Source organism: Carya illinoinensis, chromosome 12 (genome assembly GCF_018687715.1).
Source record: "Carya illinoinensis cultivar Pawnee chromosome 12, C.illinoinensisPawnee_v1, whole genome shotgun sequence".
NCBI classification, from domain to species: domain Eukaryota; kingdom Viridiplantae; phylum Streptophyta; class Magnoliopsida; order Fagales; family Juglandaceae; genus Carya; species Carya illinoinensis.
In genome coordinates, this window is record NC_056763.1 from 23774326 (window position 1) to 23830700 (window position 56375).

General features: G+C 35.9%; 6 protein-coding genes across 11 annotated transcripts; 2 read left to right on the forward strand and 4 right to left on the reverse strand.

Moving 5' to 3' along the window:
• The first annotated feature begins 2718 nt into the window (after window positions 1-2718).
• Window positions 2719-11830, forward strand: LOC122289632 (28 kDa ribonucleoprotein, chloroplastic-like). 2 transcript variants are annotated; one of them, XM_043096798.1, is made up of 4 exons: window positions 2719-3145; window positions 3305-3403; window positions 10121-10405; window positions 11543-11830. In XM_043096798.1, exons 1-4 carry the CDS (start codon window positions 2780-2782, stop codon window positions 11648-11650), a joined length of 858 nt encoding a protein of 285 aa, XP_042952732.1. In that variant the 5' UTR covers window positions 2719-2779; the 3' UTR covers window positions 11651-11830. The 2 variants fall into 2 exon arrangements, with proteins under 2 accessions (XP_042952732.1, XP_042952731.1); XM_043096797.1 differs by lacking the exons at window positions 10121-10405; window positions 11543-11830 and adding an exon at window positions 3511-9039 and having other exon boundaries at window positions 3101-3145.
• Window positions 11831-13841: 2011 nt separating this feature from the next.
• Window positions 13842-15714, forward strand: LOC122289631 (E3 ubiquitin-protein ligase Os04g0590900-like). The gene has a single exon (XM_043096795.1). The coding sequence runs from the start codon at window positions 14377-14379 to the stop codon at window positions 15403-15405; it is 1029 nt and encodes a 342-aa protein (XP_042952729.1). The 5' UTR covers window positions 13842-14376; the 3' UTR covers window positions 15406-15714.
• Window positions 15715-23942: 8228 nt separating this feature from the next.
• On the reverse strand, window positions 23943-26751 carry LOC122290031 (transcription factor bHLH71-like). The gene is made up of 3 exons (XM_043097546.1): window positions 26044-26751; window positions 24852-25265; window positions 23943-24324 (listed from the first exon to the last, which is right to left on the reverse strand). The coding sequence occupies exons 1-3, from the start codon at window positions 26434-26436 to the stop codon at window positions 24229-24231; spliced, it is 903 nt and encodes a 300-aa protein (XP_042953480.1). The 5' UTR covers window positions 26437-26751; the 3' UTR covers window positions 23943-24228.
• A 1514-nt stretch (window positions 26752-28265) lies between these two features.
• LOC122290030 (uncharacterized protein At4g17910) lies at window positions 28266-43485 on the reverse strand. 3 transcript variants are annotated; one of them, XM_043097543.1, is made up of 16 exons: window positions 43329-43485; window positions 43153-43216; window positions 42998-43046; window positions 42344-42462; window positions 42041-42114; window positions 41305-41383; window positions 41101-41190; window positions 39399-39472; window positions 38657-38744; window positions 34781-34907; window positions 34593-34697; window positions 32225-32348; window positions 32085-32133; window positions 31941-31985; window positions 28702-28800; window positions 28266-28598 (listed from the first exon to the last, which is right to left on the reverse strand). In XM_043097543.1, the coding sequence occupies exons 1-16, from the start codon at window positions 43376-43378 to the stop codon at window positions 28446-28448; spliced, it is 1389 nt and encodes a 462-aa protein (XP_042953477.1). In that variant the 5' UTR covers window positions 43379-43485; the 3' UTR covers window positions 28266-28445. The 3 variants fall into 3 exon arrangements, with proteins under 3 accessions (XP_042953477.1, XP_042953479.1, XP_042953478.1); XM_043097545.1 differs by lacking the exon at window positions 34593-34697; XM_043097544.1 differs by lacking the exon at window positions 28702-28800.
• A 749-nt stretch (window positions 43486-44234) lies between these two features.
• Window positions 44235-45623, reverse strand: LOC122289856 (RING-H2 finger protein ATL29). Its single transcript, XM_043097206.1, has one exon. It carries the CDS (start codon window positions 45305-45307, stop codon window positions 44369-44371), a length of 939 nt encoding a protein of 312 aa, XP_042953140.1. The 5' UTR covers window positions 45308-45623; the 3' UTR covers window positions 44235-44368.
• Window positions 45624-46410: 787 nt separating this feature from the next.
• Window positions 46411-50899, reverse strand: LOC122289855 (zinc finger CCCH domain-containing protein 12-like). Of its 3 annotated transcripts, none has more exons than XR_006236243.1 (3): window positions 49448-50899; window positions 47168-47766; window positions 46411-46766 (listed from the first exon to the last, which is right to left on the reverse strand). XR_006236243.1 is itself a non-coding variant. In XM_043097205.1 (2 exons), exons 1-2 carry the CDS (start codon window positions 50259-50261, stop codon window positions 47486-47488), a joined length of 1095 nt encoding a protein of 364 aa, XP_042953139.1. In that variant the 5' UTR covers window positions 50262-50899; the 3' UTR covers window positions 47012-47485. The 3 variants fall into 3 exon arrangements, 1 of the variants encoding a protein (XP_042953139.1); XR_006236242.1 differs by having other exon boundaries at window positions 46411-46885; XM_043097205.1 differs by lacking the exon at window positions 46411-46766 and having other exon boundaries at window positions 47012-47766.
• Window positions 50900-56375: the final 5476 nt, after the last annotated feature.

The following is a 56375-nucleotide window of genomic DNA, read 5'->3' on the forward strand; positions in this document are numbered from 1 at the left end:
AGCTTGGCCGGGCATAGGGGTTGAATTTATAATTCGGTACTTTTGCACTTGGGCTACTTGAGTGCAATTCGTGAATCCCAAGAAGTGGATCATCACCGTGCAATTCGTAAATCGGTGTTGATTCAATTTATCAATCTTATGAGTATTTTTCATTTTCCATTTAATTACCTATCTTTGTTCTGGTTTATTTCCTAGTTTGTTCATCCATATTTTGTTACCTATCAAACATAGTCTAAGCGTTATTCTTACATTTCTTTAATTTCTCAAAATATTCATATATACCAAAAAGAGAGTCTTCATCTTTCCTTTGTTGAGTTAATTCATTCTTGTGCATATATTTTTTCTCGATTACATAAATTCACCCATCTTCCCATCTTCCAAACACAAATCATGCCTAGCCCATTCCAATTCCATAATTCTTTTGTTCTTCATTCATATAACTTCCTAGATTTACCATTCCCAAGAGATCTAGCCAAAATACCAATTACCACATACTTTCCACACACTTTCCTACCACCCAAACACTAATTTGGCTTCCATTCATCCATAATTCATCCTAGATCTATTCCATAAAGCCACAAAACCCTAGATCTAGCCTAGATCTAGTGCCTCCATAATTCTTATCCGAAATCCTAGATCCTAATTTCTCTCATCTCAAATTTTCATAATTTGTGTGATTGGTCAATAACTCTTGATTGGCTCACCCAAATTTCATTTCCCACCAAATCACATCAATTCCATTTCTCCCTATCCATTTTTGGCCAGCCTTGTTCAATTTACATCTCAAATCTCAAATTCTTACATTTTAGGAATTGCAAAATTCCTACCTTTTAGGAGATTTAATTGCCACCTAACCCTAGCCTCTAATTTCTACATTTTTGGATCTCATCATACACATCACAAACCCTAAGATCCATTTCATCTTTGACCTAACTAAAACCCTAGCCTACCCAAAAGACTTCCAAAATTCGTAGCTCTATCCATTCACTATTCAAACCCTAGCTCCACTTTACCATACCAACCCTAAATATCACCCAAGTGTTGCCAACACCAAAGGTCATCATCAAGCCACTCTATGTCGTATCAAACACATAAATTCAACACTTAGATCAACCGAACTCATTATCATAATCAAATCCATTACTAAATACCATATCTTCATTAACTTAGGAACCCTTCATTGTCATATCCTAGTCAAGAATAAGTAAGACGATGAGGAACATTCGGTCATCATAAGGCAACGCAAGACCCGTGGACCCCTAATGTTTGGGGACTAGACTGAGGTCCCCAACATGTCTTTTGTCGTCATGTGCGGCACGGTCGGGTTCTGCGGCATTGAATCTTCCTGTTTCGACCTTTCACTCCTCTCTAGTTGCAGCGCATGTGCTGCATGCACCGTTATTGACAGTGGTGGTCTCTCGCCGAGGATTCGTTTTAGTTTTTCGATGTTTTCTTATGTTCCCGCTTTCTATAACTAAAGATCAATTGAAAATAGTTGTGACAGTTCCTTCTAGCCGGTCTAGACCAACACATTGTAGCACATCCCTCCATACTGCAGCTTTTAGCGACAGTAAGATAGTTTATTTATCAGACTATTTTAAAATCGTTACCAAATGGTTTTCTTTTATATAAATGAGATGAGAGCCAATCTTTTGGCTTTAGTTAGCCATTTTTTTCTTTTTCTTTTGCATTGTAATGTATGTTAGATTTGGAAAGACTGTAATGAATTCTCACCCCTTTATACATATATCTTATATTTATTAGTTTATCTATAAAATATCTTACCTGCCGGAAGAAGAAGAAAAGAAAAAAAAAAAAAAACTTGAAGTATTGCTTTTGTAATAAAACGTGGAGACGAACGTAAAACCCAACCCGCACCGAAACCTGGGCTTTAAAACGTTAAATACGATCCAATTGCTTACAAAACATGAATGGTCTATTTTTAAGAGTACATTTGCTGCTTTGCAGTTCCAAATTGTTTGCCAAAGTCTGGTTTGGTTACAGTGTTACACAAATGAAATAGAATAAAGTTAAAATTTAAATAAAATCTTGTTTTAATATAATTTTTATTTTAAAATTTATTAAAATGAAATTTTTTATCATATTTTATAGAAAAATTTGTTAGAGTTATAATAATTGGATTATCTGATTTACCAAATCAAATCAAGCCTAGCCAATTTAGAGACGTTGATGAGAATTGTTTGGGTGGATCTACAAAATCTCTGCCTTCATCATCGATAAAACAAGGCTATGATTTAATGGCAAGGACACTGCTATTGAAATGAGAGTTCTAATAGATACTTTTAAGTTTTAACCAATCACTGCATTTGTAATTCTTTTAAAATATTTTTTAATATTTTTAAATATATTTTTTTTATAAAAACACATAAATTTAATAATACTCACTTCTTTAATTTAATATAAAAAAATCGATACAAATCATCAGTGCAATTCAACATTTTTCTAATGAAAATGAAAATGAAAATATCCTATTTCTTTAATGAAAAAAAAACTATAGTTTATGTAGGTGCAGCTTAAATAATGAGATGAGTTAATTTTAGATAAAAGTTAAAAGTTGAATAAATTATTATTAAAATATAATATTTAATATTATTATTATTTTAAAATTTTTTTAAAATTAAATTATTTATTATATTTTAGATAAAAATTTAAAAAAATTATAATAATAAAAAAAAAGATCGGATAAAATGAAATATTGCACTCTTCGAACGGGGACACTAATAAGCTCCGTTTGTTTCCGTTTCTCCTTCGTGCCAGAATGACAATGGCGGCGATTGAGGCTGCAATTCCCATCTTCTCAGTCTACTCTTATTCTCCCTCTAAAATCACCTTATCCCCTAAGCAGTTACCCTTCTTGCGAGTCCATATAACCAGTTCCATCCCGACTCGTTTTCGTAGTTTCCCTCTCTCTCCTCTCCCCTTCGTCTGCAACTACCCCACGACAAACCACCACTGCTTTGAACTGTCTTCTGCGCTGCAGGAGGTCGTGGTAGAAGAGCAAACAGAGCAGACCGTGGAGCTAAACCAGAAGAGAAAGCTTTTTGTGGTCAATATTCCATGGTCTTTCTCTGTTGTGGACATGAAGAACCTCTTTGGCCAGTGCGGAACTGTAAAGGACATTGAGGTTCTTATTCTTCTTTCATTTTCATACAAAATTGAATATTGGGTTCTGATAATTCTGTAACTTTGAATAATGGGTTTGAAAATTTTAGTATGGATTAAGGATTTTGATTACCATAGAAATTTGAGTAATGGGTTTCGATTATGTGTATTGAAAATGCAGATAATAAAGCAGAACAATGGGAAGAGCAGACGCTTTGCTTTCGTGACAATGGCGTCTGCCGAAGAAGCTCAGGCCGTGATTGATAAATTTGACTCTCATGTAAGTTGGTTTTGTTATTTATTTCATCTGTGTGTGTTTTATTTGGTTATATGATATATAATTAATACGTATACTCTATCTTATATGTTTATTATATTTGGTTATAGCCATCAAAACTAGGGGGAGAAATGATTTCTTCAAAAAACAGAGGGTGGGTAATGGAATTCTTACTCCGCAGCTTCTCAGAAACTCTAGAGGCAGTTACTTACTTTTGGAGGAATTTAACAATGGTAGGAGAAGAGGTTCTCTAATCATTCCGGAAGGCATAAAGGGTAGTGGTTGGGAGGGCTTCGCTTATAACCTCAAAAAGGCGGTTGAGCACACGGTGGTGCAACCAGAAAGAGTCCAGCGATGGGATGTCAAGTCTGTCCATGCCTTGAAATCGTACGCCATGGCTGTAGGTTCTGAGGCAGGGTGTAGTTCTGCCATGGATATGAAGGATGAAGCTTCTGGTCTATACTCTATGGACGTGGGGACATTTTCTGACAGTGGTAAAAAGTTGGGAGAGGTTGAAGGCGTGCTTTGGGCTGTCAAAACACAACTTTTTGGTGTACTAGAAGAAGTTTCCTTATTAATGCAAAATGTTGATATGAGACTGAGTATGGTGATGGGACTGAACAAGGTGATCACGTCTTCCACTGTTGCATCTATGTGGGTTCCTGAAGTCTCAAATGTTATGGGAAGGGATGTGCTTGGGTTAAAAGAGGGGACGTTGGTCTCCATTGGGTCAAAGGACGGGGACGTACTTGGGTTAAAAGCACAGGCTGCTTTTAAAGCTCATGACCCACGGCCCACAAGCCCACGGGTAGAAGTTGGTGAAAACATGGATGGGGCTCTGAGCCCCCCCATGGGCCAGCCCATCCAACACTTAAGCCCAAACCCACGGGCTGAGAACACACGGGTGGGGAACCCATCCACCGGCACATCACGGGTCTTACGGGTTATCAACCAGTCGGCTAACTGAGACCCACCGGTACAGACTTTGCCCGTGACTTCCCCGACCACCTTGCCGGCGCAGAAACAGCTGATGAACACGGTGGTTAACTCGGTTTTTCCGGCGTCTTCCCCAAAGGCATTAACTGAGCCTTTTTCTGATAACTTGGCTAACAGCGATCTGCCGGTACAGACTTTGCTGGCAACTTCCCCGACCACCTTTCCGGTGCAGAAACAGCCGATGAACACGGTGTTTACCTCGGTTTTGCCGGTGTCTTCCCCAAAGGCGTCAACTGAGCCTTTTTCCCCCGTAGAGGCCACGCATTTGGACTCCATCAGTGGTTTTCAGGCCACCGCTTCTTCCCCACAGTCACAGAAAGGGTCGATGGTCTCCGACGACCACTCGGCTCCTATTCTGGCTTCCACCCTTGCCGTTAACAGATTTAATGGGATGAAACTCTCTCTTCCGTTGGGGCCAAACGTGGGTGATGCTTCTGATACTCCTCAACACTCTTTGGGTTTCTCTAAGTCACCCTCAAGGATCCTGGAAACTGAGTTGGAAGTGACTGACAACTCCTCGGTGGATGGGAGTACTTCGGATGAAGGGCCACTGTACGGTTTTGATCTCCAGTTGGTATGCAAGGGATTTGGGGCAGACGCACTAGCAACCGATCTGTATGTACTTGGGGATACGCCAAGTCCTTTATGCTCATTACCACCAACAGAACCTTCAGCTGATCCACATGTAGATTGGATTTTTCAGAAGGTTAAGGATATGAGCTATTGTTTAGGGATGTCTTGCGAAGGCTATGAGGATCAGTTGCAAGCTCTTCTCATCACAATAAAATCAGGCCAACCTTTACTTGCTAGATCATCAATGAAGAAGGATAGGGAACTCAAGAAACTTGCTTGCTCTATTAATTATGATGCATGGGAGGGTAGTGCATGCAGGGGACGGCACAAGGATAGGGTGAATCTTGGCAATCCATGAAGCCCAAGATTCTTTCTTGGAATGTTCGTGGCTTGAATGACCCGAACAAGCGCCTCAAAGTGAAGAACTTATTACGGGATTGGAAAGTGGATATCATCTGCTTACAGGAGACAAAATTAAAATTTATTGACAGGCACATAATAAGAAGCTTGTGGAATTGCCCTTATGCAGGATGGACCACTCTTGTTTCTAAGGGTGCTTCAGGGGGTATCATATTAATGTGGGATAAGCGAGTAGTCAATCTCGTGGAGGACTTTGTTAGGGAATTTTCGTTAGCATGCTCTTTCTTGAATGTGGATGATGACTTTGTTTGGGGTTTTGCAGGAGTTTATGGGCCAAATGATGGTAGTAGTAGAAAACTTCTATGGGATGAGTTAGCTGGCCTATGTTGTTGGTGGGATATTCCGTGGTGTATCGGGGGCGATTTCAACATCATTCGGTTTCCGAGCGAGCGGTCGGGGGTTTCTAATTTGGGCTCAGCTATGGCTGACTTCTCAGCCCTTCTCTTTGACTTAAACTTGGTGGATCTCCCTTTGGCAGGGGGAGATTTCACTTGGTCAAACGAAAGGGCCTGGTCGAGACTGGATAGGTTTGTTGTCTCTCCTTCCTGAGAGACTCACTTTCGCAATTTGTGTCAGAAGCGGATTCCTCGGCTTTACTTGGATCATTTCCCCATATTACTAGATTGTGGAGGTCTTCAGGAGGGATGAATATACTTTAAGTTCAAGAACATGTGGTTAAAGGTTGACGGATTTGTTGAAAAAATCTATTCGTGGTGGGCCTCTTATCTTTTCACAGGCTCTCCCAGTTTCGTCTTAGCAGGAAAGCTTAAAGCATTAAAGAACGATCTCAGAAAATGGAATTTGGAAGTCTTTGAGCACATCAAAGACCAGCGGGACAAACTCTTTACGGAGTTACAACAGCTAGATGAGAGAGAAGTAGATATGACATCATCTCTTGAGGACATGACCATAAGACTTGTTGTACTTGCTGACCTGGAAAAAATCACACTCATGGAGGAAATCTCGTGGAGGCAAAAATCACAGGCCCTTTGATTAAAGGAAGGGGATAGAAGCACAAAGTTTTTCCATAGGGTCGCAAACTCCCGTAGAAGGAACAATGCTATAGAGGTACTCCATGAGGAGGGCAGGGTTATATCGGGCCAAGATGAAATTAAGAACCATGTTGTCCACTCCTTTGAGAAGCTTCTGACAGAGCAGTACCTTTGGAGACCCAAGACGGACGGCCTAGCTTTTGACTCCATCGACCACACGCCGCATGATTGGAGAGGCCCTTTGAAGAAAATGAGGTGTTTGGTGTGATAAAAGGTATGAACAAAAATAAAGCCCTAGGACCAGATGGCTTTCCAATGGCTTTTTTTCACACTTGTTGGGAAGTTGTTAAAGAGGACATCATGAAGGTTTTCTTGGAATTTCACGCTTTTATGAAATTTGAGAAGAGCCTTAATGCCTCCTTCATTGCTCTTATTCCCAAGAGAGCAAGATCGGTGGAAGTGAATGATTTTCGCCCTATAAGTTTGATAAGTGGGGTTTACAAGATCATCTCTAAAGTCCTAGTGAAGTGGTTGAGTGAAGTCACGGGGAAGATCATCTTGAAGTCACAAAACGCCTTTGTAAAAAGAAGGCAAATTTTAGACTCGGTCCTCATTGCCAATGAATGTGTAGAGAGCAGAGTCAGAACTGGCACTCTAGGTATCTTGTGTAAACTGGATATAGAAAAGACTTTTGATCATGTGAACTGAGATTTTTTGTTGTATATTCTTAGTATCTATGGTTTTGGGACAAGATGGTGTTAGTAGATCAAGCACTGTATTACAATTGCCAGATTTTCTGTTTTGATCAACGGCACTCCCGAAGGCTTCTTCAACAGTTCTTGGGGTTTGAGACAAGGGGACCCTTTATCCCCACTCTTATTCATCATTGTCATGGATGTACTGAGCAGAATGTTGGACAGGGCAGTGGTTACAAGCTTCATCTCGGGTTATTCGGTGGGTGGCTCAACACGTGGAAGCATGTTGGTTTCTCATCTCCTTTTCGCCGATGATATGCTGATTTTTTGTGATCCGGATCTGGATCAGATCCGCTCCCTCAGAGCACTTCTTCTTTGCTTCGAAGTTGTATCTGGTCTCAAGGTGAATTTATCTAAGTCGGAAGTAGTTCCCGTTGGCTTGGTTAACAACTTAGGGGAAGTGGCTGCCATCTTGGAATGCAAAGTCGCATAATTGCCAATGAAGTATCTTGGACTCCCTTTAGGAGCCCTCCATAATTCTAAGGTAATGTGGGAAGGAATCGTGGAGAAAGTTGAAGGCAAACTTGTGGGATAGAAGAGAATCTACTTGTCAAAGGGCTGGAGAATCACACTTATTAAGAGTACGCTATCCAATCTTCCAACGTATTTCCTCTCACTTTTTCCAGTGCTTGCAGGGGTTTCGAATAGACTGGAAAAGATCTTTCGTGACTTTCTATGGGGAGGCCTAGGGAATACAAAGAAGTTCCATTTGATCAAATGGGAAAAAGTATGCACCTCATTATCTTGTGGCGGTTTGGGCCTACGAAATTTGAGAACCTTCAACAAGGCACTCCTTGGGAAATGGTTATGGTGCTTTCATCTTGAGGGAGACGCTCTTTGGAAAAACATTTTAGAAATCAAATATGGGAGTCATGGGGAGGTTGGTGCTCAAATGAAGTTAGAGGGGCCTATGGCATGAGAGTTTGGAAATATATCCAGAAGGGCTGGGATGAGTTTCTTGGCAATTGTAGATTCGAGGTGGGAAGAGGCACGCGGACAAAATTTTGGCATGATCGTTGGTGTGGAGACGTGATCTTGAAAAATGCTTTTCCCTCTCTTTATAAGATCGCGTGGATCAAGGTTCTTCAGTGGCTGATAATATGTGCATTAATTCTGACTCCATCACTTGGTCTGTGAGTTTCACTAGAGCTGTACAAGATTGGGAGATTGGGTACATCACTAAGTTCTATAGAGTGCTATACTTGCTGAAGCTAAGGGTAGGAAGGGAGGACAAACTACTTTGGACTGGCACAGGGAACAAGAAATTCTCGGTCCACTCATACCATAAAGCCTTGTCGACACACTCCTCCAATACTTTCCCCTGGAAGAGCATTTGGAGAAGCAATGTTCCCCTCAGTCGCTTTTTTTGGTTGGGTGGCCTCCCATGGTGAAATCTTAACAATCGACAAACTAAGAAAGCGTGGATTTTACATAATGGATTGGTGCTACATGTGCAAACGCAACGGCGAATCAACGGACCATCTTCTCCTTCATTGCGAAGTAGTTAAGGCTTTATGGGATACAATTTTCTCAAGGCTTGACATTGAGTGGGTCATGCCCAAGAGGGTGATAGACCTATTGTCTTGTTGGCAAAGGATTAGGGGCAATCGCCAGATCGCTGCTGTATGGAAGATGATACCTTTATGCCTAATGTGGTGTACATGGAATGAAAGAAATGGTCGCTGTTTTGAGGATAAGGAGTGTTCCCCGGACAGCTTTAGGGACTTTTTCTTTCATACTTTGTTACTTTGGGCCCACTCTATTGCATGGAATGGAACGGGACTTAATGACTTGTATGCTACTATCCGTAGCACGTAGTTTTTGTAATTAGGCTTTTCTTGTGTACTCCCTGTGTACTCGGGCTTTGCCTATTTATAAGGATCAATAAAATTTCTTTTACCTATCGAAAAGAAAAATGTTTAAACTAATTTAGTTCTTGAATAGACGAAATGAACCTACATTACATTTTGTTTAATAAACGCACATTTGAGAACATGTACCAAACGTTTTTAAATTTCTCATTCTTAGAAGTTTAATTTTTTCTTAAAATATATCGTTCATTTTTTTACTCGGCTCAGTTACATTTTGAAGGAGAATTTATTTCTAAAGAATGCTCACCTTGGCAATTACTATCAATAATGGAGACGTGGTCACATGAATGCTTTTGAACTGTTTCATTTACTCTGGAAGTCACTTTATTGGATCAACACCCTCTAGATTTCTTATAGAGTAATCAAGAGGGTAATTTTTTCTAAATTCCAATCATTGCTTTCAAGTTCAATTGTAAGGATTTTACCACATTAGCTTTTTGAGATTCAAATATTTATCATCTTATTGTTCACCATATTTTTGCACATTGAATTTAAATTTGAGAGTGATCAAATGCAGATGTGACAAAATTCCGACCCCTGAATTTGAAAGCAATGATTAGGTTTTAGAGAAATCCATCCAGTAGATTACCCTAGGAAATCTGGAGGATCTTAATTCGCCTTTATTAGAGTATTATTATTTGTTCATTTATTTATCTTTAATTTTTCCCCATCTTTTTTGGGTGCTCATCTTTTCCTTGTCGTGCCTTAAATCAAATTGCTTCCCCTCTGTAGTCTGTCATTCTCATTGCTCATGGCCAATAAAATGCAGGCTCAGGGTTTTGTAGTATGAAGTTTGAAATGAGTGAGATTGTCAGGAGACCTTGTTAGAGAAGTGGCGCATGCACTGATCCCCAAACTGGCCATATCAATGTTTCTTTGGCATTGGGGATGTTAGTTATCTTTTCAATTGTCTGTCTGTCCATTTTAGTTCTTTTAGAAATTAAATGAGTTAATGATAATAGGTAAATATTGAGGTTCTTATGTCATATATGCCAATATTCAATACTCTTGAAGGCATGCGAACGTGAAGACTGAAAATGAGTTAATTACCATGTTTCCCATCTGATTTCACTTGCATCTTGGAAGACATCAACTCAAAAAATTTTGGTGCAGGAAATATCAGGTCGGATAATAAGGATACAGTTTGCTAAGAGTTTCAAGAAACCTTCTCTGCCAAGTCCTCAAGGTCATCTTGATGGCGAGACACAACATAAACTTTATGTGTCTAATCTTGCATGGAAAGTGCGATCCACCCATCTCAGAGATTTTTTCTCTGAAAACTTCAAACCAGCTTCAGCATCGGTTATCTTTGATGCCGGGAAACCTGCTGGCTATGGCTTTGTCTCTTTTGCTACACAGGAGGAAGCAGAGGCTGCAATTTCTGCTTTGGATGGGAAGGTGAAAAATTATTAATCTTGTTGGCTTTTATTTTTTGGATAATTTTTCTTGTTTGACTTTAACTTGCGTTTTCCTATTTAAATGCTGGAGTTTGGATGATATGTTCTTTTAGATCACATTAACAGGTTGAGTGGTTTTTTACTATTGCAGTTAATAGGGGTAATTTTTTTCTTTGTATTAACCATTATGGTGCTCGATTTGTGTTTATGTGGGAACCTGACTCCATTTCTTTCAGTTCGGGCATATGTTTAGTTTTTTTTTGCTTTCCTGTCTACTTGCTCCCATGTACACGTCTACTGGGCTAAATGAGTGGTTTTTTTTTTTGGTTTTGTTTTGGGGGGGAAGTGGTTGTGGGGGGGTGTTCAAGTTCAACAATTTTATTGTCCACATATCCATGTACATGTAAACACAGTTAGAGCTTAGAGAGGGATGATGGTAGAACTTGTACTTCTCGGTGATGTTGGTTTATCCAACGGAATATTAAGCTTATATATTATGAAATCGATAATTTGGGTCTGCAGATGCTGTAGAAGGTTTGAATTACCGATGTAAGCTTATCTTGAACATAATGGTGCATGGTTTGTGTGCGTGTGGAAACTCGACTCCATTTCTTTCAGTTGGGGCCACAGGTCTAGTTTTGTTGCTTTCCTGTCTGCCTGCTCCCATGTAAATATTGTTCCTCTGCTTTGGAAAACTGGACTGAAGAAAACACCAAAGCCTGTTACCGTCTGGTGGGAGTGGAGGGTAAAAAATTACAGAGACATGGTAAACCCTCCTCGGCTTTCTTGGCTCCCTCCTGCTTCCAAGAGCATTCTTTCTCTTGGCTTGGACTTTACTACATTGAAGAACTTTTCATCAGTAATGCAAAGGAGGTGGGAGAGATTAGAGATTTTATTCATCGTCTCAGCATGCGTATTTTCTCAACTGTCTACATTATATACATAAATGCACACTGACCCCCCTCTCCTACAATCGCACACTAAGCTAGCCACCCCTCTTAACTCTTAATATCTTTCATGAGTCTGGAATTTATCTAGTTTCAGTTAGATGCATCAGATGGTGTTTAATGAATATGTGGCTACTTGGTCATGTCTGACTAAGGAGTAATAAATGATTTCTGAATATCTCCCCGTGCAGGAGCTGATGGGTAGACCCCTTCGTCTGAAATTCAGTCAAAAGAATGTTGATGAAGCTGGAAGTGAAAAGGAAGAAGCTGTATCTGAGGATCAACAGGAAGAGCAGTAGATCCATAGACATCCTTCGGTGATCTCAATCCTTGGGTGAAAAGGAAGTAGGTCTTATCTTTGGTCTGAACATTTTTGCTTTCATAATCTTCTCCATTTGAATTTTACAGTACTGTATTCTAACAGTTAGGACCCCCACCCCCCCTCTTTCTTTTTTAATAATATATATTTTTTCCATGCATCTTCTTTTTTGTGTCAATTTGCTGAATACATGTTACCTGCCTTATTTCAGATCTATTGGTGAAAATATACAAAATAAATTTTTTTTACCTATCAAAAAAATTTATTTTGTATATTATAATTGCTCAAATAAATCTTTTTCCCGGTGTTATATAATGACATTGTTCTTCTAGCCTTCTTGTTTCTGAAAGTGAACGGAAACATGTTCAACCTCAGATATGCATGCGAGTGGATAACGCCATATAAATTTACTAAAATCATCAATAAGAAGGAAGATAATAACTGAAACCATTTGAAGAAACGAGGGATATTAGCCAAGCGTATTAAAAATAGAAAATGGCTTCACATTCTGTTGTTCCCTGTCATATTTGCCCAGTAGATTGGAGATTTGGAGCCACGTTTGAAGATTATTTGAGGTTCGTGCGAGAATTACCTTGGAAACTATAAGTTGACATTGTAAATTTGAATTTATTTATGTATCTTACTGTTATAATTTTGTTTTATAAGCACAAATTTATTAATACCAGTAGGCATAGCGAAGTACACTTTCTGCTCTTCTTAGATCTTGATTTTGTGCCAAGCATATGACCCAACTCTATCGTAGTGAGTAGTGCTATGAATTGGCCCTCAAATCCTTCGCTGTGAATAGTGCTGTAATAACTGTAATAATTAATGAAATAAGGATGTAGTATTGGTGTGTCTTTGAAGAGGGGTAGACCAGACCACTGAGAAGTAAAAGTTTGAAAGGATTTCATCAAGTGCCTGGTTAGAGAGAGAGAGAGAGAGAGAGAGAGAGAGAGAGAGAGAGAGAGCCAGATGGGGGTGAGAATATTCTTAATTGACCAATTACTATCCTTAATGTTAACTACATTTTCAGTCTGCAAAGGAAGCACCCTGTTTATAGATTTGGTTGGTAGAATGGTTGAGGGCATAATGTGAAGGACATTCTTGGTGCTCGTGTTAAGTTTGAGCATTATGCTTGTTTGTCTTTTCTATTATGGGATTAGGTTCTTTGCTATGAGGTTGAGTTTGATAATTGCTGGTATGGCATTCGTTTGAAACTGTTTATTGACAAAACTTTAGTTTCGCTTGCTTAATTGCAAGGAAAAGTGGCTCTTAGGAGTCTAACGAGAATATATGCTTACATCTTTATCAAGCGGAATCTAGAGGCCATCTACTGATGAGGCCACAGAAAATGGCACTTTGATGCCCTAAGAAGACAAATGGAGCTCTACTTTTTTCTTTAGTAATGAAGTCTAAGTGTTCCAATCAGATATATTCCTTCCAACTGTATCGCAATTCTTTCTTTTTTTTCTTCTTTTTAGTACAATATATTTTACTTCTCCTTTGAATGACCATTACAAAAAGCTTACTTAAGTTGCGTTATTGAAAATGGACTACAACTGATAAGCCAATTACTCCAAAATAAGGTTCTACTGATGTCCACACTCTTACAACACGGTTTAGCTTTTCTGATAAAAAAAGAGAGAATTCATACTCGAGATTCTTAACAAAATACAATAGAAACCATAGTGTTGGAGAGTAAGATGAGAATTTTTAGTTTTAGATAAAAATTTAAAATATTATTTTTTAATATTATTATTATTTTGAGATTTGAAAAAGTTGAATTGTTTATTATATTTTATATGAAAATTTGAGAAAGTTGTAACGATAAAATAGGATTAGAATTTTATGCAAACCTGCAGTACACCTAACTAGGCAGCCCATTTCAGCAAACAAATATATACAAAATTTAGGTTACATCTTGTTCTCTCAGTTTGTGTGATGTACAGATGCGACTTGATGCATGCTTTCAGCATTTTTAGACGTGTAAAGTTCTTATGAGATTCTCGCTTTAACTAGCTTGAACAATAAAAAGGAAAAGAAAAACAGTGGATTGATTACTTTATTGAATTGCTCAACCACCAACACCAGTGCACCACCTTAGTCAACAAACCATTATCTCGAAAAAAAAGATAGCAAAGAACCAAAAAGAAAAAGCAAAAGAAAAAGAAAAAGAGGAAAAATAAAGTCTATGAGTTCTTAATATTCCTGATTTCGATTTCTACACCAGTCCCTTTGGAACTTTTCCACTCCATCTTGTCTCTTCATAAAAATATACATTGTAGGAGTTTTCTATATCCCTTTACTTGTTATTCCTGTCCTCCCATCACTTCCAATCTACACAACCGGAAGTGGTACAGTGTTTTCTATTGCTATCATATGTTCTATTCAATTGTTAGGAAGAAAATTTCACGAACCATCCAGGAACGTACTATCCTGTCCACACTCTGTTGATCAGGTGGTTCTATTTTTATTTAAGAGTGCCAAGAGAACAATCTCTCAAACTCCCTTGCATGGTTTTGGAAATTCAGTATAAGTTGGGGTTCCAGTTTGTAGTATGAAGGTCGTCTGCAACCGTTTTGAATGATTTCATTCTCTGCCTCTTTTACCTCCTTTTGTTCTTAGAATATTCACAAGCTTGGCAGGAAGAAAGAGAAACATGATGTTATTGATAGTTTAAAATTGTGGTCGTCAAAGTTAGTCATGGCAATTGTAGATAACCCGAAAACTTGGATACCTTATATGCCTAGCAAAGACTGTTCTCAAGGCATTTGTAGTTTATACTGTCCACAGTGGTGCAACATCATCTACCCTCCACCCCCCTTTGAATTCCCCGATGACAATTCTAGTCCAAGTTTCTCCCCTCTTGTTATTGGAGTCATTGGCATTTTGGCAAGTGCTTTCCTTCTTGCGAGTTACTACACCATAATATCCAAGTACTGCGGCAGACCCTACTCCACAAGAAGAAGAGAAGATCATGACTCCAATGAAGAATTGGAAGACAATCGCAATCCGACGCTCCATGAACCATGGCATACTGAAACTACCGGCTTGGATGAGGCGCTTATAAAATCCATTACGGTATGCAAGTACAAGAAGGGAGAAGGGTTGGTTGAAGGTACTGATTGCTCTGTTTGTCTCAGTGAGTTTCAAGAAGATGAGAGCATAAGGCTCTTGCCAAAGTGCAGTCATGCTTTCCATCTCCCATGCATTGATAAATGGCTCCAATCCCATTCGAGTTGCCCTTTATGTCGTGCTAATATAGTGCTTTTCAGTGGTAAGCCACTTCCTTTGCCTACACCGGCGACAGAAATACCTCCTAGGAATGAAACTTTGCCAGAAGCCCCACAGGCAAATGAAAGTGTAGCTATTGAACAAGACTTGGAAAGATGTGTTACGGAGGAAGAAATTATGCATAGTGATATTGTTCCAAAGAACTCATTTCGTGCATTTAGTGATTTGGGCAACTCAGAGAAGACAGATACCATGATTGAAATTAGAGATGGAGGATATCAACCTATTAGAAGATCGCTTTCCATGGATCTATCGTGCCAAATCCGTTCTTCTGTTGCTAATATTTTGCGCATGAATCAAGATGAAGTTGTTCATGTGGAAGAGAGCCAGAATGGTGATGCTAGCTCATCGAAGCAATTATCAGCAGGAGTTGAAAAGTCTAGCAATAAAAGCAGGGCCTTGCATTTTGTAATGAGCCCAATTGCAATGAAAAGATGATTTTCAAGTCGAAGATTGTAGCTTATAGGAATGGGAGAAGACGTACGGCACACAATCGATATTCCTGTCTGAAAAAATAAAATAATCAGAAGGAAATGGAAAATTAGTTCAAATTAATTGGGTGTAGTGACAATCAGATACAAACATACAATGGCTTAAAGATGGCATTAAGACGAAGTTTTATTGAACACTTTGTCCATTTCTTTTGAAACATTGTATGCCATATATATGTACGCTATGCTCCTGGTTGCCTTTATGTGCATTATAGCATAGCATTCTTCAACAAGCTTTTCTTTAATTTGTCTATCATCCCTTCCCATTCCATGTTCTCCATTAGCTTTACCGTATTCTCTCTCTCAATCAAGAGTCAATATGCAGGCGACAGAACTTCGGAAAAGAGTAATTTCCAACTCTATTTGAAGTGAATTAATGTATAGTATTCACTATTCATGTAATATAAAATATGAGATATTTCACTTATTTCCCTTCTTCATTTAAAATGAAAAAAAGAAGAAGAACAAAACGCATTTTTAGTCGTGTTATAGTCACAGACAGCAACATTAATTATCATGTCATATTGTCACTGTGGTTGGGCCACACAAGTTGAGGGGGTAAATTAATATTAAATTTGCTTGGCCTATATATGTATGTGAGGACAGGTACAAGGTTGGAATGTTTGGCATAACAACAAGATGGTTTTATATCAAAAAAAGCCAATTTAAAATGATGGAACTGTCGTGCATTTATATATATATGCTAGCTCATGGAATACTGCGAGTGGAGCGTGTCAATTAGGCAAATCGATCTGCTGTCGACCCTGTGAAGAATAACAAAAAATTGATTACAGTTTAGATCTCATTGAACCTAATCCTCCTAAATAAATGAGCTCCATTAGAAGGCCAGCCTGAATGAAATAAGGATGGCATCCATATGATGCCTACTACTACTGTACTATATCCAGGTTGGGCTTTATATAATTGGGTTATGCCATTTTTTCTTCTTGTCATCAGTAGCTTACATATAGCACCAAAATCCCAAAGACAATGGGCCTCAAATTGTAAAAATATATCTATCGGCTTACCCACTTGGCAAATTCAGAACTCGATCGGGAGGCGAGAGTTCCAGCTATATTATCGTGTAATTCATGATTAGCTAACTTCCTTTTTCTACGTATGGGAAGACCCAGAAAGCCAGGGTTAGAAAGGCATGCATGCAAGAGAGGCTAATTGTCTGACAATAATAAACAAATAGAATCATTGCTAATGAATTATACCTTCAAATTGATGCAGGTGCTAGCTACTGGGCAAGAAGAAGGCAGACGTTGTTTTTTTCCCTCGGTACTTTTGGGGCGGGTGATAAATTCAAGATGATGCTCTCTAGAAGATACTGACCGAAAAAAAAAAAAATAGAGATATAGGAAAAAGTTGTGATCATACTCATTGTTGTTTAGTTCCCATATAGGATATTTGAAAAATATATACCTTCAGGAACTATGGATTAAAGGTGTATGGGTTAATCAAAGATACAATGCTATATATATTAATCCATATATAGCTATATGTATATGTCAGAATGCCTATAGCCAAAATGCTGATCTTAATTGCTGGTAATCCTAAAATATTGCCTCATTCTAGTTCTTTCTTTCTCTCTCTCACACACACATGTACACACAAATTACAAAGAGGGTTTTGAACGTCATCTTCTTGGTAAAGAAAGGGAACTTCTTATATGTTGTATAGGGTGCAGAGAGGGCATTGGAAAAAGTGAGATGATTTTGTAGTTTTGAGGAAAGGAAAAGCTGTGAAGGAAGGGTTTTGTGGGATCGATGCATTTTTCCTTTAGTGTTGATTCCCAGCTCCAGTTTTTGTTTCTATGTGTGGGATAAATCGGTATCCTCATTAAGACTCGCGTCCTCTTGCGTAAAACCAGATAGAGACGTGCATGGATGCCGCTAGCTATCATACATGTTTGTTTGTGTGTATGTGTATACGCGCGAGAGAGACATCAGAGAGAAACAGAGAGACATCATTGTGGATGTTTTATATTAATCCTAACTTAATGAAAATCATTGTAAAGTTTATCACATGATTTTATATACGACCCACTTTGGTATCCATCTTTCATTATAAGGAGGGGCGGAACTACATGTAAGTTAGGGGGCGGCTACCCCCAAATTTTTCCAAAAACTCATATGGTATATAAATATACATAATTTTTTTATTATATATATAATTAAAATTGCCCTTCCAGATTGTCATAAATAAAAAAATTGCCCCCAATATTTTGGCCTCTAAAACTTCTATTAAAATTATCCTCTCAAATCCCAATACTTACCTGATTACACTTTTAACTTTTCATTTCATTGACACTCAAATCTTCAACTTACCAATAAACCTCGAAAACGAGTTTAAAAAATTTGCTGCTGCAGCCTGCAGTGCTGGAAATGAGACCTCGAACAAAATATGAAACACCCAAATCTGCTGTATTGAACTCAGAACTCCATATTTTTCCTTCTCCACGCAAACACTTTATTCAGAGGATTGGCAGTTTGGCTCTTTGTTCTCTATCACATTGGATCTAAATTGTTTGATATTCAAAATTTGCTAGATTGCATTTTCTACCATGAAACTTATAAAATCTAGATTGCGTACTCGAATGAAATATGAGTTTCTTGCAAATTATTTGCTAGTTTATATTAAGAAAGGAATTGCCACGAATCTTAATTCAGAGATGATAATAGATGGATTTTATTCTATGAAAGATCGTCGTCAAGCTTAATTTGAAGGGAAAATCATAAGTTGATATTTCATTTTCTTTTCTTTTTGTAATGATCTCTAGCAAGCTATGGAAATCCTAAAAAAAATTATCTTATAAGATGATATATAAACATGTATTTTTGTATACAATTTTATGATGCATGATTATTGTTTTTTATATAGTCATGTGTAAAAAACACATATTATTTATACTCACACATACTACATACTTTGTCAATCACCCCCAAACACCAAATCTTAGTTCCGCCCTTGATTATAAGAGTAACATTATATACAATCGTGAAGTGTGTAAGCGTTGTGCAGTTGCTTTGAAAAAAAGTGGAGTTCACTATTAAAAAATTAATTTTCTTTTCATATAGGTTTCATATTTATTCACTTTTTCATAGTGATTGCATGGTGCTTGTATAGTTACAACTGCAAGTATCATTTCTTTTCATTATAATTAAGAAAACTACAAGTTAAAAAGGGAAAAGAATGATCAATCGTTGGTTCATTTTAATATGAAGATGATGCCAAAAATTTGTAACTAGCTAGGACTACATGCAACAATTAATATTCAAGTTTCAGTTTTCAAAGTGAAAAAAATTACAATATATATATTTATATATAACTTATAAATCTAGATTGCATAGGGTTGTAAAACGGTCGGTCTAAACTGGAGAAATCGATTGGACCAACTGGTTTGATCAGATCGAAAAACATGGGGTTCGGTTTCGGTTTCGGTCCATGATTCCTAGGACCGAACTAAGTCCAGTCTAGTCCACGGTCCACGATTTCTTGGACCGAAGTGGACCGGACCGACCGAATTAAAAAAAAAGTATTTTTATTTTATATATATTATTTTATATAATAATTTTATAATTAATTATGTAAATTTTAAATATATAATTACAAAATAATATTCTATTAATTAAGTAGTGCATATTATCAATTAACTTATAATCAATTCACCATTAACTAATTACTAACATCTACATTTATATCTAATTAAAGTTATTAGATAAATTTTTTGTAAAATAACTAAGTTGTAAGTAAATATAAAGCAATTGGTAAATTATAAATTAACTAACTTAATACCAATTTCCCATTATGTATATATGTATATAGTATATATATACATATATTATAATTTATATATAAATCTAATTTATAATATGTATCATTGACCATATAATTTTTTTTAATAAGTTAGTTACATAATCTACATTAATAATTTACTTAATTTTAATTTATTAATTTAAATAAAATGTTTAATTTATTTATTTAGAAAAAAAATGGATCGGACGGAATGGACCGACTGAACGGGACTGGACCGAATGCGGACCAGACCGACTAGATATTCGGTCTAGGAAAAATGATGGACCGAATCAGATTGGACCATTTTCACTCCTAAGATTGCGTATTCGAATGGAATATGAGTTTCTTGCATATTATTTGCTAGTTTATATTAAGAAAAGAATTGCCAAGAATCTCAATTCAGAGATAATAATAGATTAATTTTATTCTATGAAAGATCGTCGTCGAGCTTAATTTGAAGGGGAAATCATAAGTTGATATTTCATTTTCTTTTCTTTTTGTAATGATCTCTATCAAATTACGAAAATCTTAAAGAAAATTATCTTATAAGATGACATATAAACATGCATTTTTGTATACAATTTTATGATGCATGATTATTGTTTTTTATAGAGTCACATGTAAAAAACAATATTACTTATACTCACACATATTACACACTTTGTCAATCCCCTCCAAACACCAAATCCTAGTTCCACCCCTGATTATAAGAGTAACGTTATATATAATCGTAAAACGTGTAAGTATCGTACAGTTGTTTTGAAAAAAAGTGGAGTCCACTGTTAAAAAATAAATTTTCTTTTCATGTGGGTTCGGTATTTATTTACTTTTTTCCTAATGATTGCATGGTGCTTGTATATTTACAACTACAAATATCATTTCTCTTCATAATAATTAAGAAAACTACAAGTTAAAAAGGGAAAAGAATGATCAATCATTGGTTCATTTTAATATGAAGATGATGCCAAAAATTTGTAACTAGCTAGGACTACATGCAACAATTAATATTCAAGTATCAGTCTTCAAAGTGAAAAAAATTACAACATATATATATATATATATAAAACTTTTCGAAAGATCAAAAGTTGTTCCAGATTTATACACATGATTCTCATGATAGTCCCAATATACATGCTTGACTATGGGAACATCTATGGGACAGAAATGGAGTGATGTCTCTAAAGAAAGCTAAAAATGTACCATTTGAAACTGTGCATCCATCATGTTTACATATAATAGATTCTCTTCAATGGGGGCACTTGAGAGGTCAGATGAATTATTAGTGCCGTGGAAAAGAGGGAAGAACTGAAAGAACATGGCATCTGACATCTTCAACTCGACTAGATTCACGGATTCGATCAGTACTCATACATATTATATATATGTCTATGGAAGATAATTAGATACTGTACTCAAATCTTTCAGTTTATCATGAAATGTACTTATGATCATCTAGTGTATATATATAATCCCATGCAGTCCTTTTTATGACAAAGATCCTCTCAAGATTTTCTCCAAATTTAAAGATTGAGAGAGAAATAGACACATGATATAGGAGTAATGCTTGTACAGTTATGAAGTTTATTATTAAAAAATTAATTTTTTTATGTGATTTTTATATTTATTCAATTTTTTTAAAATGATTGTGTGACACTTATACATTCACGACTATAACTATCATTTCCCTTAGTTAAAACCTCCTCATCGTAAATAATTAATTCCTGTAACATAAGTTAAACAAAAAATGATAAAATTCCTAAATTAAATTACAACCTCCAATATATATCATGTTTATCATTCAGTAATGCTGTATGGATATTACAATATTGCAAACATCTTGAATTATATCCTAATCATATGATTTGAGGTAATAGACATTAATCGTAAATTAAGGATATATACATGAGTTTATTCACCCAGATTTTCATTAATTAAAGATCATGAATGTGTTAAGACTTATTTATAAAAGTCACTCTGTGTGCACACAGTTTTTATCCGAACAGAAAAAAATAAATAAACATATAAAATAAGTTTTATAATATTTATTATTTATGATGTATTGAGTAATAAATATTATAAAAACTACTGCATGGTGCATGACTTTTATGCATTCTAGATAGCATTGCTCTTTAACTAATTACATTATTTACACAAAAAATTAATGTCCAAGGTAAGGTTGGTATTAGAAAACTGTAAGAAAGACAGTGCATGATGTGTTGGAAGGTGTGCCTCAAATTATGTCTTTGCTAGGAAGCGTTGAAATATTCGTGATGCTGCTTTCACCTTCGAAAATGGAACCCTTTTGTTTTGTTTCTCTCAACGTACTGTGTCTTTGTTTTTTCACTTTCATCGGTGATCATATTAAAATAAAATAAAAAAAGGGGAAAGAGGGATTTCTACTTTTTAATACACTCATGACATAACATTTGGTTTCTACATAAAGTGCAACTCTCATAATTCCTTGTGTACTATTGCTGCAGAGATTTCATGGAAGAATTCCACTTTCTTTGTCGCAATTAAGTAGGGGTTTATGTGCGTATGCCAACTCCAAAGGGCTTCATGCTCTCGGAGATGATATCACAGCTTCCTGCGCTCGGAGATGTGGTTGCAAGTAATATTTAAGGCTCACCGACGAAGCCAGGATTATAAGTTTGGAGGGGTCGGTTATTTTTAAGTCTGAAATAAATAATTAAATTAAGATTTTTTTAAGATTAATATATTTAACGAAGTGATAAAAAAAAATGTGTAAACAATAAGAAAGAAGCATTAAATATATTTCCAATTTGAATTTTACATTTAAACTTTTCATATATTGCAATCAAAAGGCGAGATTGAACAATGGAAATTATGACTCTTAGGAATTATATAAAAGAGATAATATATATCTTATTAATATATGTAAACCAGACACTATGTTTTGTAATTCACTAGATCATGTATATATAGCAATAATATATATTTAAAAAGTTTATAATTAGCCCAATTATATACCGTACATGGATGCTGTACGTAGCTAATTAACTATCAAGTAAATGTTGGGGGGCCTTTGTTAAATATGCTTTACCCAGATAATTATAAGCTTTAAAAGAGAAGTAATATATATAATCTTAAATTTTAATTTTTTAAATAAAACAAAAAAAAAATAACCATAAAATTTTCATTGGCCTTTGTTAGTACTGCTGAGACACCGCCAATCTATTGTAAGAGTGCCCCTGGGGCAAAGGGTTGGAGATTGGCAGGTGTTTTAAGGTGCTATTTGGATAGTGAGTTGAAATGAGATGAAAATTAAAAGTTGAATAAAATATTATTAGAATATTATTTTTTAATATTATAATTAGTTTGAGATTTAAAAAAATTAAATTATTTATTATATTTTGTGTGAAAATTTAAAAAAATTAAAATAATGAGATGAGATGAAACACTTTTATTAGTGCCGACGCCATTTGGGTACCAAGTATACCTCAGGTATAGAATACTCATGAACTACTATTAATTACTTTATTATTACTTTTCACATACTTTTTATTACTATTCATTACTATTCAATATTCTATCATTACTTTTTCATTGCTATTCACAACTTTTCACAACACTTCTCACTACTCAGAGCATCCACATCCCATTCCTTATCCCCATCCTTATAATTTAACTTAAAATCACATTTCCTCAAATTTTTTCCTAAATTTTATTTATCTTTCAAAAACCTCCTCTATTCTATTAAATAATATTTTTTTATTCTTTTTTATTACTTTTTTCTTTCACTTCTATTTACAAATTTAACTACTCAATATTTTTTCTTATTTTTTGAACTATTATTCTAGTGAATATTTTAAACAAAAATTTAAATTATTTTTTTGTGAATATGAGAATATTTTTAAAATTAATTTTTTTATATTTTCGTAATTAATTAAATTATTTTTAAAACTATTATTTAAAACTATAATAAATATGAGTATGAGAGAAAGTGTAGATGATTGAAAAATTATTTATTTGATATATTAAAATAAAATATTGATAAAAATAATTTAGGAAATGAATAGTGAGTCCCCAAATATGTGGACTTACTGTTTAGTCCCTAAACCTTTCCCTAAAATAGGGATCCGGATGTGGGGACATTTTGATCAAAATTCTAAAATAAACCTCAAATTATGGGGAATATGGTGTTTTGGGGAACCGGATGGGAATGCTCTCATACCTACAAGAGCATCATTTGCATTAATTTTTCAGCATTATTTGTATTTCATTTTAAAATTATAATAAGGATGAATATCACACACATTCTATATTATACGTATGATATTTGAGTAAATTAATGAAAATTACAACTCGATCTCCTCAAGATACCCTTATGATCCAGTACACTTTGTGGTCTTTATTACAACTAGGCCGGTTTAAAGAGGATTTCTCATGATGTTCCAAAATATCACGAGAAATACTGCGCTAATTTTTTCAGGTTTGACAAGATAAAAATTCTACTTAGTAACCATGCATGTACCATATACCTGTTAAAGAAAAAATAAAAAAAATAAAATGTGTAGTGTAAGACAGTAAGACTAGCTAGCGCTGTTGAGCAGAAAGAAGTCTTGACACGAACTCAGAGGAGTAAAGACAACACGTATATACATGTGCTAGCTAGCTGCTCCTTTTCTTTATATATTATATATAAAGGAAAGCAAACGGAGATTAGCAAACAACCGGCTTGCATGCATTTGAACTAGCCATCATATCGGGCGTACATGAGTAATACATATAAACGTACGTCCGAATTTCCTCATCTCTTTTTTTGTATTTTTTGGTGGAAAATATACTCTAACAAGTTGTACGTACGTACCTAAGGGAACACACACACAGACAGACCTATTTGCATTTAGCTACGTACAAGGAGGAGAATTAAGCTAATTTAATGCAGCAAGCTAGCAAAAAGAGGGTGTGGCATTCCAGTAGTTCCACCTCAACTCCAAGGTCTGGTTCAATATAAGACAGCTTCGCTCTCAATTATTCTAAGCATGTGGTGAACTGCTCCTGCTATGTCATCTACTGAAGTGAGTTGGCATCCTTCTTCAACCTGCATTCAGAAATGAAAAAAGTTTTAGCCGAAAACGCTAATTTTCAGAAAATCGGGGTCAGAGAGTTCGTCCAAACATAGAAAACGTTACAAATTTCAGGCAAAAAAAAAAAGACTCACTCTCTCTGGCATCTGGGTGCGCACACCAATGACCTTTTGGTTTAGGGAGAAGCCGGAAAAATGAGCTAATTAATTAGTTCTTTCATGTATTATGAACAGTGGTGAAACTCGGATTTTGGTTAAGGGAAGGCGGCTGGATATAATAGAATTCAATTATATATTATTGATCATGCAGTTGCTCCAATCATATTATAATGGCTGCACCTTCAATCAAATCAAGTTTTCAATCATAGAGCTCTATGAGAGTTTCTTCTTTCAACATATCGAACGTTTGAAAAACATAGATTAAGAAGCTAATTAATCATGGCTTCTTGTATTTGATTCTAAAATAAGTTATTTGTTCTTTCTGGGCAGAAAGTACAAACACATGTATTATATTGAAAAGAAAATACATAATTCTTTCGTACCTTTGCACTGATAGAGTAGAGGACCAAGGGGTCCATGGTGGTCACATTGAGGTGAAGGATGGACAGGCGAAGTGTCTGAAACCCGGCAACCAACTTTGAAAGCTGTCTAGGGTTTCGTCGCGACAGGATTCTAACGTTTGCATGGGTTTCGATCAAACTCACCTCGATATCAGCTATGGCATCCTCAGTCTTCATTGTATACTTACTAGGGATCTGAGACCACGTGTACTGTGGATACACAAAAAACTGTGCAAATGGCGGTTGCCGGAATTTGCAGGTTGTGGCATCTTCGTCGATTAATGCTTCCGCTCCTTGTTGCGGAAGTTGGAGTTTCTGAGCTTCGAGTGACTGCAAGAGGTGCTCAAGTTCCTTCACAAATTCTACAGCACCTCCTACTATGGAGGCCTGGTCACCCTACAAAAACAAAAATTTTTTGATTAAAGGCCGGGTTTAGTGAAAACTTGTGGAATATGATTTATAAAGATGATATGATGACGAAGAAAATGGAGAAACTAACTTCAATTTCTAATGAGAGCTGCGATAATCCCATATTTTCCGTTTCAGCTAGACCATACGTACGTTCACCTAATGCTTAATTCCTTTATCACGTGACAGACAAACATGGAAAAATCTATTGAATTACAAAATGCAGTGGGGACGCCGGCCCGGGGGGGGGGGGGGGGGGGGGGGGGGGGGGGGGTGGGGTGGTGGTGGGGTGGGGTGGTGGTGGTGGGGGTGGGATCTGAAGACTGAAGGAATAACTGGTGGGAGCCTGCAGTAAAAAAATGACAACTTCAGCTTTGCTTTTACATGACTCGTCTCTGATGAGTTTTGCTGCATTACCTGACTTTACGCCGAACTTTTCCAAATGAATCATTGCTGGGTCTGGAATTCATTCAGTCCGGCTTTTCAGAACCCACCTAATTTCTCAAATCTAATTTATTCCAGTTAAGAAAATCTAAGCATGGACACCTTTTTATACTGTGATATGTCAAATATTATTAATGCAACATGCAAGAGTATCATTGGAATTATTGCCCCGTGTTTAATATTCAGTTGTATTCCTATTATGGTAGGCCAAATTTTCTTGTGCTCACAAGCTTAAACAGAAATTCTCCAATATGGAAATGTGTTTTCATCCCGAAACAGACATGGAGAGAAAATAAGAAAGAAGGAAGAATCAAAAACATACCCTTTGGGCATAGGATTCAGGCATGAGGGAGCGCAAGACGGAGAGGTGCTCATTCATCTGTTTCCTGCGGTTTCTTTCAACAGCAATGTGCGTCATCCTTTGTGTCTCAGCTTCTTCCTTATTCTTGCACACCCTTGGCTTTCTCCTCCTCTTCTTCCTCCCTTGAACCGCCAAATTCTGCCTCCGTTCTACAACTTGTGACCTACCACAGTGGCGCTTTTGGGTCATCAATGAAGAGTTCTCCAAAATGCCACCTTGGTTTTGAGGTGGCATTGCATTCTCTAATAAAAAACTGGTCTCTGAAGAGTCATGGCTGCTGAATGGTGCTGCAGAGATAGTGTCGTAGATTATGAAGTTAAAAAGCTCATTGGAAGAAAGAGCTTCTAAAGCCATATTTATCCAACTGTAAAACTTATTCCCTTTCCTTCCCCTTCAAATGGACTTGAGTTGATGACCCAACACTGTTATCGGTTCCAATTCAAATACAACAATCATTTTATAGCTGAACCCTATTCTTGAACTTTTGAGAGAGAGGGTGTAGCTTAAAATAACGTGAAGTGCTCTAGAGATATGGTGCACGTGAGAGGGCAGAAAAGGAGTTGTGCTTTTCTGCTTCAAAAAGTGAAGGAAACAGAAAGATCAGATTCTTCTCTCATCCTTTTTTATGTTTTCCTTCCCGATTTCATAGATGGCCAAGACCGGGTCAGTCTCTGCAATGGAGACGGTGTTGGGGGACCCAAATCTATATAGAAATAAGCATACAAACAACACAACAAGCTGTGCAAAAGTTACCCCTCACATTCAAATCTGTGTTGGGCTTTGCAGTGATTGACTGGCTCACGCACCCCTTAGATTCTCATATACATAATTTTGACAAAAGCTTTAACCTGTTCTCGACAATGCATTGTACATTACATGTCTTGGTTTTTTTTCCAAACCGCTGCTAGCGTACAATAATTTGAGTTATAAGATAAAGTTAAAAATTAAATATTTTTTAAATCAAATTCTGTCGTATCAACAGATTGTAAAGTGTATCCTCCATACCGACTTATAATATATGATTTGTAAGGATGGATCTAATGATGTTCATGACGAATCTCGATAGTGAGAGCCGGTTTTACACAATAAATCCTCTTTTGTTAAAAAGGGCATGCTAACATGCCTATATAAAGAAAAGGGCATACTAAAATGAAATTAGTGATCTGCTAATCAGCATTTAACTGACTGTGAGCAGCATAAGCACGTCAGAAAGTTGTCACTGTCATTACTGCAATGAAAACGAGTTATGGAAGCACTGAGCAAAAGAAGGACTAAGCTGATTTTATAGGGCATTGGATTGCGTTTTTTTGGGTTTTCACTCATTTTTAGGCAATGGAAAGCTTGCTTACTACCGTCCAGACAGAGACGTAAAGCTATGGCTATTAGTTAATCACCATCTCTATGCAAATAATTGCATTCATGCTTGGATAAGAGAAGTATTACCAAAACATCGGCTTGGAGCCCGTAACCTAATTGAAAAAAGATAAGTTATTTATACGGTAAAAACTAGATGAAGAACCATCTATATATATATACACATTCATCTCTTATATATATATAGCTTGGCTGCTTGCATCTCTCATCAAGCATTAGGCCTACCTTTTTTTTGTTTTTTAGGCTCGTCCTTTTGTTTTGCGTTAACTTACATATAAGAATCGCAGGGCTTTGTTCATCACGGGAGAAAGAGAGATAGAGACAGGGAGACAGCATATATTTTATATAAACAAAATGAAGGATAGGGATTATATACAAAGACTGAACTGTAGCCTTATCTGGTGAGGAGGACAAATGAAGGAGTGTGGTCGAACTTGGGCTGTGGTCCCGGCTGTCAGACTCTCTGCCAGTTAATCCACGTGACTATTTGTTTCAGCTCTCGAGAAAGGGCAATGTTAACGTCAATTTTTACCATGTTAAAAATCTCATGCTCCATTTCTATCTTTCTGTTTTCCCTGATAATGTTAATGGTTTCAAGCTCATTTTTTCATCTCCTTGCACGCTTTGTCTGTGCAAATGGAGCATGGGAGGCACAAATGCCAGCAATTATATACCAAAGAAGAGCTACAACAAAGATGGCTTTTATTCTGCCCTTTTTTTAGTATAAATGGGTAAATGGGGAATGTGAAAAGTACATGCAGCTTCATGTGCCTGCGAATGGGTGCATGGGAAGAAGGGAGAGAAAAATATAACAAAATGAACAGCATGACCATAGCCATTGCCTTTAGGCTCACTGTGAGGTATTAACGTTTGGCGGTTGCCTGAACTCTCAGGGATCAGTTTCAACGAAGTCACCAGGCGCATCGATATAAATCTAGAATTTTGGTCATTAAAAAAGAAAAAAAAAAAAAATTGCCTCGATGGTTGCCCTACCAAAACTTAAGCCTAATGCAACAAAAATCTGCAATTCCAACGACAATTGTTAGAACGGAAGCATACAAAACCAATATGAAAAGGGCTGCTACCGATGATGCTGACAGGGTATCCACAGACAAGTTTACAAGCCCAGTGAGCACATTAGCCTGCAAAGTAAAACAGTAATAGATTATTACTTTGACCTTCTTCGAGGTAAGAGAAAAATAATGTTCATATCGTTTACTGAAATTCTATTGCATCTTTTTTTACCAGAAGAAAGGAACCGAGTAAGTTCCGGTTAAATGCTTGTTCAAGTATAGAGGTTTTACTTCCAGGAATGTAATCAGAAAGTGTTAGTACGGAAAGCACCTGCCAAACAGGAGACATTTTGATTGGGAAATTTATACAAATCAAGTATCAGGGTAACTACAATGCAGAACAGGTATATTGCAAATACAATGCATACAATAGGCATTTACTTCCCATATCAAGATTATAACACTCTTTCAAATTAAAATAAAAAAATAGAACACTAAAAAAATTGTCTTCATATCCATATTTGTAAAAACAACCATGAACTGAACAATCTATTCTGATATATGAATGGCTCACACGGCACACCTTTATTGTGGGGTGGGTTAAGTGAATATATTGGGAGGTAAGCCAAGATGGTTGTATGAAAGCCATGGTGACTCTGAAGTCTCCTATTAACTGGCTTACCCTGAAAGATGGCAGCCATTTCAAGAATTTGTTCCAAACCTGACTCTCCTAGTCTCACCTTTCAGACAGAGATCCTGCATTCTCATCGCTGGATTCAATCCAGCTTGAACTCAAATGAGTCAAATCTATCAGATGAAGAGATCAGATGAGACCTTTGGTCTCTAAACCTTATGCAACTCCCATACTGATCTTCTTCCAAAAATGTTGGATGCCAAATGCAACTTGTGCTGCTATGTTATGAAGAATACACGCTTTCATGCCTCGTCATCTCTCTTAGTCCCAACACATTTGTCTCATCCCAAAATGAGAGAAACCTGGGGCCATAAGGAGCAATCTGGCCAACGAAGCTCTGCCAAATGGTATTCAAAGTGGTTTTTATGCACCATCTTGGTTTAGTTCAGTCTCCCTTCCTCCCTCCATATTTGTTTAGTACACATTGTATTGCCTCTTAGTAATTGGAAATTCATTTAAATTACCTAGTATATTGCATGTTGTGTTGTAGTAGAGTTAATATTTGGACTAGCATATATATTCCATATATCCCATGAAGGAAGCTGAAGGCATCATCAGAAATCATAATTCACTTCAATAACAGAGATTTGGTTGAGCATTGCTCTTTTTATTCTTTTTCTTTTTCCCTCTCCTCCTCCTCTTGTTATGAATTGTTCCAATTTTGCCTCTCTTCTTCATTCCAACTTATCAAATATCATAGACAAATACCTTTTAACTTCTTTCTCGATTGTCTAACAAGTAAATAGAAAAGAAACATCTATACAAAAAGTTAAATTACACTCACATTACAACGAATAGCCTTTGGAATAGGACATAATACTTATTTATAAGATGAATTAGAGACCTAATCACTACTTTGAGACAGGTTTAAGAAAATACTCCCTTTTTCCTCTGCTCTTGCTATGCATTGTGGTTCACATTTATCTTTTTTTCTTCCTTCCAACTCATCAAACATAATAGACAAATACCTTTTACCTTCTCTATCCATTGTCTGACAAGTAAACAGACAAAAAAATTGTGATAATTCTGATAAGTGATAACTGTGGTGTATGGGACCCCACATTGCTTGGGGATGAAAAGTTCTTGCTCTTTATAATGTTCCAATGGAACTCCAATTGTATTATTAACTAGTCCCTTTGGAGTATAAGCCATGTGACTTGGGCCTTCTATTAGGGCATTTGTCATTACAAATGGTATAAGAGCCTAGATTGTGATACCCCATTCTGATAAGTGATAAGGGTATGTGGTATATAAAATCCCATATTTCTTGAAGAAGACGAAGTTTTTCTCTTTATAATGTTCCAATAGGGCTCCAATAGTATCATTTACTAGTCTTTTTAGAGTATAGGCTATACGACTTGGATCTTCCATTGGGGCCTTACAAATAGTATCATGTGACTTGAGCCATGCCAACTAGAACGGAGTGGCTTGACGAGGACATCGGGAATATAGGAGAGAGGGGAGAGATTGTGATACCCCATTCTGATAAGTGATATATGTAGGTGGTGTATGGGATCCCACATTGCTTGGAAAGAAGAACTTTGTTTTTAGGTAATAAGTTATTTTATTGATATAAGGATGGACATAGCCTAGGTACACTGGAAGTATACAAGTGCATACACCTATTTAAGAGCTAGAAATAGTTACAAGGAAATCATGGAAGTTGTGGCCATTAAAATCTAGAGCAATGGCCTACAAGAACAAAGTCTTCCAAAAAAAAACTCCGAAACTCTTCCAAGAAGCATTCATGATCCTCAAAAAGTCTCGTTTCTTTCGCTCCAAATACACCAAAAAATACATATTGGAGCCATCTTCCACACCGCTGCGATCTGTGGTGTCCCAGTGATCCCTCTCCAGCTTACTAGAAGATCAACCACCCCACCCAGCATTCCCCATGCTATTCCCATTCTGCTGAAAAAGTAGTTCCATATCTCACGAGCAAACTCACAGTGTAGGAATAAGTGGTCCACCGTTTCACCACTATTTCTACACAAATAGCACCAATCCATAATTATGAGGCCATGTCTTTATCAATGGTCAGAATCTTCCCTAGAGCTGTTGTCCATACAAATAATGCGGCCATGGTGGGTGCTTTACTTCTCCAAATATTCTTCTAAGGGAAATTGAGCCTTTGTTGCATGGTAATAACTTCATAAAAAGAGTGAACCGAGAATTTCCCTTTTCTAGAAGGACTCCATATCAACACATCTTCAGTTGTGGCAACAATAGGAACATTATACAGCAAGTTAAAAAATTCCACCAAAGCATTCACTTCCCAATCATGAGCATCCCTAGTAATGCTAATATTCCATCCCTGTGAGCCTTGATTGATTACCCTCAAATCAGCCACCGTAGCTTCTTTTTCCTGAGCAATACTAAAAATTGTAGGAGAACTTCTTGCTCTTTATAATGTTTTAATGGGGTTCCAATTATATCATTGACTAGTCCTTTTGGAATATAGGTCATGTGGCTTGGACCTTCCATTGGGGCGTTACCAAAACAGTCTACACTCTAAACAAGAAGTTGGACACTCACATCACAACGAATAACCTTTGGAACAGAACATATTACTTACTCACCAGATGAATTAAAGATCTAATAACTAATTTGAGATTGGTTCAAGAAATTGAACATGACAACACACAATTTATTCCTCTAATACTGTCATTAAGCAAATATATGATCTTATGCTGTGTTAATAGACAGAATTCAAAACAGAGGGAAAATGCGAATGTCATTGAACTCTATACATACAGATGAAAAAGGAGTGGGATTACCTGTAGGTTTAAAGCCAATACCATAGTAACATACGGTAGGTTGCACTGTACAATGTGTTCACGTTAATTTCTTCCACACTTCAGCAAAATGGTTTACTTCAATACTTGCATAAATTAGAAAATAAACGGAGTAGGATATAATACCATTCTGCGGGAAACTCCTTCAACGTATCTGTCAAGAAGCACAGTTGTCCTAAAAAGTGCATTTAGGTAAAGAGAAAGGAAGTCAACTTCAAAACATTGTTAATATGGATGCTAGGAAGCACTAGCAACATAGACTATACCAAAACAGAAGCATAGGAATCCAGACTCTTGCCCAACTGTTGCTTCTCAACATAGCAGATGAATGGTTTCCAAAAAATAGATAGTTACCCAACTGGACTCCAAGAAGGTACATTCCCCAATATCCTGGAAATAGAAAAAATAAATAATAAAAACAAATGTGGTACTGACAAACGGAATAGAAGCTTCAAGTTGTTTGCCACAATCCCACTTACGCTATATGGTGCATTCCAAGGAAGCAAATAAGAGAAATTTGGCCAAAAGGGAAGATTTTATGGAATTTTTTTTAGGGGCATCTAAGGAATTGAATTGAAGGAGGCATAAAAAATAACTTTTTCTGACAAAAGAAATATTCCATTAATTTCTTTATGAGATCACAGAATTTTGGGTCCCAGCTTTTCGGATCATATTTTCTTCTTTCTTCAGTTGAATCCACTGGAGTTTTGTATAGCTACATACTCACAAACGGGCGTTTGACCCTCAATTTTATGTTACTCTTACAAGAATGGCTACCACAGATTCACAACTAAACATTTTGTATATATGATCTTAAAGGTTATTTTATTCAAGCTGAAAGATCAAAGATGCGAAGAAACAGAACATGGTTGTCATAGCTACAATAGAGAAAATGGCCTTCCTTAGGGGCTGGTAGCATATTAACGATATAACTGTTCTAATATACTATAATAAAATATGGGTCTTACATTCTGTACTGAAGACACGTGCTTCAATGTAAACATTACATGCCAACCTTTTACCACATGGCTCATAATGGTTTATACCATTTTAATTATTTTGAATGAAAAGAAAATTTGCTCCAACTGAAATTCCTAGGGCCAAAAGTTCAAAGAAAATTTGAAATACTAAATACTTTATATTCTTTGAAAAACCTATATCCACTTACGAAAATGATTTCCAAAACAATACAATCCATCATAGATATTTTTTATACGATATATTATTTATTTTGTCTACAACGCATTTTATTAAATGATCTATGCACTGGATGGGCATACTGCTAAACAGAAGATAGTTGGAATTTAAACTTGATGAGTTAAGCTCATGTGTATATCATATGCTCTAAGTAGTCACATCATAAACTATGATTGGTGGACAACTTGTACTCCTTGAAAAGCTTCAGAATCATATGTCAAATCAAGTATAAAGATGCTAATATTGACTAAAGAATATGTACGTGCTTATTTACACATGGTTTTATGTGCATGCTCCCCTAAATATTCTAATTCACATGACTCACCAAATTTCTTGACAGCCCAAATTCTGATATTCTCAGCAAAATATTTCAAAAATCTTTCTAAAACTCAAAACAATAAGAGTCTTGGAAAAGTTTACCCATTTTGAACAATCAACATTGCCCAAAAAAATTGTAAAGTATACCCCTTGGCTTAAAAGTAATAAACAAATCAATAGGAAATACAAAAACATCAACAATTTCATTAAAAAAACCAGAGTTAGGGGTATAAATTGGTCCGGTCTAGGGGGGTGATGGACAGAAACTTTTAGTCCATCATTTTCCTGGACCAAACCGGTAGCTATCGGTCCAGTCCGATTCGATCAGTCTGGCCTAGTTATTTTGTTATTTTGATTCATCTTTTTTTTTTTTTTTTGGTTGCAAATAAATTAATAAAAAATTATTTAAATTACTAAAATTAAAATTAAGTGAATTATTAATGTGTATTATGTAACAAACTCATTAAAAAATATATTTAACTATAATTATATTTATGATGTTGATAGTTACTACCTACTTAGACTTTACTTTTTAGTATGCATAATTATTAAAAATGTCATACATTTTATATATGGTTAATGAATATCAAATAATTTCATTGTATACATATTATTCATGCTTGCTTGCAACTTAGGTATTTAAAAAAAAATTACCTAATTACTTTAATTAAGTGTAAATAGTAGAGTATGTATGAATGTATGATGTATTAACTATTTACATATAATGACATAAATGACCACATGATTTATGATTTATTATTAATTGATAGCATATATTATTTAATTATTTAATATTTTATATGGTCAATGATAATAAATTAGATAAAAAGTACATCATTTACTTATATAATTCCTATATAAAAATAATATATTAAATTATTAAAAATATTTTAAATATATATATAGTTCGGTCTAGTTTGGTCCAAAATTCCAGGACCGGATCAAATTTCTTCGGCCTACAATTTGTGGGACCGAAACTGACCAGTACAGTTTTCGGTCCAGTCAGTTTTTCTGGTCTGGACCGAACACTGTACACCCCTACTAGCAGTTCTAATTTTTCAATGCATGATAAAGAACATAATCATCCAACCATGGTAATCATTTACACTTGATCCTCACCAAATATGCTGAAAATCCCCTCCTTGTTTTGGCTGATAATATTTGTTCCTCTTTCGTTAGAGAGCAGATACAAATTCAAGCCATAGATCAAGCAAATTTGGTACCCTGAATAATCAAAAACTTTCAAGCTAAAAACTGATATTTCTGAAGATATAAACACAAGCAAACATATTCAATTGAAATTATACCTACTAGCACTAAAGAACCTAGAATTCCAGAATATGATGGGGGAACATTGATGATGGATGTAAGGATGGATACAGCAGCCAGTGTAAAAAAGAAATTCCAGTGCACACCATATTCACTCACATGAACCTTCAAGAAAAAATCAGAAGACAGGCCTTGTTTAGAAGTATAATAAGATTAAAAGAAACTATTATAAAACTCCTAGTATCACATAAATAGAACATGATAAGGCCAAATTACAGCACTACAAATGAACCATGAATTGATTTCATTAAAACTAAAAAACCAAATAGTGATGTGAGATTATAAAATTCAGCCTTATTACATCATACTGCCACAACACTAATTTGGTAGCAGAAGTCTTGTTACATCATAGCGAATTACAGCACTACAAATGAACCATGAATTGATTTCATAAAAACTAAAATAAAACTGAAATGAGAGACTATAAACTTCAGTCCTGCTACATCAAACTGCCAGAATGCTAATTTGGTAGCAGAATGCTAACTTGGTGAGGGCTTGGTGGTCGTTGTATCAGATCTCTAGCACGCCAAGTTTCATCCTTGCAGGTAAATGAAAGGCCTTGAAGTTAGACTTGAAGAAGTGGAACCTGGAAGTTTTTGGCCACACTGACAATTAGAAACTAGTCCTTCTGGAGGGATTGCAGGAAATAGAGGGACATGAATTACAGGGAGACATCTCAGAGGAGGGGTTAATGAGGAAGGGCACGGTTACGGCAAATTTGGAGAGAGTCTTGTTGGCGGAGGAGACCTCATGGCGTCAAAAATCTAGGGCACTTTGGTTGAAAGAAGGGGATAAGTGCACGAAGTTTTTTCATAAAGTGGCAAACTCTCATCGGCGAAGTAATGCCATTGAGGCTCTACATTCAGGTACCAAGGTGCTGTCTTTGAAGACTGATATAGAGAATCATATTGTGCATATTTATGAGTCACTACTTACCGAACCGGAAGAATGGAGGCCGAAGCTTGATGGCCTGCGGTTTGAGTCTATTGATACTCAGAGTGTGTATGTGCTGGAGAGACCTTTTGATGAAGACGAGGTGTACAAGGTCATTGCTGGGATGGCGAAGGATAAAGCACCTGGACCAGATGGCTTCTCTATGAGTTTCTTTCAATCTTGCTGGGACATAGTGAAAGGTGATGTTATGCATGTCTTCAGTGAATTTCATTCTTTTCAAAAGTTTGAAAGATCTCTTAATGCGACTTTTATTGCCCTTATTCCCAAGAAGCAAGGGGCATCGATCATTGAGGATTTTCGTCCTATAAGTCTGGTTAGTGGTATATACAAAATAATTTCGAAAGTGCCGGCCAATAGGTTAAGCCCTATGATGGAACATATTATCTCCAAGCCACAAAACACTTTTATTAGCGGGAGACAAATTCTTGACTTAGTGCTCATTGCTAATGAGTGTTTGGATCACAAGTTAAGGGGGGGAGTTCTAGGTATTCTTAGCAAATTAGACATGGAAAAGGCGTATGATCATGTGAACTGGGATTTCTTATTATATTTGCTTCAGAGGTGTGGGTTTGGTGAGAGGTGGATTTCATGGATGAGTCATTGTATTTTTACTGCAAGGTTCTCAGTGCTTGTTAATGGAACACCTATTGGTTTCTTCAATAGTTCTCAGGGTTTGCGACAAGGAGATCTATTATCTCCGCTTTTGTTTGTTATAGTAATGGAGGCTCTTAGTCAGATGGTAAAGGCGGCTATGGATGGTAGTCTCTTATTAGGGTATCAGGTGGGCAATGGCTTGGGTGACCCTATTATCATTTCACATCTATTATTCGCAGATGATACCCTTCTCTTCTGTGATGCAGATATTTATCAGATCCAAACTCTACGAGCATTGCTACGTTGTTTTGAAGCAGTATCGGGTCTCAAGGTGAATCTTGGGAAGTCCGAGATGGTACCAGTGGGTGCAGTCTCTAATACTCCCAGCTTAGCAAGCTTTTTGGATTGTAAGGTGTCCGCTCTGCCGATGACATATTTGGGCCTACCATTGGGCGCAAAATTCAAAGCTAGAGAGCTATTTGGGATGGGGTAGTGGAGAAGATTGAGAAAAAGTTGGCTAGGTGGAAAAGGATGTATTTATCGAAAGGAGGTCGCCTCACCCTCATTAAGAGTACCCTTACTAATCTTCCCACCTATTATCTCTCCGTATTTCCTATGCCTATAGGGGTGGTGAATAGGGTTGAGAAACTTTTTAAGGCGTTCCTTTGGGGGGGTATAGGGGAGGAGAAGAAATTTCATTTGGTTAAATGGAAGACAGTTTGTGCCCCAGTCAAGCAGGGGGGGTTGGGAGTGTGTGACTTGAGATCTTTTAATAAAGCATTGTTGGGGAAATGGTTGTGGAGATATCAATCGGAAGGGGGATCTTTGTGGAAGACAATTATCGATGTTAAATATGGAGCGGCTTGGGGTGGATGGTGTTCGAATGAAGTGAGAGGGGGGTATGGTGTGGGCTTATGGAAATTTATAAGGAAAGGGTGGCCATGTTTTGAACAAAATATTTGTTTTGTAGTAGGTGAGGGCAACCGTATCACTTTTTGGCGGGATGTGTGGTGTGGAGACCAGGCTTTGAAAAGGGAGTTCCCGGCTCTTTATAGTATTGCAGCGAATAAGGAGGCTTCAGTGGCGGAAATGCATTTCTTTTCGCAGGGCTCACATCAATGGAATATTCTTTTTAATAGGAATTTTCATGATTGGGAACTAACTTATGTATCAGATTTTTTCAGCCTGCTATACTCCAAGGGTTTGCCAACGACACAGGGGGATAGAGTGAAGTGGAGGGTTAATAATAAGAAATGCACGGTTAAAGCGTATTACAATATCTTGATAACATAAAATTATACTCCGTTTCCCTAGAATATATATGGAGGTCTCGGATGCCTTCCAAAGTTGCCTTTTTCGTATGGAGTGCTGCTCTTGGGAAGATCTTGACTACAGACAACTTGAGAAAGAGGAGTTGTGTCATGGTAGATTGGTGCTATATGTGTAAAAAGAATGGTGAATCGGTAGACCACCTGCTATTGCATTGTGAGGTAGCAAGGGGGTTGTGAGATGAGATCTTTCAAAGGATTGATGTTCCTTGGGTGATACCCCTGAGGGTTGTGGATCTGTTGGGTTGCTGGAGGAAGTTGCAAGGTTGTCATCAGGTGGCTGCGGCGTGGAAGATGATTCCGCTATGTATCATGTGGTGTCTTTGGTTAGAGAGGAATGCACGTTGTTTTGAGGATAAGGAACGAACAAGAGTGGAGCTGAAGAATTTTTTTCTGCACACTCTATTGTCTTGGTTTTTGGCTATTGTACTAAATGGGGATAATGCTCATGAATTTTTCTCTTTAATTCAGCTTAGCTAGAATGTATTTAGGTGTTCTTCTGTACACTTCCGGTGTACATGGCTTATGCCTTTTTCTTTCATTTCAATAATATTTTCTCTTACCTATCAAAAAAAAAAAAAAAGAATTGATCTTATTGTGTTCTATTGCAATACATTTCTACCAAAATTGATAGTACCAATGTTTAAGTTGTTTTGTTTTAGTGAAAATGCCTGCATTCAGCCTTAAATTTCAACAGGCAATGGGCAGATGAAGAAACTTGATGCCCAAAAAAATTAGGGTGAACTTTGGCTTGCAGCACCTACCTGTACATTTTTGTTCAAATTAATGTTGCAAAGGCTACCTCAGAGTTTACCAACTACTTTAACAAAAAGCCTTCCAAAATGGATAGAGGTAAGATGACCTACCTCAGCAGCAGGCGATTTGGCAAATGTTTGTCAAAAAACCTCTATAATTTGGCGTATATCTGCTTATACATTAAAGGCAAACTCATAAAAATTTAAGATCTAAAAAAAATACCTGATAGTCCACACTGGCAGTAGAAACAAGACGAACAAGTCCTAGAATGATTAATGGGCTAGTAGATTGAAATGCAGTCTTCCAACTCCTAAAAAAGCATTAATTTCTTGTTACCATTGGACATCTTAGAAACAAATGATGAACACAAAGAACAGGTTTCCACCCAAGAGGGAAATGAACCAATCTGCTTTGAGCAAATATATCATTTGTAAGGCCTAGCTGATGTAATCCGATGGAGAAAAACACCACTTACTTTCTAGGCAAACTAGACTGATGAACTTGACTAGTTCTCAGAAAATCTGCTACTTTGCAGCAATGTCAGATCTCAAAACTGAATTTATCACAAAAAGGAACCTATGCCTTAAATGGATCTAGTCTTATTACAAAGACATTATTTATAAAGAGAGGATATTTGATAGCAGTCACCAACATAAATCATATACATCCTATACCAGACAAAGCACATGTCACGGTGTCCTACAAACTATATTGTGATTGGTTCATCTTTTATTCAACTCCTCTACTTTTATGAGTCTTTTGTTTGGATCTCTCTTTCTTGCTTTAATGCTTGCACTTGCTGTTTCAGCAACCTTCACACATAATTCAAAGCTTTTTCAAAGAATCGTTTCACACAATTAACAAAATGATATTGTTATAGAGTCCATTAAAGTTTCTCCACCACGTATTTATATCAAGAAGCTAGTGCAACATGCCAGAGTACGCAAAGCGTAACACCACTTACATAGACGAGACACTCCGTGCTTGTCGTGAAACTAATGAATTTACCAGTACAAAAGAGCCAACACCAAGATCCATCTGACATGAAGTTAAACTTTTATTATATTAGTTCAGTGAATAAATCCAGACTATAACAAGTGAACAACATAAAAAGAACAAATGTACATATCAAGTAAAAGAAAATCACCACACTATTTTGAGAGAGAGAGAGAGAGAGAGAGAGAGAGAGAGAGAGAGAATTTTCGAACGATTTTCTACGCACTATTTTTTTTCTTAAGTGATTTTGTACGCACTAATGGAATATCTAAAATAAGCGCCTAAATCGGAATATACTAGTGCGAAAGAAATTTGGGATGGAAATAAAGTTCAAAACCCACATTGAGAATGTTATTTCTCATGAGTTCTTTCCTGTTAGTTTCACCATGATCAAGTAGCACCATTATTATGTAATTCAGGTCAAAGATGCATATGAAACAAGATAAGAATATAGTATATCAATCCAGACTGAAGAGCGCAAAGAACTTTAGATGAAACAGATGCTTAGAACCAATTCAAACTGTAAGGAGCAATCATTGGAGGAGATCAGATTGTTCTTTGTTAAAACTTTATTCCTATGAGCAAATGTTGTAGATTTGAATGGCCTAGATTTTCATGATTTTCTTGTTACTATTTCTTCCTCCTAACCTCTTGTATACCCTTTGTGTACTTAGGCTATGCCTATTCTTATTAATATAATCTGGTATAAAAAATCAAAACACTCAATGCAGAGCAAACAGCATGAAATGATTTCTTTTGTTTAGGGGGTATATTACATGATACTCATCGGTGGTTTGCAAGTCTGTTCTTTAAAAAGTGGCATTGATTCAAATGGTTCACTTTATTATTTCTCATTGCAGGCGGCATACCCTTGCTGTTTATAAAACAAAGGAGTTGGTGAACTATGTGTGTAACTTTTATATCGGTAGGGGAACTTCTGTGTAAATTACAGCATACCCAGCTTTGGTTTGATCCAGACTTGGTGTGCCAGCCTATCATTAAAAAATGACACTGCACTCTGTTTTTCTTTTCATGCCTGATTTCAGTCCAACTTAAGTAAGAAAGATAGCAGAGTGAACCAGGAAGAAAATTTACAATTTTCAAACCTCAGATTAGCAAACCAATTCACAAGTGAACAAAGTGCACCTTACCCTTTATTCTTTCTTTAAATCAATGCTTTTTGTAAAAGCATGCTATGAAAACTCATGATTTCCATGATCACCAAGCATACCACTTTCCAATTGAGACCTCATCTCACACAGCCACAGGAGCACATAATTTGCCAACAATCAACAACTTAATTGGTTTGATTTTTACTCTCTCTCTTTTTGAGTGCTGCACTTGTTATTTCAGAGCTTTGAGCATGTCTTTTTCTTTTCCTAATTCAAGGTATATGCCACAAAGAACTCCATTGATTTCATGGCTTTGCCAAGGATAAAATGTTGGATATGCCACAGGATCAAATATTCTTATCATGTCTTTTGTGAAAAGGTTTTTCACCACAAATGAAACCCTACGTAAATCTACGAAGAACATACTGTTCTACTCAAAAAAGAAAGTTATCAAATGCTTGACAATAATAAGAAAAACAATTGTTTTATCAGTGAAGGTAAGAAAAACAATTGAAAACGACAATGAATACATGTCGCACTCAGCTTGCAAGATCTTACCAAACTAGTACCATAAGTCTCCGTCTTAGCATACTTTCTAGGAAATATTCTAAAGTCAACAGCCATGATACACAAGCACGTTCCAATCATCTGCCACAAATGGTTTCAACAACATAAATCAGGAGTCAATGCAAAAATATTTACCATAGTTGAGCCATATGATACAATTAATGAATTGGGTATATCTGTGTGGGAACTGCATACCACAGAAAATCTGTATGATGAAAGCACTGACTTAAGAGAATGAACCCCTGGTTCGAAAGGAGGAGAATGAGAACAAGATCTGTATTGAAGAACAGATAAATGTTCTTAGCGTAGATCATATAGAAGTCAATTATATGCTAATGGTGTAATGCTCCACTATGTCTCACATTAAATGGGTAAAGTATGATAAAGTTACCAAGTATGATAAAGGTGCATTAAACCTCACCAGGTAGAACTAGCCTAATAATAATTCCAAGGAGAACCAATTGTAATCTTGACTTAATCAATTTGGAATATAAGTCCATATATGACTTTAGACTTTCCTTGGATTGTTACAAATAATACCAGAGTTGATTAAATGACACTATGTGGTGCTGGGATACTCAATGGGACATGGATTTGAGCCTTGAAAAGGATGTCAAGGACTTGGATTTGGAAGATTGTAACACCATATTAATTCCTATATTACATGAGTGAAGAATGATAGGGTGAATGTATATAATAAAGTTGTATTGAGAATCAAGTCCAACATTGGTTCCTTACAAGGTGGAACTAAGTTTTATAGTGACTCCAAAAAATTTCAATTGTAACTTAAACTGGACTTTAAGGGTATACACCCATATACAACTTAAGACTTTTTGAGCCGTATAATGGCTTGAAGAGAAGTTGTAAGTCCAGCTATTCATATCCCAGTGCAAAAACAGGAAAGTAAGAAAAGTATTAGCACAAGTTATACCCTTTGGCTGCACAAATAAAAAACAGTAGCGTCATCAACGAAATTGTCCATATATATGTCCAATCAGATAGAACCTGTCAAGTAATGATTACAAAAACAGGAAATTAGAACTTTCACATCCACAAAGCATTATTCCCATAGGCGATCTAACAACAGCAGCACGAACTCTGTCCAAATAATAGTTTTGGATAACAACATGTTTCTCCTCAAAGGCCAAAATAGTTTTGGATAAAAGCGTGTGTTTCTCCTCAAACCCACATTTGCTCCGAGTAATAAATTTCTTGAGTACAAGAGAAGACTTACAGTCAAAAATAAGATAGTGGGGAGGACAATGACAAGAAAATCAGCGGCCAGTGTAGTTATGTAAGCCCTCCAATCCTTAGAACTAAGATTTTCATCATCACTTTTCTTCAATGATACGTCTGTGGTGAAGAAATCCGAGGAAACATAATAAAAAATTAGAATAACAAACACATTATCCGCTTCAGGTATCAATATCAGTTCCACACTTAAACTCGGGGAATTAAATAGCCTAAGAGATACTTAAGTGTAAGACTTTGTAACGCCTGAACATGTAGAAAGTTGATTGTTTAATTTAAGAGTTAGTCTACATACAGTCCCCATTTGGACTGTATTTGGAAATGGAGACTGCTCATACAAGCCTATGTAATTGTGTTTAAAAAAAATTTAAAATTACAATAATATTCTTTTTAAAATGATATTTTTTTTCCTTAATTTATCAATGAGACTGCACACAGGCAGTCCCACTCAGGACTGAAAATAGAATTTATCTTAATTTAAACAGATGCCAAACAGAATCGTCCACGGCGAAATTCTATTCTTTTTTGTTTTCACCTAAAGTTGAACAAATTTAAAGGTACAAAAACTATAGAGCCCAAAACATAATAGCATAAAAACATAAAAAACAAGAGTTCAAAGTGTATTATCTCGCCTTACCTTTAATAAGGCGATCGGAGGAAACGGAATGGCGCAGAAGAATCAGAATCTGAAAGCCGCAATCAGAGCTCAACATGAAAACATTTTTTAAGAAAATAATAAATAAAGAATGGGATACATCAAAAAGTAAGATAAATATTAAGAGGTGGACTTACAGAAACATTTGTTAGAACCGCAGCGACTTCGAGAATGGAAGATCCAGTCAAATTGCTCACGAATCTGAAAACTTGAAAATTCATACATATATATAAGTTGAGGACCGGAGTTGAAAGATTAATCACAGGGAGAGAGAGAGAGAGAGAGAGAGAGAGAGAGAGAGAGAGAGAGTAACTCTTCTTTGAGGCGTTTGCTGGAATTTAAGGAGCTTGGGAGCGAATCCATGGATGAAATGCTGTGAAGGAGAAATCGTATGTCACCTGTTTACCACGGAATGAAATTAGAGGTACATGCCAAACTGTGTCCCGAGTTGTTCCAAACCTATTTATAAGGGATATTTTTTACGTGACTGATAATCAACCGATAAATCATTTCAGATTTCTTTTTTTTATTCATTTTTTAACATCTTTTAATATTTTTTTATAAAAAAATATATAAACTCAATAATATTCACATACTATATTATTAAGAAAAAAAATTAAAAAAAATCAATAAATCATCGGTAAACGTACAAACAGCATTATCTTATTTTTATCCGTCTGATGTATTGCTGACTTGGAAAATGGGACTTATTATAATTGTTAAAAAGTTAAATACTCATATTTTTTTTTAGTAATATTGATGTGTTGAATGTACTAGAAAGAATAAAAATTTTATATGCAGTTTATTTTAATTTATGTACTATTTTATGTATTTTATTAATATAATTGGTTATATTTTAAAAAAATTGATACAATTAATCATATTAATAAAATATATAAAAATAATTTTATTAAAATAAAAAATAATATTTACAATAGTAAAATAAGCAAATGCCATGTAATCCTTTAAAAAAATAAATAAATATAAAATTTATGTAAAAAATATTAATTTTTAAATAATAAACTTTTTTATTTTTAAAATAATTATATAATATATATGTATTCTACAATTATATATAACATTAAGTATCATCATTTTCTACGTCGGGATCGATTTTTTCACCATTAATTCGAAATTGTGTGTACACCGTACACGTCTGTTCTCTTAAGATCGCTTACAAATTCAAGAAAAATGAAGATGGATAGAAAGAGGACGTGTGTAGAAAACATATGATCTTCGATGTCCTATTTGTTTTACACTGAAAATTAATTAATTTCCAAAGATAATGTCAAATCTAGTACTGTTTGCAAAAGGGGCAAAGAAAACAAAGACATTAATTACACGAAACAATTTTTAAACTTTGTTCATGATGTTTCCGCCGGATGAGCTGCACTCCCGATATGGTACCTCGCCGAAGCCTCCATTTCCGGCCGCCTCGATATGGCCACAGAATTCACCAAATGTCGAACAGCTTTTAGCGATGTTGTGTCCTCTGATCACGAGTTCTACCTTTACATGCTCTGGCAATCTCAGTGTAAACCTATCTTCCTCGTCTTCTCTTCTCCTGACTATAGAATGCCCCGTCGAGTGTGACTTTGAAAATCTTTCGAGTCTTTCCAATCTTTTATCATCATCATCATCATTTTGCTGCGCCTTAGATGCATTTTCATGGCTGCTTGCTTCTCCAGATTCTGCGCTCTCATCATTCTCGTCTTCTTTTACATCAATGCGTACGGCATCATGATCTGATGATGAACGATGTTCAGTAGTACTATTGCCATGTTCAACGTCGTGCATGGCGTTATGATCGACGAGCTCCATGGATTTTTCCAACGAGTCAGGCGGCGGCAAATCGAGGTTTCCACGACAAACCGGACACGTTTTATGGGATTCTAGCCAGAGGTCGATGCATTCTTGATGAAAAACATGGTAACAGACAGTCAAAAGGCGAAGCAGACTGTCATCCTCGAATTCCACCAAGCATATTGCACATTCTAGACCGTATTTTTCCTCGCGGAAATCCTTGACACTCGAGTATACAAATGTTGGGAAGGATTGTATCAGAGAAGGGTCGAGGCCACTGATGACAGATGGATCGCTGGAAACAAAGTTGCGGGAGGGTAATCGACGGATTTGCCACGTGCTAGACATGTTCTCAATGAAACATCTACAGAAATATACAGAGAAGAACCCTAGAAAGAAGAAAATCAGGAGGATTACTATGAGAATTAAAGTTATAGGAGGGGAGGAAGCATAGTCATCATATGATGGTGGATGGGGACTCATTGGCATCGCCTGATCAAAGGAAGGGATCCCGAACTCGAAGAGCTTAACCAGAGGGTGGCCGGAGGGTGGCTAGTTCCGGCCTGTGTTGTTTGCATGGATGGGAGGAATAGACCAAAAGAAGATAAATGAAGGGTTGGAAAAGAAATGCTAATTTTTTTGTTGGGTGGTTGTTTGATAAACTAGTTTTGAGGGGAGTGGAAGGAGGGAAACAGGGAGGCATGTCCCTGTGAGCATTCAAAATGGTGGCTTAATTTGGGATGCTGATGTGTATTATTGGTTTTCAGCTAAGCTATTATTGAACGAGTCCTTGTGACACCTGAGAATGAGGGTTTTGCTCTGAAGACTGGACAAGCCACGTGGCCGTCTTTACAAAAATCTCTCCTTTTGTAAACTATTTGTGCATGCGTCTTAATTAGTAAATTTTAGAACCATGACAGAGGCAAAGAGGTCCACACAAGCTCCACACAGGAGTCTAAGTATGCCTATGTGGCATGTCATGCGATCGTTAATCGATCAACTGTCAACATTTGGCTATTTATTGATTCGACATGGTAATGTCTGTGCAAAACATTCATGGGTTTATAGACATTTTGATGGTTTGGTCAAAGAAAACTTTAGGCTGATACGTTGAGTAGCTAGCGATCAACCTCTGCCAAGAACGGAGTGAAATACTCTCCTTACAACTAAGCATGCCAACCTTATGGTTTCCATCGTGTTTTAAAAATAGGACCTTTTGTTTTAATTCCCACCATTCATTTTTTTTTTTATTGACTAATTAACCATCTCAGGCTCCTTTCTAGAACGGCTCGTTCTATCGTTGATATAAAAAGACCGTTAGTTTCTCATCAAACCTAAATGCATCGCCATCATTATCTGCTGACCGTAATCAGAAGATTTAAAACTGCTCAATCAACTACAAACCAAGTTTAAAGGTTTAAAGGAATTCATTTCCTTTTCAACTAATTGTTAGAAACTGAACATTTACATCGATTGTAAAGGAGATATGTCAATTAGATTATACCTATTCGGAGTTTGGTGCATCATTGAATAATCTAAATAAGGCTACATTAATCTAAGTAAAGGAAACAAGACAATTTAGATCGAGGAGATCAGCCGAGAACGAAATACTTGCATTAAATAATGGGGTATAAAAATACAATTCAGTTAAGACTTGTGCAGCCAAAAACAACCTACCATGTACAGAAACTGCAGCTACTAAATAAGAACACAAGTACAGTAAATTGATACAGAATGTCTGTTTAAAGGAGCATCTTTGAGATTCTTGCAGGCAATGAGTTCATAGACAGTTTCATTCGTTCGATCTAACTTTCTGTTTTTCCTCTGAAGTCGGAAAAGCCCGAGTTGAGCATCCATCAGACTTTCTTCAAGTATAACGGTGCCTCGTAATCTCTTGCCAAATGCATTAAGAAGGCCACGGCCATGGAATGAATTCTCTTCCTGATGTCTACACAAGCAATTCTTATAGATATTTTGTTGATATGATCATCTTCAGGGTATAAACTTTGACATAAATCCATTTAGGGCATTAATTTTCCCACATCCACATAATGCTCCTTTCATTTGCTGGAGATTAAGAACCTTTCCATGTTGAATATATGTGTATATATATATATATATATATCTCCCTCCAAAATCAAAGTGACCATGTGAGTGTGTGTATGAGAGAGAGCCAGATAGAGAGACACGATAAAGACAGAAAGCCAGGGTAAGAACATTATTTGTAATTGTAACAAAGTGGTACAAAGATTGCTGTCATTTTTTTGGATGAAGAAAAGGTCATCTGGTGATTAAATAAGAGAAAAGAGAGAAACTACAAAAGGTAATACAAGCTTCATATTTTCAAACCTGAAGATGATGTGGCTGAGACTCCCAACAATAAGGCTTCTACTGAAACTTGAAGCTACGTGTTGACGCCATGCCCTCACCAAGGAGATTAAAGTACCGTGTGGTGGAGGCTGATTTCTTACTATCCAGTGTCCATCTTCAGCATTTGACACAATGCCCTCACTAAGGAGATTAAAGTACTCTATGATGGAGATTGTTCTAACTGCTGATATTCAGCATTTGACACCATGCACCCACTAAGGAGATTGAAGTATTCTGTGATGGAGATTGATTCCTTAATGCCAATCTTCAACATTTCCTGACAGGGCTTTCCAATTTTTATTCGATGTCATCAATCCAGTCACCATATATCCTGCTGATTTTATCTGGACCCTTCCATTTCTGTTGAGTTCTCTGCCCCGGCCTCTGAATTGCAACAGAAGACCTTTGTGATGGAACTCCGATATGAAAAACATCAGAATGAGGAACTGAAGGGACCGATGCTACCAGAGTATCTGCCGAAGTTTTTGAAGGTACTCCTCCCTGCTTTGAGTCGGGAGGTGCAGATGAAGAATCTCTAGTATCTCCCTCCATAAGCCCACCTCCATATCGGTGCAATTCTGCGGTGAAACAAGATTTCCAAAGTCAAAGATAGAACGCATTTTTCCCTCTCCCATCATGATATACAAACGAAAAAAAGATTCACGATTATTATGTTTGTCTTTCAGTCCAATCAAGCATGACACTGAGCTGAACAGGGGAATGTAACAGATTTAGTGCAGTCTCAGTACTGATTGAGTAAGGTAGAATAGGTAAGTGCACCCACTCGTTGTTAAAGAAATCTTCGGGACACTACTTTTCAATAGCATAGCAGTCTTAATTCAAGTAGTTAATAAGCATCAACATGCGAGGATTTTTATTGAGTTCAACGGCGTAAGGTAAAGCAATTCACGTCCCCAATATAAAGACATAAACCAACAAACACACCTACTGATGTCTGTCATGCTTTGCAACAAAAAATACCTGCATCAGGATTACTAAAAAGAAAATGTCCTCGCTAAAGAGACCAAAGGTCACCATTATAACAGCATTGGTTAGCCAAAATGAATAAGGTCCAACCAATTTTCTGAATTGATAAAAGCTTAGGCACTTAATCAAACAGGGTTTAAGCTATCTATTAAGGTGCATGCCCCATGTCTGCCTCCCTGAATAAAGGCGTAGACTTCCCCTACACTTTAAACCACAAGTTAAAGCCACCATGAGCAGCACAAGAGCTAAATGACTCGAGGTGGAAGTGAGCATCTCTCTAAAAGCTGTTGCAGATTGGTATTGCATTTGTAATAAAACGTTTTGGGTAGTAAATCACATAATTTGGTTAAGCCTTTGACAACAACAAAATAAATAGGAAAACGCATTCCATAAAAAAAATGCCTCAACGGACTTAGGAATTTATATAAAATCTTGCTTTGACAAACGGTTAGAAAAGGAAAAAAAAGATTCATCCAAACTTGCATAGAGGAACTTCATCCAAACTGCTATGTTGTGTTATCTAAAACACTTCAAATGCTTTTGCATCATTTGACTATCGCATGACATTTTAACTCGGACTGTTTCATCAAAGCATTTTCTCTCTCTGAAAAATTGGGGGGGAAGACAAAGGGGCATACATTTCTTGACTATATTGCAGAAAACAAGAATTTTCTTTGCTGCCGAAGGATTTATAATAGTTAGGCAAAGCATCTGCACCAATATTAAAACTTGAGTCGGCCAAGGAGTTCCACTAGGCATTACATGTGGTTAAACCATGTGCGATAAGGCAGGTCTAGGGATAGGCTGTTTGGATCTGTCTAGCTTTCAAATCTCCCAAAAAAAATTTTGAGGGAAAGAAAAAAAATGTTGAAAACAGAAGACTAGGTAGAAATGTTCTACGGTTGAAGCATTTTCCAATCAAGAAGAAAGTCGACTCTAAAATTATCTTTTGGGAACTGAAATATCCAAACATCCATGTGATTAAAGCAGATACCTCCTCAGACCGGAAGTTAAAAAGCAAATGGTACGTTCTTCTTTCTTCAAGTAAATACATGACAATTATTCGATCAGGAGGTTATGTTGTACAATCTATCAGAAGAATTACGTTCGTCTATCTTCTTTCTTAAACTAAAGCAAGCATTTCGAACTCTGACAAAAAAACATATGGATTATAAAAACAGTTACCAGCTAACAAATACAACACATAAACAACATCGCCAACAAAATGTCCTCGCATATTAGCAAAAATGGAAAGAACAGAGCCACTCATACCTGCCGCACCATGAGCAAAATGGCATTTGCTTCCAAATGGGCAATACCCCGTCAACTCCCACTTGTTGCAAATCCTTGTTTTCCAATTTGATGGTTTGGCATTCTGCCCACTGGCACTCCCGGCAGCAGCACCACCGCCGCCACTGCGCCCAGTGCTGCCGCCGCCGCCGCCATCACCACCACCACCACCACCATAGCCACCAGGCCCCAAACTTATAGCCACGCTCTCTCGATTCTTCGACTGCTCGTCGTGAAGGAACGTGCAATTATCTCCATAGGGGCACCCCTCCTCTGTGTAGAATTTCTTGCAATGCCGCCCCTTAAAAGACCTCGGCGTCTCCACCACAAAATTAAAGGATCCCAACGACGGTATCTGATACTCCTCCCTCGGCTCAGATGAAACCACCGCCTTCTCCTCCTCATGAGCCGCCACGATATCCTGCCAATTCGGAGGAGGCCGCCGAAGCTCTTCAATGCTGTGGGCGAAATTACAATTAGTTATATATGGGCACGTCCCGCCGCGGAACTTGCAACAAAGTTTGGTCTTGAAAAACATTTTCCCGATAGCTTTGGATCGATTGGAAGAAGTCACATCCTGGGAATTCCTCGATTTCTTGTTCAGGGGTTCGCTCCCGGAGCGACTCTGTGATTGCCTCTGGTCGTAATTCGAGTTGGTCGAAGGCGTGTCGTCGCCATTGTTGTTCCAGGCTCGGTAATCGTCCTCCGTCGCCCACATGGCATGGTCGCCGCCAGACCAGCTGTCCGGACCACTTCCGGTAATTACTTCGACCACGTTGCCGCTGGAGAAATCCATTGGCAAAAGAAGAAGGTGCAATTCTCTTTCCTCAAAACCCTAAAGTGCTGATCAGAGTAGTTGAAATTGCCAGAGATTGAGAGAAAAAGACGGGAAAGTGATCGAATTTCAACGACTTGAGAAACGGGTCTTTCACCATTTTGACAAATCTAACTCTAGATTACATAGATTCTCTGGGTTGCAAGAGTTCCCAAAGGAAAAGAAGAAGAGATGACTAAACTCTTCCGAACAACAACGACAAGAGTAAGCGGATCTTAACGGATAGAAGAAAGATACATAATTTGAGAGAGTTTCCAAAATGGGAAGTGGGGTTAGATCCACAACATCGAGAAACGAAGACAAAAATCAGGGAAACCACGTACAAAATGTTGGCAAAAAAGAAGAAAATCCTTCTAGGAATAGATGTTTCCTTCCACTCGTTACTCAGCACGGATGGTGTTGGTTATAGATTGAAAAGAAAGAATTGAAATTTAGAGAGAGATTTAGGACATGGAGCGGGCAACTGAGAGATCAAAGACAAGCCTCCCAGTCTCCCTCCCCCCCACCCCACAAATAAAGGAGGAGAAAGATAATTTTTCCAAGAATTAACGCATCGGTGAAGATGGTGTGATGGTGTTGGCGGATGAAGTGAAAAAATAGAAGAGATCGTGTACTTGAGGAAGCTGGGGAGGGGTCCATTACATTGTCGTCATTTTGTGGGGCATTTATATTGGTGCAGCATTGTTGACTTCGGGGTTTTTTTTATGACTGTGTCAGAAATTGCAGTCATTGATCTGCCGCTCTGTGTCCTCAAATCTGCAAAGCAGATGGGCTAGGGAAGAAGATGGGCCGTTCTGTGCAGCCTTTTAGCCTAATGCTGGCCTAGTAATTCAGAAGGTTTGTCATTAATATTAGGATAATGATAGGGATATCGCTAACTTTTTTTTTTTTTTTTAACAGAAAGAAATTATATTGTGAATTTTATTTATTTTTTTAAAATATTTAAAAGTGTTAAAAAAATGATATGAAAAAAATAAAAATAAAAAAAATTTTAAATATTTTTTTATATCATTTTTTTATCACTTTTAAATATTTTTTAAAAATAAATAAAATTCACAATATAATTAAATATAATTTTCTTAATCTTTCTGTAAAAAAAAATTCAAAAAAAAAAAAAGAAGGAAGCAGGACAAGTTAGCAGGATCCCCCAGCGAGATCCCTAGCATTATCCTTAATATTAGCATCTCAGAGTGGTGCTTTTTAGCCTGAGTAGCACCGCTCCCGCCGGCATATTTATGTTTTTTTTAATATATTTAAATATTTTTAAAAAATAAAAAATATTAATATATTTAAAATTATTTTTTTAATCATTAAATAAAAAATTAATTAATTTTTACTGAGCAGTACACTTGAACTGTACGTACCAAGCGGCATTCTAGGATTTAAAATGATAAAAGGTTTAAGAAACATAAATAATAATAAATCTTTTGAGTTATCATTGTTAATGGTATATTTAGTAAAATTTAGAGGGATGATATAAATGTTGTGTGCAGTGGTAACCTAAATCAATATATGAAGCCAAAATAAATAAAAACCCAACATATCTACCAAAAACCAATTAAATTAGGCATATCTATTAATCTAAAAACTTTAAGAATAAGTTGCGAAGAAGAATAAGAAGGTTGCACAGCAGTTAAAAAAAATGAAGAGGAGAAGAGGAATAAACAAGAGAAAGAAATAGACGAGATGAGGAGGGGAAGAGAAGAGTAGATGATGACGAGGATGATGGAATGGGAGGAGTTGAGAAAAATGAAGGGAAAATTAGAAATTTTAGGTTTATAATATATATAATCCCCAATAGAAGGAATAATTGTTGAAGGTGAGAGTACACCGTATTTTAAATGAACCTTATAACAAAAACAAATAATTAATAAAAAGTATACCTTAGTGAAGTTTTCAAAATGTTTTTTAAATTTTATAATAACGGACCAAATTTTATTCATTAAAAGAGGATATACAAAGTTAACTTAAAACTAAGAAAATATTAATAGCTTTTTAGCACACTTTTGTGACTGACATGATCTAGTCCAGATGACAGATTTCAAAAGACCTAAATCTAAGAGATAACACAACTCTATCATGAACTCTATCCACAATAAAGTTAACAGTAATCGGATAACAAAGTCCCATATTCTGACTAAGCAGAGTAAGGTGCACCAACACCACCATAAGTACCGCCTAAGCGGATGGGGGACCACTCCATTCAGACTAAGGTCTGAAAACACACTATTTTTTAGATTTTTATTTTTTTTAAAGTAAGGATAGGACATGAAATAAAATACAATAAAAAAACACTATGAAAACTAGAAAAATAGTGCTCTAGGAAGCTACTGTGTCGCGTACAGTACATGTGCCATTCTGGAAAGAAAATAACAGTCAATCTTGAAAGTCTTCAAAATGTTAGACACGACTACTCCAACAAAATTTATGCACCTTCTTATCTAATGAAACGAAGACCAAAATATATAGAACACGGTTTATAGGGACAAAACATATATAATAAGCATTCTATCTTTTTATAATTATTTCTTCAGTTATTACAATATGTTATATTGTCCGAAATGCAACAATAACAACTTGGCAAAGTTGTACGTTTATTGAAAAAAGTCACCTCTAGGACCCGAATAAAACTAATTAAACTTTTCTAGATACAACTTCAACCGAATTAACAACAAACAAGAGATAAAAAAGAGAGATATACTCAAAAGTAAGAAACAGTAGCTTTGCATACTTGTAAGATTTTAATGCGGGACAAAATTTAGATTAACTTTGACGGCAAGTTTGAACAAATAATCAAAATAAAGTAGACAAAAAATTTATCCAAAACATAAAGAAAAATCTGAATAATATTAATTAATAGTAAAATTTAAAATTCTTTTATAAAGCACATGAGCCGGAATTAAATAGTTGCAAATTTTGAAATTATAAAAATTTTTCAAAAAATGAAAAATCTAAATTATTATATGAGAAATTAATATATAAATAAATAAGAATCTTACTAAGAATTTGGTCAAAATTAAAATGAAAATCATTTCCAAACTTAAAATCAAATATTTACTAATAAAGTAAAAATAAGCACAAATATATGATTTGAATGAGAATAACTAATATTGTCCTTAGTTGAAGGAAGATATTAAGTTTTTCTTTCCATATTTGTACATATTCATCTTCTTAAGGTAATACTTCAATGCAATCAACGTAAAATCTGGACCTAGATATCCCATATCAATTTGGGTTTGCATCATTCTTATTAGGTTTGAGAGAATTTATCCTCGAATTCTAAATATAGATACCCCAAATATGTACATGTTCAACCTTTACCTCCTAGATATAGCTCCGACTGAGTACCACACAAACAAAGAGATATCTTTACTCAAAAGTAAGAAACAATACGTCTCGCCTACTTGTATAACTTGTACATGTGATCCAAGTACTTCCAAAAGAATAGCTTATCCTTGTTAGGATCTTATGAAAAGGAATGATAATAGTTGTTTTTGAATTAATAAAAATGAATTTTATGGCAAGTGAATACACATTAAAAGTAATAAAAGGCTGAAAAAACACAAACAATAATGAATAGTTGGAGTAGCTATTGTTTATGGTACATTTAGTAACATTTAGGTGGATTAATGAGTTCAAGGGTTGTGTGCAATGTTCCAACCAAAATCAATATATCTAAGCAAAATCAAAACAAAAATCAACATATACACCCAAAACCAACTGAAGTTGACAATATTTAACAAAATTTGAAATGTCTAAGAATAAGTTACGAAGAAGAATAAGAAGACTGCAGATGAGTAAGAGGAGGAAAATGGGAATGAGAAGAGGAATAAGTAGGAGGACAAAGTAGGTGAAGAAGATGAGGAGGAAGAAGAGGAAGAAGAGAATAAGATGACGGTGGCGGCAGCGGCAAATGGGATAAGATGAAAGAAAATAAGGGAAATATTAAGATTTTTAAGTTTATAATATAAATATAAATATTACCTAGTAGAAGGAATAATTATTGCAGGGAGAGTACATTATGCTAAAAATAAACATTGTAACAAAAATAAACAATTAATAAAAAGTATACCTTATTGAAGCCATTAGAACAAGATTTATATGGAACAAGATTTATGGACAAAATATGTATAATAAACATTCCATTTATACGATAATATTTTATTAGTTATTGTCGAGATACAAAAAAAAAAAAAAAAAAAAGCAATTGCTTTGCAAACTAGTACATAGATTAAAAAAACACCTATAGGACCTAAATAAGTAACATACACATTCATAGATAAAGAGTGAGAGTGAGAGTGAGAGCTCTACTCAAAAGTAAGAAACAATATCTTGTATGCTTGTAGAACTTGTACATGTTGAAGCTAAGTTCCTCCTAGATACAACTTTGATCGATAACCAATTACCGATTACCATACAAATAGAGAGAGTTCTCCTTAAGAAACAATACACCAGCCTGCTTGTAGAACTTGTGCATGAAAAAATCCAAATGCTTCGAAGAGTAACTTATTAGGATCTCATGGAAGAAATAATAATTATTATTTTTGAATTAATACAAAAGAATTTTATGTCAAGTGGATACAAGCTAAAAAGGATAAAAGGGTGAAGAGACACATATATAATAATGTCTTTTGAGTAGTCATTGTCTATGACACATTTAGTAACATTTAGGTGGATGAATATAAGGGTTGTGTGCAGTGTTAAACCCAAAGTCAATATATCTATGTAAAGTAACCCAAAGTCAATATATCTATGTAATGTAAAATAAAAAAACAAAACAACGTTGACATACCTATCAAAATCTAAAAAATCCAAGAATAAGTTGCAAAAAAGAATAAGAAGGCTGTAGAGGAGGAGGATAAGCATAAGAAGGAGAATATGAATAAATAGGAGGAAGAAGGGTCGGCTCTTCTCTAAAGCAAATTAGGCAATTGCCTAAGGCCCCAGGGGAAGAAGAGGCCCCTTTAAAAAAGGTCTAAAGTAGAATTTAAAAAAATATATATTTAATTAAAAAATTAATTAATTCAATAAGATACATCAAAAGTATTAAATAGATATTATGTCATTATTAGTTTTAAAAGTATCCTATATAATAATTATTTCAAATATTCTTCTTCTAAGAATACATTTTTCTTTTGTCATTATTAGTTTAATATATAATGTAAAAATTATAAATAGTAAAATCTAATTTTTGAATGTTGATAAAAAATTTAGTATGATCTTTGAAAATGTAAGGGCATACTTTTTTCCAAATGTGTAGGTTATTTGTAAAACTTTATTGACAATTATAATTATAATTGCTTTTAGGGCTTGTTTATATACTAAGAATATATGTGAATAGTAGTGAAATAGTTTGATTTAAGATATTTGTTTGGTTTTGAGAAATGAGAGAGAAAATTTTAAATTTGAGAATATCTGAGAATGCTTAAAAGCAGTTGTGTTCCCAAATAGCTCCTAAGAGTCTAAAACACATCTTGTTAAACTAGATTTGATAAAATCCTCTCTAAATCGAAAATTTTCTAAAAAACATTAAGTTGGTTATTGGTTGAAAATGTAGTATAAAATCTTAAACAATAATTTTACTTGACAAGCGATTGGAATTATTTGTAAATAAAAATATAATGTAAAAATTAAAATAATTTTATTTAATTTTACTTTTTAAAATAAAAAAAGCTCCAATAAAAATTTTAGCTTTAGGCCCCATTCCTACTGAGCCGACCTTGGAAGAGGAGGAAGGAGTAGATCAAGGAAATGAGGAGAAGAATGAGAGAAGACGAGAAAAATGAAAGAAAAATTAGGATTTATTGGTTTATAATATAAATATAAATATTCCCTACTAGAAGTAATAATCATTGAAAGGTAGAGAGTTGTACTAAAAATGAACATGTTAGCAAAACTAAACAATTAATGAAAATTTTACCTTATTAAAGCTATTAGAATGTTGGCCACAATGCTCTAGTAAAATTTGTGCACCATCTTATGTGATGGAACACAAGCTAAAATATATAGAATAAGGTTTATATAGACAAAATATGTATAATAAGCATTTCATCTATTTGATAATTGTTATATAGC

Bases quoted from the DNA above. Each gene is read 5' to 3' on its own strand.
- LOC122289856 (XM_043097206.1), bottom strand. From the start codon at position 45,307: ATGCCAATGAGTCCCCATCCACCATCATATGATGACTATGCTTCCTCC.
- LOC122290030 (XM_043097543.1), bottom strand. From the start codon at position 43,378: ATGGATTCGCTCCCAAGCTCCTTAAATTCCAGCAAACGCCTCAAAGAA. The intron at 41,191-41,304 runs GTATGCAGTTCC...CATTTGTGGCAG, and splicing joins CATCATACAGATTTTCTGTG to ATGATTGGAACGTGCTTGTG. The intron at 32,349-34,592 runs GTGAGGATCAAG...TTCTATTTCCAG, and splicing joins GGGGATTTTCAGCATATTTG to GATATTGGGGAATGTACCTT.
- LOC122289631 (XM_043096795.1), top strand. From the start codon at position 14,377: ATGGCAATTGTAGATAACCCGAAAACTTGGATACCTTATATGCCTAGC.
- LOC122290031 (XM_043097546.1), bottom strand. From the start codon at position 26,436: ATGGCTTTAGAAGCTCTTTCTTCCAATGAGCTTTTTAACTTCATAATC. The intron at 25,266-26,043 runs GTATGTTTTTGA...TTGTTTTTGTAG, and splicing joins CTGAATCCTATGCCCAAAGG to GGTGACCAGGCCTCCATAGT. The intron at 24,325-24,851 runs GTACGAAAGAAT...TTCTGAATGCAG, and splicing joins TCTACTCTATCAGTGCAAAG to GTTGAAGAAGGATGCCAACT.
- LOC122289855 (XM_043097205.1), bottom strand. From the start codon at position 50,261: ATGGATTTCTCCAGCGGCAACGTGGTCGAAGTAATTACCGGAAGTGGT. The intron at 47,767-49,447 runs GTATGAGTGGCT...GTTTCACCGCAG, and splicing joins TTTTGCTCATGGTGCGGCAG to AATTGCACCGATATGGAGGT.
- LOC122289632 (XM_043096797.1), top strand. From the start codon at position 4,431: ATGAACACGGTGGTTAACTCGGTTTTTCCGGCGTCTTCCCCAAAGGCA.